Source organism: Chenopodium album, chromosome 8 (genome assembly GCF_948465745.1).
Source record: "Chenopodium album chromosome 8, dcCheAlbu1.1, whole genome shotgun sequence".
NCBI classification, from domain to species: Eukaryota; Viridiplantae; Streptophyta; class Magnoliopsida; order Caryophyllales; family Amaranthaceae; genus Chenopodium; species Chenopodium album.
Window position 1 is genome coordinate 57,918,796 of NC_137841.1, and position 63,425 is coordinate 57,982,220.

The 63,425-nt window shown below is 34.6% G+C and overlaps 2 protein-coding genes and 1 long non-coding RNA gene across 3 annotated transcripts; 2 read left to right on the top strand and 1 right to left on the bottom strand.

Moving 5' to 3' along the window:
• The first annotated feature begins 24,605 nt into the window (after nt 1-24,605).
• On the top strand, nt 24,606-25,286 carry LOC145643083 (uncharacterized). The gene has a single exon (XM_081694248.1). It carries the CDS (start codon nt 24,606-24,608, stop codon nt 25,284-25,286), a length of 681 nt encoding a protein of 226 aa, XP_081550374.1.
• Nucleotides 25,287-41,541: 16,255 nt separating this feature from the next.
• On the bottom strand, nt 41,542-60,682 carry LOC145556166 (uncharacterized). Its single transcript, XR_014091785.1, has 5 exons — nt 60,390-60,682; nt 55,771-55,897; nt 42,942-43,012; nt 42,473-42,513; nt 41,542-41,780 (listed from the first exon to the last, which is right to left on the bottom strand). It is a non-coding gene; the product is annotated as an uncharacterized LOC145556166 (long non-coding RNA).
• Nucleotides 43,533-45,248, top strand: LOC145641894 (3-ketoacyl-CoA synthase 19-like). Its single transcript, XM_081692919.1, has one exon. The coding sequence runs from the start codon at nt 43,615-43,617 to the stop codon at nt 44,980-44,982; it is 1,368 nt and encodes a 455-aa protein (XP_081549045.1). The 5' UTR covers nt 43,533-43,614; the 3' UTR covers nt 44,983-45,248.
• Nucleotides 60,683-63,425: the final 2,743 nt, after the last annotated feature.

Here is a 63,425-nt window from a genome sequence, read left to right on the forward strand (position 1 = left end):
ACAAATATCAATGATCGAGATTTTGGCAAGCCTTAATAATAATATCATCAATCATGAAGATTCTCATGCTAATTATAATAATCTTATGGCAAGTCTTAAGCGGGTAGCTGTTGAGGAATGCGATGGGTCTTGTTCGATTTGTCTCCATGAAGTTAAGGAGAATATTATGTGTGTTTTGAGTTGTAACCACGGTTTTCATGAGAGTTGCATAGGAAGGTGGTTCAAGAACAAAAGAACATGCCCACTTTGTCGTTTCGAGTATCCACGTCAGCTACCGATCAATGATAATGTAGTTCAAGATTGAGTATGTAAATTTTAGCTAGTTGTGATTGACTATTTCAATTTAATTGTTGAAATTACTAATTAGGTTTTTCGAATATATGTGTAACAAGAATTTTAGATTTAGAGTATACTACCTATTTCTTTTAGTTAGTTACTCTATTGTAGCGTTTAATTAATTGCTTATATGGTGTTACGCAGATTAAGTTCATGTTAATTACGGGCAATGTCTTCTATTCTTTTGGTTTTAATTGCAATATCTTAAATCTTAAACATTCAAGACAATGTATTTGTGGGTTAAGTTTGTGTACTAGGATCTACTATTCTTTGAACGGGTTTTGGAAAGTAATTATTAATTGTTTTTCATTAAAGATTCTAAAGGGATAATTTACTTACTAGGGTTTTGTACCTTATATAATTCCAAGAATTGATGGATTATCGTCAATTTGGACCGAAAAGAAGGTTTTGGTTTTGGAAGGTTTAAATTTGGGAAGGTTAACAGATAGAATCATACTTTAATTATGAAAGATATGCGTGCAAGGTTAACAAATAGAATCATACATTCATACTGTAAATATGAAAGATACGTGATTGTGATTGTGATAGTACGAGTAAAAATAAAAACTAGAGTACACAATATTGCAATAAATGAATAAAAGAATCCGACCATATGACTAATTTGTTTTCTTCCTCTTTAAACTAAAATATATATATTACCTTCGTTATGTCATAAGCGCAACATTATGTATTATGGGAATTTTATGATATATAAAGGTCCTGTTTGATAGTAGTGTTTGAGGTAGCGGTTAACGTTTTGACCAGATAAAACACTATCAGAAAAAAATTGAGAATGTTTGGTAAGGTAGCGATTCTAGTAGCGGTTAGCGATTCTAGTAGCGGTTAGTGATAGAGGTAGTGTTTAGGTAGCTTTTCTCAAACATTAGAAATAGTAGCGTTTAGAAGTAATGGGTAGCGTTTGTCAATTTTTTTTTATTACTTTTAAAACAATAATTATATCAATTTCGATATATTTTGGTATTGCAACCGCTACTTTTGTCAAATACTCATACTATCAATTGTTACCTTGACAGCTAACCTCTGTCCGCTGCTAATTGACCGCTACTCGATAACTTAACATCTACCCGATGCTCAACCGCAAAAAGCTACTTACTACCGCTACTTTTGCTAAACAATCCATCCCACAAGGCCACAATACATGGCACGTTGAACTTTTTTTCACTATTTATGCATTAGGTTTGACCATAAGTTTTTACTAACATAATAAAAATATATTTTATCACAAAATATGTTGTTAGATAGGTTTTAATATAAAGTTTTATAATATAATTTTAAACATAAATTTTATAAATATTTAATTATATAAAAATAAAGTCAAACTACTACATTGGCAAGTGTACAATGTTTGACTGTGTCATGTATTATGGGATAGAGGGAGTTGGTATTAGAAATATATTTTTTTGAACTCGTAGTGAAGATATATTTAAGGGTATGTTCTCATTGACTGAACTTGTAACACCCTAGAAATTCCTTTATTTTAAAATACCTATTTTGCCCTGTATAAAACTTTAAATAGGAATATCTAAGACATTACCGCCACCGTGAGAACGGTTAAGGCAAATACCAAAGATACACAGCGGAAGACTTAAAACCAAAACTATTTAAATAACACAATTTAAAAACCAAACCAACGAAAATAAAGTTGAAAATCAACAAAACCAAAGTCAATTAAAACCCACCACAACTTGGAACCATTTAAGGCCCTTATTCAAAACCGAAACAACCAAACTTTTTGTGTTAGTCCACAAAGTAATATAATAAAATATTCAATGCATAAAACCAATCATATCCTAATGGAAGCTAGCATGATTCCCTCTTCACTCATGCCCCGTCAAGAACATGCTTCAATACCTGAAAGTGTATCTCTACTTGCCCCCACTACTCTCCAATAAAATGGATCATCGTAGGGCCAAGATAAAGACATGGCCAGACACAAACAACACACACAATCAGCAAAGCTGAGTACATAAGCGTAACTAACACACTAACATGCATTCTCCTATCATCACACACACTTACCTCATTGTACCTGCTTACAAGCACACCCAACAATCAGCAAGACACAATGACTAGACAATAATTAATTCATTTTGCATTGATTACGCATCGAACGGGTTTCCACCTATTAACCTCCCCCAAATAAAATTTGAGGTTAACTGGCACGGGAGCTAACCGTGCCAGCGACAAACCACACAAAGGTGTCGGAATTCCTGCGCATAATAAATAATAAAAAGGAATATACAGCGTCCTGTACTCCATTGGAAGTTATGGTTAAATATAAAACCCCATAACCCCCCCCCCCCATTGTTCATACTCAAGGTATATACATTCCAAGAGTTTTGGTGCGTAATCTCTTCCACTTTACGTTATTTACATATTATTAGACTTGGTGATGACTCTCAAAGCATAATAAATCAATCAACCATAATCATTCAATCAAGCAAACATACCAATTTAATTCTTGAATAATTAGTGACCACATATTATTTAATGTTGAACCCTTTTTAATTCTACCTCAGTGTCAAAGACACCTTAAACGCATAATGCGCCACAAATCATATCCCTCGGTGTTAAACACACCTTAAGTGCACAAAGGCACCGACATACAATTTATTCCTTGTGTACATAGACACTTATATAGCTCCTTCCTCATGCTTAAAGCATCAATAAAAATTATATGAACCATAATAAAATTTCTTTTCAATATTCCAAACATAATTATACAATTAGTTTAATTAAACATGCTCTCTATCATGCCTTAAATAAATATGTAGTCCATATAATCATGCCAAAATATAACTTTCCAATCCATAAACCATCACAAATAATTCATGCTTCACAATTCAATCACCAACACCAATAATTCACGATTCAATACATAAACCTTAGCATGATACTACTTGTAATTGATTGAAAGTAAACCTAGCATGATTCTACATCATCAAAATATGCTAAGTACGCGAACGTACCTTGAATACGATTTTAAAATCGTCACGACTAGTAAAAATTGCTCACTTCGAAGTCTCCTACACATTAAAATTATAATAGAGCATTAAAACCCACTCTAAACAAATTTCCAGCAATATATACTATCCTAAAACCCCTCTTAAAATAATTAGAATAAGCTGAAATTATATTTAAAACACTCTAATTAAGTCCCACTTAATGGGTAATTTAAATTTCCTTCAAAAACATAATATTAAGTGCTCTACATAAAATTCCAGCACTTTATTTTTAATTAAAACTTGCTGTAATTTAGCCTTAAAACACTTAAATTGAAGATTTAAACATTAATACCCCATATGCTTTCATAATTTTCATAAATCAAGGACCTAGGGTTTCAAAAATTGGGGCTTTTTAATTAAAAACCAAATCTGAAAATTAATTCATACAATTACAATTATCAAACATCAAAATTAAACCCCCAAACTCATAATTTATATTTAGATCCAAGAATAGATTCAATTAAAACAAGAAAGCTTCAATTTTTTTTTTATATAAGGTTCGAAAAAGAGAAGGGGAAAAAAAAGGGGAAGGAGGGCGGCAGCCACCACCGGCTGCCGGCTGCTGGCGGCGGCGGCTGCCTGTTGGCAGCGGTGGTGAGGGAGGGCAGCAAAAATTTAAGGGGAAGGGGGAAAAGAAAAAGGAAAAAAAATAAGGAAGAGAGAGAGAGAGAGAAGTTTACCTTGGGTTTTCTCCACTCTGGGCAAAGTTTGATTTGCCTCATAAGTGGGATATTTATACCCCTTCTCTACTAACCCTCTCCCAGGTTTTCCTAATCCCTTTCCTACTAAACTTGTTGAAAAATCAAACTTTCCTAAAATAAAACCTCAACCTTTAAATAAAATAATTAAATAAACTTTTCTTTAATAATATTAATAAAAATACTTTAATTAAAATAATTACTACTATTTAAATACTTTATAAAATACATACTTTAAATAAAATACGTATAAAAATACGGGGTATTACAGTCTACCCCCCTTAAAAAAAGTTTCGTCCCGAAACTTGGGGAACGGAATTCAAACCTTTTTCCTTAATATGTATAGTATTGCTGTACTTTTTGTCACTTCGTTACTGTTTAATGTCTCTTTGGGAGCATAAATACTCGAAATACTTGTTTAAATTCGTGCAGAAGCACAAAAGTAACTGAAATATAGCACAAAAGTAACTGAAATATAGGGAAAACGCGCGAAATTCTACCGCATTCTACCCCCCCTTAAAGAAAACGAGTTACTTCCCCGTAACTCTACATACCTGAAACAACTCTGGGTATTTCTTTTTCATTTCATCCTCTGCTTCCCAAATGGCTTCCTCATAATCTTGGTTAGACCAAAGTACCTTTACGATCTTAACGTTCTTGTTGCGTGTACTACGCACTTTACTGTCAAGAATCTTGACAGGTCTCTCTTCATAGGTTAAACTTTGATCTAACTCGATGGTTTCTGGTTGTAGCACATGGGATTTATCGGGGATGTACCTTCTCAATTGGGACACATGAAATACGTCATGTACTTTACTAAGCTCCATAGGTAAGGCTAACTTATAAGCTACTTTGCCTATTCTTTGTAGTATTTCATATGGACCGATGTACTTTGGACTGAGCTTTCCTTTCTTCCCAAATCTCATCACTCCTTTCATCGGTGAAACTTTTAGTAACACGTTATCGCCAATTTCAAATTCTTCTTCTCGTCGCTTTAAGTCTGCATAACTCTTTTGGCGATCTTGAGCTGCTTGGATTTTAGAATGGATTTCCCTTACTTGCTTGACTGTGTCCTCAATCAATTGAGGCCCAAGAATCATAGTTTCACTAATGTCGTTCCAACAAATTGGACTTCTACATTTTATCCCATATAAAGCCTCGAATGGTGCCATTCCTATGCTTGCGTGGTAACTATTATTATAAGAAAACTCAATTAAATCCAAACTGTCTTCCCAACTTCCCTGGAAGTCTATTACACAAGCTCTCAACATGTCCTCCAAGGTTTGGATGGTTCTTTCGGTTTGCCCATCTGTGGCAGGGTGAAATGCTGTACTCATCTTAAGTATGGTACCAAAATTTTCCTGAACACTTTTCCAGAATTTTGAGAGAAACCTGGAATCCCTGTCGGAAACAATATCTTTTGGAACTCCATGTAACCTTACTACATGCTTGATGTAAGCCTTTGCAAGTTGCTCCATCTTCCAAGTTTCTTTCATTGGTATAAACACTGCCGATTTCGTAAGTCTGTCCACCACTACCCAAATGGTGTCATTTCCACTCCTTGACTTAGGTAAGCCAGTCACGAAATCCATTGAAATGCAATCCCACTTCCATCCTGGGATTTCTAATGACTGTATAGTCCCTTGAGGCCTCTTGTGCTCTATTTTCACCTTCTGACATGTTAAACACTTTGCCACAAATTCAGCAACCTCCTTTTTCATTCTAGGCCACCAAAACATCTTCTTCAAATCCTTATATAACTTGTCTCCTCCCGGGTGTACTGAGTAAGGTGTGTTGTGTCCTTCTTCCATCAACTTTTTCTTCACTTCCTCACATTTCTGTGGTACACACCATCGACCTTTATACCTCAAGCTCCCATCTTCGTGAATTTTGAAGTCTATAGCTTTTCCTTGCTTAATTTTCTCATGAATCCTATCCAACTTTACATCCCCTTCTTGGTTATGTCGAATCACGTCGAATATTGTTGGTTGGATACTCAGATTCGCAAAAATACCTGCTGGTACTCCCCATTCCACGACTTCTAAATTCAATTTCGCCATTTCTCTACATAACTCATTAGCTACTACTAACGAGTTTAATCCATGACTAGTTTTACGACTTAGAGCATCCCCAACCACATTTGCCTTCCCTTCGTGGTATTGTATGTCTAGATTGTAATCCGTCGTATAATCTAGCCATCTCCTTTGACGAGAGTTCAAATCCTTTTGGGTGAAAATGTACTTTAAGCTCTTGTGGTCTGTGTAAATTCTACATTTCACTCCATACAAATAATGGCGCCAAATTTTCAGTGCAAAAATAATGGCGGCTAATTCCAAATCATGAGTTGGATAGTTTACCTCGTGTGTTTTTAGCTGCCTTGATGCGTATGCAATCACCTTTCTATTTTGCATGAGCACACACCCCAAGCCATTCTTTGATGCATCACTATATACATCATACAATCCACTATCATCTGGAAGTGTAAGCACTGGTGCTGTGACTAATTTGTGTTTTAAGAGTTGGAACGCCTCTTCACACTTTTCATCCCTTTCAAACTTCTTGTCCTTCTTCATTAGAGTAGTCATAGGTTTAGCAATCTTGGAAAAATCCTTAACAAAACGCCTATAATACCCTGCTAAACCTAAGAAACTTCTCACATCAGATACTGTTTTGGGTGTCGGCCAGCTCTTAACAGCTTCTATTTTGGCTGGGTCTACCTCTACCCCGTCCTTGGACACAAAGTGTCCTAAGAATGCTACCTTCTCCAACCAAAACTCACACTTAGAGAACTTTGCATAAAGATGGTTTTCTCTCAATGTTTGCAGAATTGTCCTTAGATGTTCTGCATGCTCTTCTTTGTTCTTTGAGTATACCAAAATGTCACCTATGAACACCACTACAAACTTATCCATAAATTGATGAAACACTCTATTCATTAAATCCATAAAGATTGCTGGAGCATTCGTCAATCCGAAAGGCATAACTGTAAATTCGTAGTGTCCATATCTTGTCCTAAATGCCGTCTTAGAAATGTCCTCATCGGCAATTCTCAATTGGTGATATCCAGACCTCAAGTCAACTTTCGAAAACACTGTGGCACCCTTTAGTTGGTCAAACAAATCATCTATCCTTGGTAAGGGATACTTATTCTTTATGGTCACTTTATTTAATTCCCTGTAATCAATGCACAGTCTCATGCTTCCATCCTTTTTCTTCACAAATAGAACTGGTGCTCCCCAAGGGGAAGAACTTGGTCTAATGTACCCTTTGTCCAACAAATCTTGTAACTGATCCTTTAGTTCACTCATTTCTGCAGGTGCCATTCTATATGGTGCCTTGGATATTGGGGTTGTTCCGGGTACCAAGTCTATGGTAAAATCGATCGCCCTTTTAGGTGGAATCCCAGGGATCTCTTCCAGAAACACATCCAGAAATTCGTTGACCACTTCTATGTTTTCTGGATTTGCCACCTGTTCATGGTTCATATCTCTAACGCTGCAGAAATATACTGGATGTCCCTTCTTCATGTACTTTGCTAATTTTAACACTGATATTACCCTTGGACACTTTGTTTTACCATCCATCCAGTAAGTCACTGATTCATTTCCACTTGTGATCATATTCACTTTTTGTGATCTGCAACTAATCTCAGCATTATACTTACTTAGCCAGTCCATCCCCAAGATAAGGTCAAAGTCGCTCAGCCCAAACTCAATAAGATCAGACGGAAATATCTATCCCTCTATTTCTAAAGGCACGTTTCTAAAAGTTTTGGTACAATTCACTACCCCACCTGTCGGGATGGTTATAGGTAAATCTACTGCCTCTACTATTTTTAAGCAGTCCCTAAGTTTTGAAACAATACCCTTAGAAACAAAAGAAAAAGTTGCACCAGAATCAAACAATACTTTAACAGGAATAGAGTTAATAGAAAAAGTACCAGTGATAACATCTTTCGTGGCCTCTGCCTCGTGCCTACTCAAAATATTCAGTTTCCCTGCAGTTCCTCCCTTTTGTTGGCTGTTACCATTGTTGGTGTTACTGTTTCTCACCCCATTCTGTTGCACTCCCTTATTCCCAGAAAAATTGTTGTTGTTCCCCTGGAAATTCTTCTGGTTTCCTCCTGAGTTATAGTTGTTCTGTTTATTCCCATTAGCATTCTTGGAGTAACACTCGTACTCCCTATGCCCCAGTTTGTTGCAAGCGCGACAAGCAACCAAATTGCCTTCATAATCCTTCCCAGGGTGATTGTTCCTACACCTCTTGCAGTAGTAAGACCTTCCATTCTTATTATTCCCCTGGTTATTTTTTCTAGTACCTCCATTGTTGCTACGCCCCCCTTGGCGATTATTATTCTGGAAATTATTATTGGGGAAATTATTGTTATGGTGGTACTTCTGTTTCTTAAAACCATTCTGGTTTCCCTGTTGGTTTCCAGAAACTTGTCCTACTTCCTTCCTTTTCTCTCTTCCTTCTATTTCAGCTAACTCTTTCTTCTTTTTTTCCTCCAGAGCATAAAGGTGTGCGGCTCTTCCATAGACTTCATCTAGGGTCTCAAATACCTGCCCGCACAACTTCAACTGCAGATCAGTAGTTAACCCACTCTCAAACTTCCTAGCTTTTGCTTTCTCCGTGGAGACGGATCCTTCAGCAAAACGGGACAAATCAATGAACTTGGTGTAATATTCCGTAACTGTCATCTTATCCATCCTAAGGTTTGAAAATTCCTCAGCCTTCTGCTTCTGCAAAAAGCTAGGATAGAACTTGTCTCTCACTTTTTCTTGGAATTTGGTCCAGTTGAACCCAGGTAACGCTCTAATGGTAGCCTCGTTTTGTTGCCACCAAAGGTCAGCTTCACCCCTCAGATAGTAGGTAGCACAACCTACTTTGGAGTTTTCAGGGCACCCCACAGCTCCAAACAGTTTCTCAAATTCCCTTAACCAGTTTTCCAACACCACAGGATCAGGCTCGCCCTGATAGGTTGGTGGCTTGCTTTGCGCCACCTTTTTAAAGAGCTCCCCTTGAGCATCCCCGTTACCAGTTGAGTTCCTTGCCAATTGTTGGGCAACCGCTGCCAATTGTCTCACTACATCATTCAAATCATTTCCACCACTACCTGAACTTCGTTCCCCTGCCATTTGGTTTTCTCCTGAATATAGGACAAGGATAACTATTAGAAATGGCTAGGTTTAGCTCTCAAGACGAACACCCTTATATATTTTAACAACTCTTTTAAACATTTACAGTAAAATGTGAAGCTAACAATTCGGGATAGCGATTGCTAATATTTCCCTTAATGTAGCTTTATCAATTAATATTGATTTCTAACCAACCATCAATTAATAAGGCATCACAATAAATATAAAAATAATTCCCATGGACGTTTGCGGTTTATAAATGTTTGTTGGAGATAAGTTGCTTGGAATGGCGATTAGCATTTCAATAATTGCCTGGAATCAAAAACCGCTCAAAAATCGTATTTAGAGGCTGAATTTGGCCACGAGAGGGTAGTTATCTCTACCAAAGGTAGTGAGTCTTTCTTAAAACGTTGTTTCCACTCGAAAAACACTACTTTTTCATCAAAATCGGAGGATTTTAGAACCTGATCGGGATTAAAACGAGATTAATATTAACGAACGGAAACCTAATTATTTGCGTGTTCAAATAGTGGTGTGAAATGGAATATTTGTAAAACAAAAGAATTTATAAATAAAAATTTATCAAGAAATAAATAAGGTTTATTAATTAAAATAGACTGAAGATATTAAAATAAAAAGTGTGTTCCAAGAACGGATGTGGTCATGCCACTTATTTGCTAAAACTGAAATAACAAATAAAATTTTTTAAAATAAAGATTATGAACTCTTTGCGAGGAAAGTCATAAGATTTAATCCTTTCGAACGTTGTCCCTTTTGTCGGTGGATTGCTTGTAGCTTGAAGGATCGAAGTTAGAATCATTTGACTCCTCCATTGGTTCAGGTGATTCAGGTTCAGCTTCTACTGGAATAAACTCCCCTTCTTCTTCCTCATCCGATGAGATATCTATAATTATTGGAGTTGGAGGTGGGTTTGGATCAGAAATGTCCATAAGTGAACTATTACCCTCTTGTTGTTCTCCATTCTCTGCTGGATTTCCCCCCGACGAAGAAGAAGAAGCGGAATTTTCTGGTTGTTGATTTGGAGGAGGATTGTTATCTGCTGGATTATCAAAGTAGTAGTTAGGGTAGGGAAGGTTTAAGCGCTGACAATAAACTTTCTCCACCCTTACGAGATATTTGGTTAAGAAAATATAGTCTGGATACCACTGGCCATAATAGTCTCTGTATTTATGGTAATTTGGGATGTCTCTTGGAAGATAAAAATCAGAGAATCTTTGTTTGACAACAAGGTAAGGGGGCTCCTATGGAAGACAATGTACAATCATTGCCGAAATACGATCAGGGGTGTCATAAACTTTCTCCCGTAGGACATTGCTCATGTAGGAACAAAAGTATCTGATCTTTTCTACAAAGTCATAGGGGTGTTCATTATTTTTCTTTACGAGAGATCCCATTTGGGTAAACTTGCTAGGAAAAATTGGCATCCTGTAGAGAAAAGGTTTAGAAAAGATTTCACTCCCCTAAAGGAATAATTAAAATTAAATAAATAATACAAGTTCGGTGTTCAATCATACAATCTGAAGAATCACATAAAATAATACATATATTGCATGCTTTCACCACAACATTCAGTCATACAACATGCTTGAACATTCTAAAATGAAATTTATGCACACAGGGAAGAAATTAAATTCTAGCCTACATGCCCTTTTCTTTCCTACCCAAGCTCACCAATATATTAATAAAAGCTTTTAACACATAATTCTTACCTCAATCCTTGCTCCCTGCAAAATTAACAAACTAAAAATATTTTACCCTGCTAAAAAAAATTTTTTTTTTTTTGAAATTATATGGAACGGGCCAAATTTTCGGCCTTCACAAAAAAAAAAATAAAAATAATAATTTTCGGACATTAAAAAAAATTTCGAGAGTCCCCCTAAAAAAAATTTCGGACCAAACTAAAATAAAATGACATTAAAAAAAAAAATTCGGCCTTCTAAATAAAATAAATTAAAATAAATAGAATCGGAATGAAATTGACATTGCAAAATTAAATTAGCACTTGGCCAAGTTTAAATCATAATAAAAACGTTTTCGTGTTAGTGGTAATTTAAAATCTCAACCTAAGCTCCCAGATACCACTTTGTAACACCCTAGAAATTCCTTTATTTTAAAATACCTGTTTTGCCCTGTATAAAACTTTAAATAGGAATATCTAAGACATTACCGCCACCGTGAGAACGGTTAAGGCAAATACCAAAGATACACAGCGGAAGACTTAAAACCAAAACTATTTAAATAACACAATTTAAAAACCAAACCAACGAAAATAAAGTTGAAAATCAACAAAACCAAAGTCAATTAAAACCCACCACAACTTGGAACCATTTAAGGCCCTTATTCAAAACTGAAACAACCAAACTTTTTGTGTTAGTCCACAAAGTAATATAATAAAATATTCAATGCATAAAACCAATCATATCCTAATGGAAGCTAGCATGATTCCCTCTTCACTCATGCCCCGTCAAGAACATGCTTCAATACCTGAAAGTGTATCTGTACTTGCCCCCACTACTCTCCAATAAAATGGATCATCGTAGGGCCAAGATAAAGACATGGCCAGACACAAACAACACACACAATCAGCAAAGCTGAGTACATAAGCGTAACCAACACACTAACATGCATTCTCCTATCATCACACACACTTACCTCATTGTACCTGCTTACAAGCACACCCAACAATCAGCAAGACACAATGACTAGACAATAACTAATTCATTTTGCATTGATTACGCATCGAACGGGTTTCCACCTATTAACCTCCCCCAAATAAAATTTGAGGTTAACTGGCACGGGAGCTAACCGTGCCAGCGACAAACCACACAAAGGTGGCGGAATTCCTGCGCATAATAAATAATAAAAAGGAATATACAGCGTCCTGTACTCCATTGGAAGTTATGGTTAAATATAAAACCCCATAACCCCCCCCCCATTGTTCATACTCAAGGTATATACGTTCCAAGAGTTTTGGTGCGTAATCTCTTCCACTTTACGTTATTTACATATTATTAGACTTGGTGATGACTCTCAAAGCATAATAAATCAATCAACCATAATCATTCAATCAAGCAAACATACCAATTTAATTCTTGAATAATTAGTGACCACATATTATTTAATGTTGAACCCTTTTTAATTCTACCTCAGTGTCAAAGACACCTTAAACGCATAATGCGCCACAAATCCTATCCCTCGGTGTTAAACATACCTTAAGTGCACAAAGGCACCGACATACAATTTATTCCTTGTGTACATAGACACTTATATAGCTCCTTCCTCATGCTTAAAGCATCAATAAAAATTATATGAACCATAATAAAATTTCTTTTCAATATTCCAAACATAATTAAACAATTAGTTTAATTAAACATGCTCTCTATCATGCCTTAAATAAATATGTAGTCCATATAATCATGCCAAAATATAACTTTCCAATCCATAAACCATCACAAATAATTCATGCTTCACAATTCAATCACCAACACCAATAATTCACGATTCAATACATAAACCTTAGCATGATACTACTTGTAATTGATTGAAAGTAAACCTAGCATGATTCTACATCATCAAAATATGCTAAGTACGCGAACGTACCTTGAATACGATCTTAAAATCGTCACGACTAGTAACAATTGCTCACTTCGAAGTCTCCTACACATTAAAATTATAATAGAGCATTAAAACCCACTCTAAACAAATTTCCAGCAATATATACTATCCTAAAACCCCTCTTAAAATAATTAGAATAAGCTGAAATTATATTTAAAACACTCTAATTAAGTCCCACTTAATGGGTAATTTAAATTTCCTTCAAAAACATAATATTAAGTGCTCTACATAAAATTCCAGCACTTTATTTCTAATTAAAACTTGCTGTAATTTAGCCTTAAAACACTTAAATTGAAGATCTAAACATTAATACCTCATATGCTTTCATAATTTTCATAAATCAAGGACCTAGGGTTTCAAAAATTGGGGCTTTTTAATTAAAAACCAAATCTGAAAATTAATTCATACAATTACAATTATCAAACATCAAAATTAAACCCCCAAACTCATAATTTATATTTAGATCCAAGAATAGATTCAATTAAAACAAGAAAGCTTCAATTTTTTTTTTTTATATAAGGTTCGAAAAAGAGAAGGGGAAAAAAAAGGGGAAGGAGGGCGGCAGCCACCACCGGCTGTCGGCTGCTGCCGGCGGCGGCTGCCTGCTGCCGGCGGCTTGCGCCTGATGGCAGCGGTGGTGAGGGAGGGCAGCCGAAAATTTAAGGGGAAGGGGGAAAAGAAAAAGGAAAAAAAATAAGGAAGAGAGAGAGAGAGAAGTTTACCTTGGGTTTTCTCCACTCTGGGCAAAGTTTGATTTGCCTCATAAGTGGGATATTTATACCCCTTCTCTACTAACCCTCTCCCAGGTTTTCCTAATCCCTTTCCTACTAAACTTGTTGAAAAATCAAACTTTCCTAAAATAAAACCTCAACCTTTAAATAAAATAATTAAATAAACTTTCCTTTAATAATATTAATAAAAATACTTTAATTAAAATAATTACAACTATTTAAATACTTTATAAAATACATACTTTAAATAAAATATGTATAAAAATACGGGGTATTACAGAACTCAGCTGAACTAAGTTGAACTGAACTGAACTGAAATGAATTTTTTATAAGAGAAGGAAATTAGGAGCTGAACTGAACTTAACTGAACTAAAGTGAACTGAACTGAGCTGAGCTGAACTGAACTGAACTGAACCTGAACTGAACCTGAACTGAATTTCAACGTAAGAGAACAGGCCCTAATTGTATAGAAGAGAGAAATAATAAAATGCTCTATAGTAGTGCAAGTAGGGTTAGTAAGAGAGAAATATATTATATATAAAAAATTGATTTTAATAATCACACCTTTAATCGGTTTGCTATTAATAATTCCACATTTGGATTATTATTTAATAATCCCACTTTTATAGGGAATCTTCATATATTGGTCCCTTACGACCGATAACCTAAACAGTAGGTAATTTTCTTTTTTTAATTTAAGGAGCATGTGCCATTAAGTTTGGTAAAAAAACTACTGGTAAATAAAATAAACTTAATTTTTTTCTTTTAAAAAAACCAGCCCACTCCAACAGTTCAAGACTCTCAACCCCACGGACACCCCAACAACCGCCCTCTGGCCACCCCAAATCCTACCCATCACCCATGAAACAATCCCCTCCCCTTTTCCGGCGTCGAACAGCCCCGTATGAATAAGAATTCACTTAATATGGATGCGGTGTAGAATACACGCTACTTGGTTGACTCATATACATCACAATCGTCAAAACCACCATTAACGGACCTTGTTAGGAATATAGGAAAATATATTATTGTGATATATTTTCCATATAGATCTTATGATATTATATTTAGGATAATAATATATCTTAGTGATATTCTAAGATAGATTTATGGAAGTTTATATGATAGAGTTTATATTGTGTAGGTTATCTTTTGTAGGCTATAAATAATAGTCAAGATCATCAATACAATTCAAGCTATTCTCTCATAAATATTTTAGCATGGTATCAAGAGCAGGTTAAAATCTTGGGACCATTCACACAAATTCTCCCCCTACCGGTGGGTTAGTTTATTAAACCCACCGATGGGATTCATAAATTTGCTTCCGCTATGCAATAGTATTACTCTTTGAAATTTCTATTTTTGGTTTAATTTTTTTTTTTTATGGAATAACCATGTGATACGTGGGTTATTATTGGTGTATGTGATCAATATGAATGATCATATGTGATTTGGTTAGGTTGTAGTGTTTGAGTGTGCTTCCTCCATTATTGCATCTCCATGGAGATGAAGAAAAGCCACGTTTGGCGTATTTTTTATTATATATATAAAAAAAAAGTTTTGCAGAAGACCACGAACACCAGCAAAGGGCCTGGCATAAGAAGATTACGGACACCAGCGAAGGGCCTGGCAGAAGAAGATTACGGACACCAGCGAAGGGCCGTGGCAGAAGAAGATTACGGACACCAATAAAGGGCCGTGGCAAAAAAAAGACCATGGACACCAGCAAAGGGCCGTGAAAAAAAGACCATGGACACCAGCAAAGGGTCGTGGTAGCAATTCAAAAGTTCGTTTTTTTTTAATAATAATAAAAAAAAAAATTGAAGGCAACATCAAAAGAGAGGTGCAACTCGATCGACTTCAACAAAGTGCGAATTTCCAATCGTAACGTTCGTGTTACTGCCGTTACGATTGCGGGAGGGTGTTAGGAATATAGGAAAATATATTATTGTGATATATTTTCCATATAGATCTTATGATATTATATTTAGGATAATAATATATCTTAGTGATATTCTAAGATAGATTTATGGAAGTTTATATGATAGAGTTTATATTGTGTAGGTTATCTTTTGTAGGCTATAAATAATAGTCAAGATCATCAATACAATTCAAGCTATTCTCTCATAAATATTTTAGCAGACCTCAAAACTAAAATGGAAATTTACAGTTTTCGAATCAAATTTTAGTATAAATTCAATTTTTTTAGGGAAAGGTGGGAAGATTTTCGCTGGGTGGGGATGGAGATAGCGGTTCCAGTGGTTTGGGTGGGTAGAACAGGTTGCAGAAAGGATGGAGCAGGTGGGGATGGAGAACTGTCGTGAGGGTTGGGAGTGGTGCTTGGGGGATGACGTAGGTTGTTTTTTTTTTTTTTTAATATTTTATTTATTTATTATTTTTATAAGAAAATTATATCAATCACAAAGTGACACGTAGCATCTTAACCTATAAAACCGGTTACCAACAGATTAGGGACCAATAGAAGAAGATGTCATAAAGGTAGGATTATTAGATAATAATCCAAAGGTGAGATTATTACCAGGGAACCGACTAAAGCTGAGATTATTAGAATCAATTTTTCCTATAATATAATAGTAGCGGATCCTTACCAAAAAAACAGAAGTGATTACAATTATTATGAAATAGACGTAAAGTGAATGTATTGCGCTTATTATGAAATGGCGAGCTTTATACGCATGAACACTAGTAGAAAAAATGTGATGGGAAGCGGTTAAAGGCAAGCGGTTTACAAAATCCGCTTCCCATTTGCTTAATAAAAAAAAAAAAAAGAGGGAAGTGAAATGGCCAGCGGTTTTGGCGCTAACCACTTCCTTTTTAACTAATGGCCAGCGGTTTGGCCTTGAACCGCTTACCATTAGTTAAATTGGCAAGCGGTTCAAGGCTAAATCGCTTACCATTTAAAAAAAAAAAAAAAAAAAGCGGGCTTCACTCCTCCTCTTCTCCTCCCTGTTTTATTCATTCAATTCCAACTTCCCAAAATTTTCAATTCCCCCGCCTTCACTCCTCCTCTCTGTCTCCCTCATCCTCACCTGTCTTCTCACTTAGCTTTTTTAGATTCCGGCCACCACCACCACCACTCCATTTTTTTTTTTTATTTTGCCTTTTAAATGAATTAAGTGAAGCTGCGGCGTTTGGGGGTCGTGCGTGGGTTGTGGGTTGAGGCTGCTGCTGGTGGTGGGTCGAGGCGGCTGCTGCTTGGTCGGAGGTTGATGGTGGTTGCTCGAGGCCGCCGGTATTAGCTGGTGGTGTTCGTGGGTGTACTAAGTGGTGGTGCATGTTCGAGGGTATTGTTGAACCGAGCCCAAGCACGCACTCTAGCTTCAATCTTCAATCTTTGTCTTTCTCACTCTCAAATTAGGGTGAGTTCTTGCTAAATTTTAGTTTCATATGTATTAATTAGTATTAATTGTTTGTTATTCCAAAATTTCAAGTTAGGGTTTTAAGTAGTTAATCCAAGTTTCATATGTATATATATATTGTTTGAATTTGAGTAGCTTAAAATGAAATTGATGAATAGAATATATATTAGTTAACATTTTAGTTTGTTAAATGTGGTTAATAAATTGCAATGTATATATGAATATAATGGATTGATATATATATATATATATATATATATATATATATATATATATATATATAAGTAAACTTAGTTTGATTTTGTATGTATGTTAATTTAATTATTAGCCCTATTTAAATGATTGAACTTGTTTATTGTTGAATGTCAAATAAATGCAAATAATAATTGAATGCTTGCATCATCATTTACCTAGATACCCGTTCGAGTCTTTTTCAATAGGAGAAAGTCTTGAATAGTCCCCAGTTGGGACTGTTCTTGGTCGTTTAATCTCACTTAGGTAGTGAATGTATGTCTCTTTTTCGATTTTAAGGAATATCTGGGCTTCTCATTTTCTCACCATGTTCTCTGGGTACATATGTAGGTAAGTTATTACCTACATCGTGTACTTGGAGAACTGGGGGGAAATGCTGCCGGATTTTCCTTAAAATTGAAAAGTTGACATACATTCACTAGTGAGATTAGACGTTCAAGGATTTGAGGAGTAAGTGTAAATATATCACTCTTAGTTTGTTTGTTAAGTATAGATGTTGACGCATAACAATTGATTGATATGATATTTGCTTTAATATACATGTAGTCTACATTGGAGCCTTATGGTGATTTGTGTTTCCAATAACACAATCTACTACTTTGACTCGGCTCGTATATGGCCACCAAGGAAGTTGCTAGTGAATAACCTATTGAATAGGTACATACCGCTTCCTATATATTGTTTTGTATCATCACTTAAGTGATTGAGTGACTATGTTCCTAAATCGTTTGTTTTTTATTTTTTTGAAGTGTTATGAAGAAGTTGAATTGTCGTTCGGTTGCGGGTCCCACGTGGAAATATGCGAAGGTAAAGCCTCGATATATTGATTTTTTAAAAAAATTGCCTTGAGTTTTGGCTATGCATGACTATTTTAACATTGTGTCATTTTAGTGTGCGCAACAAGACAACGGCGTTGACTGTGCCCTCTACGTGATGAGGTTTATGAATGACATAGTCAATAGGTGCACTGAAGCCCAACACATTGAGGAGGTACTTGTTTTTACTTTTTTCCGGTTCGATTTCGGGTAAAAGCCGTCCTAAAACTAAGTATAATGCTAATTTGCTATGATTTCAAACATTAGACACCTAAGACTAGTTATAATTTACATGTTATGATAAAGAAATTGCTCATTAGATAAGAAATGTAGAAATCGGGCAACGTAGTAGTGAAATAGGCGATTTCGGGTAAAAGCCGTCCTAAAACTTAGTAGAATGCTAATTTGCAATGATTTCAAACATTAGACACCTAATACTAGTTATAATTGACATGTTATGATAAAGAAATTGCTCATTAGATAAGAAATGTAGAAATCGGGCAACGTAGTAGTGAAATAGGCGATTTCGGGTAAAAGCCGTCCTAAAATTTAGTAGAATGCTAATTTGCAATGATTTCAAACATTAGACACCTAAGAATAGTTATAATTGACATGTTATGATAAAGAAATTGCTCATTAGATAAGAAATTTAGAAATCGGGCAACGTAGTAGTGAAATAGGCGATTTCGGGTAAAAGCCGTCCTAAAACTTAGTAGAATGCTAATTTGCAATGATTTCAAACATTAGACACCTAATACTAGTTATAATTGACATGTTATGATAAAGAAATTTCTCATTACATAAGTAATGTAGAAATCGGGCAACGTAGTAGTGAAATAGGCGATTTCGGGTAAAAGCCGTCCTAAAACTTAGTAGAATGCTAATTTGCAATGATTTCAAACATTAGACACCTAAGACTAGTTATAATTGACATGTTATGATAAAGAAATTGCTCATTACATAAGTAATGTAGAAATCGGGCAACGTAGTAGTGAAATAGGCGATTTCGGGTAAAAGTCGTCCTAAAACTTAGTAGAATGCTAATTTGCATTGATTTCAAACATTAGACACCTAAGACTAGTTATAATTGACATGTTATAATAAAGAAACTGCTCATTAGGTAAGAAATGAAGAAATTGGGAAAGTGAGCACCCGAGGCAACTACAGCACCCGAGGCAACAACCTCGGGTTATGCTAGGCAGCTGCAAGCAGCCAGCCACCAAACTTCAACAGCTACCAGGCAGCTGCCCAGGCACCAGCAGCAGCAGCCTAGGCAGCTGCACAGGCAGCCGCAGCAGCCACCTGGCAGCTGCAGCAGCAGCCTAGGAGCTGCACAGGCAGCTACAGCAGCCACCAGGCAGCTGCAGCAGCAGCCTAGGCAGCTGCACAGGTAGCTGTACAGGCAGCTGCAGCAGCCAACAGTGAGCTGCACAGGCAGCTGCTGCAGCAGCCCAGGCAGCATCCGTTCATGAAACCGAGCCGTTCATGCAACTTTGTGTAATTTTTGCGTACTTGCATTGTTAGTGTATTATGGACAATGTTTGTGAAAAAAAATTCCAAACGGAAAAAAATATAAAAAAAGGGCAAGTAGAAGTGGAAAAGGCGATTTTGGGTAAATGCCGTCCTAAAACTGAGTAAAATGATCTTTTGCTTTGATTTCAAACATTAGACACCAAAGACTAGTTGTAATTGACATGTTATGATAGATAAATAGCTCATTAGATAAGAAATGTAGAAAACGGGCAAAGTAGTAGTGAAATAGGCGATTTCGGGTAAAAGCCGTCCTAAAACTTAGAATAATGCTAATTTGCTATGATTTCAAACATTAGACACCAAAGACTAGTTGTAATTGACATGTTATGATAGATAAATAGCTCATTAGATAAGAAATGTAGAAAACGGGCAAAGTAGTAGTGAAATAGACGATTTTTGGTAAAAAGTCGTCCTAAAACTTAGAAGATTGCTAATTTGCTATGATTTCAAACATTAGACACCTAAGACTAGTTGTAATTGACATGTTATGATAGATAAATAGCTCATTAGATAAGAAATGTAGAAACCGGGCAAAGTAGTAGTGAAATAGGCGATTTTGGGTAAAAGCCGTCCTAAAACTTAGTTGAATGCTAAATCGGGCAAGTTAGAATGATGTTTGAAATATTTAACATATATACATTATTATTTTTAATTATTAGTTTGAATTTTATGTAATATATATGAATGATGTTTAATGTTTGGTATTTTTTTGTTTTCAAAGGTTTGTAAAAGGGAAGGCCCTTTGACAAAGGAAGAGGTTGATGAAATTCGCGACATGTGGGCTTTTTTTGTGACATTTGATGGCATCTAGGTAGAATATATAATATATATGTGTTAGTTAGATAATGAATTGGATTGAGTTTTTTTTTTTTTTTTTTTTTTTTTTTTTTTTTTTTTTTATGAACAATAAATATTAATATTTAGTTGTTACCGTATCTTGTTTATTTTTATATATATTACGTAAATCCATATGTACATTATATTACTTATTTGTAATTTGTACTATACATTATTTATGAGTTTTATATATGTTATTATTATTATGCATTTTATTGTTATTGAATTATTATTATTCCAAAATTTGTAATATTTTTAATTAATTATTATTTATTAATATTAATTAATATAATATTATTAATTAATAATAATAATATTAATAATAATAATAATTTTTAAAAAACTGGAATAATGTGCTTCTCAAAACAGGTCACTAATAATATTATTATTATTATTAATTATTATATATATTAAAATAAAAAAAAATTACAAATGGCAAGCGGTTTTGGCGCCAAACCGCTTGCCATTCTCCCCAAACCGCTTGCCATTTGCTTTGCAATTGGCAAGCCCCCTAAACTCATGCGGTTCATAACCGCTTCCCATTTGGGGGTTTGAACCGCTTCCCATAATGTTTTTTCTACTAGTGGAAACTGGTGTTATATGGAACATAGTGACCCTAATATTAACATAGTAACCTTATTTTTAAATAGTAACCTTTTATTAAAACTTGTGTGACATTTAATATTATATTGTAAACCTGAAGTACGAGGTTATGTTAAACATAGTGACTTTATTTTTAAGGACTTTTTGTGAAAAACTACCTTATGCATTCCAATTTTTGTGAAAAACTATCTTATTAAAAAAAATATTGTAAAAAACTATCTTATAAACACTAAATATTGTAAGAAAACTACCTTATAAACACTAAATGTTGTAAGAAGCTACCTTTTGCCGGATTAATTCATTAAACAAGGGACGTTTAATGACCCATCTTCAATAATTTTTTCTCCTTCTCCGATCCCACCCAATTTCTCCATAGCCCCCATATAACCCCTAGTTTCCCTTCTCTTTCATTGTTAAATCAAGCACATATTAGCAACTTACAACATCTAGTTTTTATAAGATAGTTTCCTACAACAATTTTTTTATAAGGTAGTTTATTTTCACAAAAGCCCTATTTTTAATATAGTATCCTTTATTATTTATATTGACCAATATATAAAAATTTCATTAATAAAAATAAAATAACCTCTTATAGCCTTTATAATATCACAATGACTTTTATTTCATCATAATAACCTTTATTTTAATATAGTGACATTTTAATTTTATTAAAAGGATCTTGCTGACAAACGTCTCCGGGGCGTTGGATAAACATTTAAAATATTGCCTAAAATGGTATTAATTTGGGAAAGCACGACAAAATCACGCGTCGATCGATGTAATTAATATTCATTTTAATTTAATCTTTCTACTTTTAGCTAGCTTATCCAACGCCTCTGGGGCATTCCTTAGCTTTTGCCATATTTAAAAAAAACAGACATAGTGTCTTTAATATTAGTGGTCGACAATTTATTAAGGTGGACCAGGTCCATTTAAGAGTTTGTACTGAAACGGAAGGAGTATTCTATGATAGAAATTGGGTAGTGTATATTGCATAATCATGTGTATTTATATAAAAGTACGCCTAAAATGCACAAAAAAAAATAATAAATAAATAAATAAATAATTCTCATTATTATTGATGAAGTAAAAATGAGTTGATCAATAAAAATAACTAAATAAGTTCAAAGTCGTGTTATTTTCATCTTAAATAAATGGGCCAACATTTGATAATTATAATTTTAATTCATCAATAAAATAATTTTAGTATAGCTAAAATAAGTTAAAGTCAACTAAGCAAAAAAATTTAGTTTAGTATGTAGGAGTACGTTTAGGTTTTGGGTGAATATTTTTAAATGAAGAAATGTCTATATTAGATCGTTTCGTCCAATACGTTAATTATTACCTACTTATAAACTATTGCTACTGGTCATCAATGGTAATCGTACAAGATAATGAATTATTGGATCTAGTTCCCCAACCAGTTTTGTTATTGGATTGGTTACCCTAGTCATCAGATTAAATATTAGATTTGACTAGGTTTTCTGATTTCAAATTTTCGGATAATTTTGCTCAGCACTAGTTGCTGCAAATAATTGGTGCCGGCCTATATTGGGGGTTTTATTAGAGTCGGTTTGGTTGTATTTATGTTAATATTGTATTTATGTTAAGTTTATCTTTTTAGGAGTTTTAGGCTAATTAAGTTTCCTAATGTATTGTGTATATATATGTGATAATTATCAATGCAAAAGGCTAGGTCGTTTTCTCTAGATTTCCTTGAGTTTAACAGGTCTAGGGTTTCATATTTTTGCTTACCAACTTGTGGGGTTTTATACTTCTCGGTTTTATAACTCAATTGTCATGCAAATATGCAATAACGTATCTATCTATCTTTTATGAACAATTAACCTAGGTTTGAAAATTTTGTGGTCATTCGTTCCCCTCTCATTGCTTGTGGTAGCGCTTTCATAAACTAGTCTACTTTGGTGATGATTGGCTTCAATTCATTATTTTTGTTCTAGGATATAATAAATAAGGAGTAATGGTACTTTGCAATTCTACCTCTTCCCATAAATTCAGTTTGTCAACAACGTAGTTTATTCTTGGCCTTAAAACTCCACCAAATATAATAACTTTGGACTCTAGTTATTGCGTCGATTTTCAAGTCCTACAATTTACCCTTTTATAAAGAATATGACATAAAAGTTTTAACATATTTGTGGTATGAAAAACAGTTTCCAACATGAGCCATGTGGCCCATGTATTACTAGTGATTATTTACTGGTTCGGATTCAATTGACTTTACTAAATTTATTTCATCATTCCCTTTAATAAAAAGAAAAACAAATTGAAAATTTTGACTATAGTTTATATGAAATCGATGGATCACTTGCCTTCACTAAATTTTCATTCCCACATTAATTTTGATTTCCCTTGATCGTCGACCATTTTTCATTCAATATTTTGCGTACATTATTTGCTATTGTCAAAAAAAAAAAAAAAAAAAAAAAAAAAAAAAAATAATAATATTTGCGTACATGTGCAAGCTAAGAAGAACTTGTTTGCTTTATAAACTTATTAAATGATCGTACCAATCATCTATCTGCTTATCGATAACAACTTTGCATGTTTATGTTAACGTTGTTTGAATGTGACATGAGCTATTTAGTTTTCACAAGCTTATACAAAATATAATTGTTGATGTGCTTTTGTTTTGCGTGGTTGCATAAGTTCTAAAGATGGTCCAAATAATTAAAAAGATTGCTATCAATTAATCAATGCTATTACTATACACATAACTTATGAACCCTTCATTAATAAAGGTAGTAAGGATGCCATTTTTCAAATCTTTCAAACATTTTTTCTTGAGGGTTGAAGATGATTAATGTGAGTGTTTCATTCGTTTCATTAATGTGATTCTAGTGTAGCTTTCCTTCTTTTCTATCAAATTTGACCTCTTCAAATTAAATTGGATAAGTAACAACACAAGTTCATCTTTCAAGGCCTAGCGTTATCAATGACCATATTTTATAACTGACTTTTCCATTAGCTATTAATTAAGAATAATGTTCAAGTAGTCATAGGTGCTTGGTTATCCGCTTTATTCTTGTTGACTAGTAGAAAGCTAGCTTTTTTCCAGAAAAGACACAAGCTGATAAGACTTTATTGGTTGTTACTCTGTACTTTTCGTTATGATTATTACTAAAGATGTTCACATTATTTTAAAAAAATTAAACATATTTATATAATGTTAATTGACAAGGGTTGATAAGGTTTATGGAAGTTAATTTTACAATTAATATATACTCTCTCTATCCCTAATTGTTTGCTCCACTTTTCTTTTTAATGTGTCACCAAAAGATCGTCTCATATTTCTTTTGGCATGTTTTCCCACTTGTACTCTCTCTATTTCTCTCCTTATTGATATTGTTAGATAATATGTTAATATTATCTTGTGAATATTCTGTGATATATATCTTGTGTAATTTAGTTATCTCATGACTAGGTTGTAAATCCTATAAATATTGATTAATGAGAAAGCCTCCAATCGAGGAGAATTACACTATTCTACATGGTATCAGATTCTAATTAGGGTTTCTCTTCCCTCTCACACCCTAAACACGATCCTAGGCCTCTAGCCGTCCTCATCCACACTCGGCCAACCTCCTCCTTCGCCCTCCATGGCCGGTGATGACACTCCCCCACCACCTCCCCCTCCTCCCCCCTCTAACAATTTCCACCCTGCGTATGCCGCAACCAACATCAAAAACCTCATGACTGTCACTCTTGATCAACAAGAAGTGCACTATACCACCTGGGCCGAACTGTTTCAAATCCAGGCGTGTGCATTCAACCTCCTTGATCATATTGATGATACGGTTTCCCGTCCGTCGGACATTGATGATGCAACTTGGAAAAGGTTAGATGCTATCGTGAAAAATTGGATATATGCCTCCATATCCAAAGATCTTGTTCATACTATCATGAAGTCGGGTGCTACGGCTCTTGAATTGTGGACCCATCTAAAGGAAATTTTTCATGATAATAAGCATACTAGGGCGGTTTATTTAGAGGAGCATTTTAGCACCACTAAACTTGAGCAATTTGCAAATATGTCAGATTATTGTATGCATCTCAAACTTCTTGCCGATCAATTGAGCAACGTCGACAATCCGGTCTCCGATCGAAAGATGGTTCTTCAATTGATTGCGGGTCTTCCCGAAGGGAAGTATGACACCGTCGCGGCCTTGATCTCTCAAACAGAGCCTACCCCCAACTTTAACAAGGCTCGCTCTATGTTCATCTTGGAAGAGACAAGGAAACACAAGAGGCAAACAATTTATGGTAAATTTATGGTTTGAGGCAAACAATTGGGGACATAGGGAGTATTCTACTTTATCCGTCCCACAATTAATATACACAATAAACATATACGTACGCATGAAATAAAGAACTTGGAATATCCTTAAACCCCGTGATTGGGAAGTACAAAGGGAAATATTGTTGTCTTTGAATAAAACAAAACATAATGAAATTAAATGTTGCACATATGTCAGCAATCTTTTAAGAAGAAAAAAATATCAATTACGTTTGTTTATGAAAAAAAAGGGCCAATCAAATTTATTTAATGTGCTGTACATGGATAATCGAATTATCGAAGAACATGGAGGAAAGAGAGAAAAATATTTCTGTGAACCATTAAATGGCAAAAGCAAAAATAAACTGATTTAGGGACAATTGGGGGACATTTTAGAGAATAAATTTGGAGAATAAGGATAATTCGCAAATTCTATGCTACTCTTGGAGTACCATGTGGTACTCCAAGTTTATAAAATTATTATGTTATTTTAATACTCCCTCCGTCCCCGAAAGAACGACACATTTGGCCTAATTTTAGTCCCAAAAAGAATGACCCATTAGCATTAAAATACCCACCAATTTGCAACAATATTTGTGCAAAATTTGCTTCCCTATATAAAATTTTGTTTTTCAATATACTTTTATTACTATCTCTCTCCACTTTTTGTAAACCCCATGTAAATTTATCTTTCCACTATACTTTTACCTCTTTTTATTTAACTTTATTAATACCCGCGAAATCAACCCAAAAGGGTCGTTCTTTCGGGGACGGAGGGAGTATGAAATTCTTGTTATTTCAATTTATATATAATTATATATATGTTATTTTAAAATAAGTATATGTTTTTTTATAGTTGCATGTTGTTTTTTTTTTTTCAACATTTATCCTTTCGCTGTACTTCAGGTTTATAAAATTCATGTTATTTTCATGTTAACCTCTTATTATTTCAATTTATATATATGCTATTTTATAAATAAGTATATGTTATTGTAATAAATGCATTTTTTTATGCATGGTGTTGAAGTAAATAAGTAAATAACTGTAGGGAATAATTTCAAGCCTTTAAAATCCCACTAGCTTGAACCCCACTGTGATCATACACTAAAGTACGGTGGCGTCCAAAAGGGAAGAAGATAGAGCAAAAGAGTCGCCAACAAGTTTTTAAGGAACTTGTAAACCGTTCACGAGTTCAAGGTTACACCCCTTAACGATCCAAGAGATCGTCAACTCCATAAGGTCACGAACCAAATAAGGGTTCGGGGATGATGGTACAAATCCAACCTAAAAGAGATTGAACCTGCCCTAATAATAGGCCTCTACTTTATTCTGCTCGTATTCATGTGCGCTTTCTAACTAACATACAATCAATAGGATTAACCCTAAACCTGTTTATCTATGTTGGTTGAATTTAATGCACAAACAAACTATTATTGGCGATCACTTGAATTATAATCAAAGTTAACCTAACAAGATTATTAATTATCTTATTAAGCGTGATTACAAGTACCAAATTCCCTTTAAACATGCAATAAAAGGTGATCAAGCAATAAAGAATAAATAATCAAGCAACATAATAATAATCAATAATAATCATAAATAAAATAATCATCATTAAAATAATAATAATAATATTCATAATCATTCCAACAATTATAATCATGATCATGTTAATATTAAAGCATAATAATAGCAAGATCCTAGGCATGATACTAACAAGATTAATAACAAACCCTAGCATGTCATTAAGCAATAAAAATCAAATCTTTAGCCCTAACATGATACTAACATGAATTAATATTAGAAAGAACATAGGAAGCATCATAACAATCATATTTAATATTAAAAATACCCTAGACATGATACTAGGAACATCATAACAATATAAGCATGATTTCTACATCATAATATCAATAAATCAATTAAAGTACTTACTTTGATGCCTCGTACCTCTTTCTAATAACAAAATACACACGTTAGTAACTTCAAGGAAAAAATAATAAACAAAGCAATTAAATTAAATAATTGAAATAGAGATTTGGGACCAAACCCTCAGAAATTAAAACCTTTCACGTCTAGGGCGAAGGCAACTTCGAATATGGCTAGGTGTTTCTAGATCTTGCGAATGCGGAATTTTGTATGAAAAAGTAAGAAAGAATTGAATGAATGAAAGAATGCTAAAGAATTAATGATTGTTGATGAAAGCTTGAGAATGAAGAGAATTGGTTGTAGGTGAATATAGATGATGAATTGGTTGTAGATCATGAATTGTAGATGAATCAAAACGGAGTTTTTGATACGATATTTATAGAGAAAATCAGCCAAAAAAGATAATTTAACAAAACAGAGTCTGACGCACGCAAAACAAGGTTGGCGCCAACCCTGGCTAGCTGGCGCCAAGAACCAATGGCTAGCGCCTAGCGCCAAGCCTGGTTCCAGGCGCCAATGCCTGGGGTTGGACGCCAAACTGGATTTCAACGCGTTTTCGAAAATCTGATAAATTTCCTGTACTGGAGGATAAAATAATATAATTTCTTCGAAAATGCTATTTGATTTTGATTAAAACTCTGAAAAGTCAACAAAGTCAACTTATCAATGCTAATTGAATTAGGAATGAAAAGAACCTTCTAGAAGATTCTAGAAGACCAAAACCATTCCTAATTGCATTAGGAATGATAAATCATATTAGGCCCTCCCCTAGATCATTGGGCCGTACATAAAGCTCAAACCGGGCTCAGTTTAGTAAATTGACCATAATTTCCTCAATATTCATCGGAATTGGGCTTATAATATATCGTTGGAAAGGTCTTTGCAAACCCCATCCAACTACACTACTATTGGACCCATATCATGGACCAACCAAACTGGATTGGCTGTTTTCTTAAAATAAAGTTTTCAAAAACAAAGAGAAGAGAAAAGAAATAAAAACTTTCCGCAACACTAGACCTTTCCACACTTTCGTTTCATTCGATTATGATTCGACGTGAAAGGTACTCATCACTGGGTTTGGTTTTGGGGAGACACAAATGGGTGTCTACAGTAACATATTATTTTAGCAAACAGAGGTTTATTGGTGCAGCAGGCTACACGGTGTGGCCTGCTGCCAAGTCAGTAAAAATAACGGATTTAGACGCACGCATAACGGGGTTATTGGTTTTGTCAGGGTTACTTGTATTTTTCAGGGGTTACTTGTATTTTTATTTCAAGGGTTACTTGTATTTTTTTTTCAGGGGCTACTTATATGGATTACTTATTCAGGGGTTACTTGTATTTTCAGGGGTTACTTATATTTTTTTTTCAGGGGTTACTTGTATGGGTTAATTCAAGGGTTACTTGAATGAGTTACTTATTCAAGAGTTACTTGTATGAGTTACTTATTTAGGGGTTACTTATATGAGTTACTTCAAAGGTTACTTGTATGAATTACTTATTTAGTTGTTACTTGTTATTTATTTAAGGGTTTCTTGTAGGCCTCGTACCAAACCAGTAACACCCTACAAGTAATCCTTGACCAAAACCAGTAACATCCTACAAGGCTACAAGTAACCCCTGACCAAACCAGTAACACCCTACAAGTAACCATTGACCAAAACCTGTAACACCCTACAAGGCTACAAGTAACGCTGACCAAACCAGTATCCCTTGACCAAATTAAAACTAGTAACACCTTACATGTAACATCTGACCAAACCAGTAACGCCCTACATGTAACCCTTGACCAAACCAGTAACACCCTACATGTAACCCTTGACCAAACCAGTAACACCCTGCAAGTAACCCCTAACCTAACTAGTAACAACCTATAATTTTTGACGTAGAATGTTTGATCTAAGATTCCACAAAGAAAACGAGCTCAAATTTCTTTGGTTCTCATCGATTTTACTACTTCAAATGTTGTTGATGATCTTAAGGATAATTAACCACAATTTTTCACAGCAATTTGACACCAAATTTCTACAATTTCGGGCTTTAATTGCAGCAATTTGGCAAAGAGGAGAGAGAGAATGGGTGGAGTATAGATATGATTGTTGTTGATGTGTGGTTTGACTTGAAGAAAAAGCTAAGAAAAGAGGAGAGAGAAAATGGATGGAGTAGAGATATGGTTGTTGGTGATGTATGGTTTGACTTAAAGAAGAAGCTAAGAAAAGAGGAGAGAGAAGAGTTGTGGTATTTAAAAAAAATAATAATAAAAATAGTGGCTGGCCACATACAAAAAAATTGCTTTTAGCAAAATAACGCAAGGTTTTAAGAAAAAAATTAAGACTTAGGCAAAATAACTCAAATATATTGGGTATGGAGTACTGTGATCTAGAAATATATAATACTAACTCGGATAATTTGGAAAAAAAATCAATTACTAAAAAAGGAAATAGACATCTTATCTTAAAACCCTTTAAAAATGAAACTAAGCATCTAATTAAAGGATGGAGAGAGTATAACTAGTGCTGTCAAATTTCAAACCGAAACCGTTTAACTGCCCGAAACCAACCGACCCAAATGAGAACCGAACCGATTAAAAACCGATTTTTTTAAAACCGAAAACCGACCCGAACCGTATTTTAGTAAACCCAAAACCGAATCGACCCGAATAATGTTAAACCGTATAAGAACAAAACCCGTTAACAAACCGAACCAAATATAAACCGAACTGAAAGAAAACCGAACCGAAAAAGAACCAAACCGTATCTAACCCGAAACCGGTTCCAACCCGAAACCGTTTAAACTGGCAAAAAACCCGCTTACACCGAACCGTTATCAAACTGCTACCCGTTTGCACCGAACCATTTAAAAACCGAACTGATTGTAAACCGAACTGGTTATAAACCGAACAGTTTATGAACCAAACCTCTTCTAAATCGAACCGTTTACAAATTTTTTTATATAATTAAATGAAAATTTTTTTTTTTTGACGGGAATATAATTAAATGGATTAAATATTAGAAATCTTAGAATTTTTTTTTTTAAATAGTAAGGCAAATCATTCATTAAGGATAATTAGTGTTCACAAACAAGAGCAAAACAAGCAGGCTCAGGCCCTGCCTCAAACTATTAGCAACACTACTGCCTCTAGTCATGTATACATTTGAGGTGATGAAACCAAATGAACAAAAAGCTTGTAATATTAAGTACCAAGGCTTGGCTGAAGGCGTAATAAATAAAATTAATTCACAGAGACTATTAAGCATATGATTACATTGATTCAGCGAGTAATAATGAAATAAAGTCTTCAAAAAAAAAAGTAATAATGAAATAAAGATGGGAGTGTGCTAGTGACATGAATATACTATTAGGCTATGTTTTAATTCAGATTCAACTATAATTTGACTATTGAAAATATTCCACGATAAATACAATTGAGCATAGCCCTGATAATTTGTAAATTGCAGTATAATGGAACCAACAGAACTCGCTTATTATCAACATTAATTTAGAAAGTTCAGTCTCCATGTCTTGCGAAAGAATTCTGATTATGAATGCCACCATTATTTCCAAAGAAAAGCAGAAACATCCAAATTCAAACAATATATCATGGGATTGCTGAATATTGTAAATGTTTAGAGCTTATCACACAAATTCATTCAAAATTATATCAAGCTCAAGTTACCTGAATTTGGAGATTTAGGGAAGCAAACACCGATGAGAGAGAGGCAAAATCAGGACAGCTTCAAGGTCCGCCGTGAATGAATGTATGAGGGAGACGAAGAGGCGCTGAGCCCGTGAGAATGAGAGGCGTCGTGAGCCCGTGAGTGGTAAAGTGAGAGTGAGAGTGAAAGGGTTTCAAAAGGGTTTCATGTAAATCTAACCATTGATTTTTTAATCTATGGTTCAGAATGGTGATCTGTGTGTGTTATGGGAGAAAGAATCTAACCATTGATTTTTTTAATCTATGGTTGAGAGTGGTGATCCGTGTGTGTTGTGGGAGAAAGAATCTAACCATTGATTTTTTAATCTATGGTTGAGAGTGGTGATCCGTGTGTGTTTGTGTGTTGTACATTCATCTACAAATATATTATTCCCTCAATTCTTTAGTATTTTTTTGCCCCATTTGATCGGGATCAATGCCCAAGACACGTATGAAAACATCTACTAGTATATCTTTATTTTCATACACGTAAAAATTATAAAAACGTTATATTAATAAAATGTATAAATAGATAAATTTAAAAAAATCACTAATGAGTCTATAACTTTGTACTAATACATACGAATAACGATGATACGAATATTTAACTATGAGATGGTTAGATGCCATGTGTTAATAATGTGTACATATGATCGATTGAACTAATCAATATTACCTTGTTAATTAGTCATTAGTGTTTTCTTTCATTATACAAATCAAAGCACTTTGTAATATCTTCATAATTTCATGAAAATATATAATGATAAACAAGTCATAATTATCAGTCTTGTTGACTAATCAAGTATCGAATTACCAAATTGCAAATTTCCATTTCACAAGAACTCATCAAATCATGATTATGATACTATGCGTAGTATATAAATGATTGAATAAGAAGCATATAATAACCTAATTGTAAAACAATAATACATAAATACACTAACTCTTATAATCTACTTCGTAATAAACTAGTAAGATCAGTGACTAAACTTGAAACAGAACATAATATGTATTTATAAAATCAATGAGAATTTGTTTATAATATGATGCCTAAATAAGTAAATATGAAATGATTCGCGACTTTATATAAAACTTGTGAACTGATGTGTCTATTTTGTATAGTATTTTACCCCCGTCCCTTGGTCATAATTAGTAGTGTTTTTGGCTCTTTAGAGCCACTTTTATTACTAATTGGTGTTTTCTAGTGTTTTCGTAGATTTGGTTGACTTTTGCAAGGATTTATACTTTTGGAGTATTTTCCCGAGATATTTTGAAGCAATCACGAACATTGGAGAAGCACGACCAGATTTTATAGCCCAGGGTCGGTTAGAGCCATCGAACCGGTGATTAAGGGCTTGGTATGTGTGATACCGGGGCATTTGGACCGAGTATTCAAGACCCGAAGAGGAACCCCAGATTGGCCCGAAGAATTGGAGCCCAATCGTAGTTCAAATTGTGGCCCAAGAGAGCAGCCTGGCCAAAAAGGCTGGCGCCCGGAGGCGCGCCCGGCCGGGCGGGAGAAGCAAAGGTCGGCGCCCGGCCAAAGAGGCTGGCGCCCGGAGGCGCGCCCGGCCAGGCGAGGGAAGCAAAGGCTGGCGCCCGAAGGCGCGCCCGATTGGGCGGTTCCTCGCCCGATCGGGCGCGTGTTATTGTTAGGAGACGATTAGCGTCGTTTAAGTTTGTTTTAGTTTAGGATTCTTACGGAGTATAAATACTTCTCCGTAAAACGAATTCAGTACTTCTTTACCTTCTTTTTACTCTTTCTTAATTTTTCTGAGACTTTCTCTCTCTAACTCTTTTCTCTCTCCTCTTAAACTCTTAGTATTATTTTCTCTCTATATAACTCTTGGCTTAATTTCAGTAATTTATTCTCTTTCTTTTATCATGTCTCCTCTAATTGTCTTGATTAGTTTAGTTTAATTATGTGTGAGTATTTTTATTTCTAGGGTTTATGGGGATTCATAAATAATATGAAGGGGTAATTTATTGTTGTTAATTATCAATGCTAGATTAATTTCCTATTGATTGGTTTAATGCTCTGTGACTAGATTTGCGCAGATCTTTTATGCATGAGTTTAACAATATTGATTCGAGATTCGACAGATGAGAATTGATGTTTAGGTCTAGTTTCAATAGGCAGGTTAATTTATAAATGGTTAGGTCGAGATTCGAAAGATGAGATTTAATACCGGTAAATTAATTGTGTGATTATAATACGTAGTGAAAGCCCTTTATAATCTGATTAATATATGCATTGATGAATGATTATTATATTCTACTCTGGAATATTATTTATTGGTGAACCTATGCCCTAGATCCTTTTTTATATTGTTTTCTCCCTATTCTCAATCTTCGTAGTTTAGTTTCATATTCAACTTATATATTGGTTACTTCATAATCTAGATTATATTAGTTAATTAGGAATAGAAAGACTTGTTTCCCTGTGGAGTTCGACCCTACTTCCCTATCTACTTTAGTTAGAGGACTTAGGTAATTACTTTTGATTAGGGGATACGACTTTACCCTGTCATGAACGCAAAAGGTTAGCAAGTACTATCAAATTTCAAACCAAAACCATTTAACTGCCCGAATCCAAACAACTCGATAAACAATTTATTTTTTGAAACCGAAAACCGACCCGAACCGTAATTTAGTAAACTTGAAATGGAACCGATATGAATAACGTTAAAGTGGTTAAACCATCAAAGAACCGAACCAGTTATAAACTGAAACGAAAAAGAACCGAACCAGTTAAAAACTGGACCGAAAAAGAACCGAACCAGTTATAAACTGAACCAAAAAAGAACCGAACTGTTTCTAACCCCAAACCGTTCCCAACCTGAAACTATTTGAACCGGGATAAAAACCGTTTACACCGCACCGTTAACAAACCGCAACTCGTCTGCACCGAACCGTTTACTACCCGGACTGTTTACAACCCGAACCGAATTAAAACCGCTTAAGAATAAACCGAAACCGAATCGAACCGATAACTATTTAAACCGAACCAAAACCGACCCGTGAGACAATTAAACCGATTCCAAACCGACCCGATTAAATACCGAACCGATTTCAAACCGAACCGAAACCGAACTGTCAAACCGTTTTGACAGTGCTAAGTATAACAAATGAATATTAATAAATTATTCATTGTTCTTTCAAAAAAAAAAAAAAAATTATTCATTGAGACGATTCCAACATGTATTTTATCTATAGTACTACGTATTATATTTATTCTTGTATATAAATCACAAACAATTAACAGAGGGAGTATAATCAACAGGTAATATAAAAATTGGACAAAAGCAGCTCGTGAAACTAGCTTTATACTCACCAATATATTTATGTCTATTATTATATGCTTATTTTGTTATTCATGGGATCTAAACCTTCTACCTTAACAAATTTAAAAAATACGGGTATGAACTAATAAATTCAGATGATCTAAACAAAACGATTTCCATAAAAATTGTTGAATTGTAAATTAATTCCCTATTTGCATCGGTTTAAAAACTTATTCCTATAATATTGTCCACGTAGAATTGGAAAAAGGTTTGATTTTTTTTTTTTTTTTTTTTTTTTACAAAGAACCGCTAACGGTGATAGCGGTTCTATACTTGTTATAAACCGCTAACGTTGTTAGCGGTTCTTATATTAAGTTTTAACTTGTGAAGTTTTCTTATACAAGAACCGCTAAGGCGCTAACGACATTAGCAGTTTTATAAGTATAGAACCGCTATCACCGTTAGCGGTTCTTTGCACACAAAAAAAAAAAAAAAAAAAAAAAAAAAAAAAAAAAAAAAAACTACCAAACCTACGTGGACAATATTGTAGGAATAAATTTTTAAACTAACGCAAATAGGGAATTAATTTACAATTCAACAATTTTTAGGGAAATCTTCCGATCTAAACAAGTGCTATATATTTAGACTTATCCTTTCCTAAGCCAAGATTATACATTCTAATTCGTGTGTCATGTGGTGTCTCACGGTTTCACCAATTTTTTTTCTTTAATCAATTCAACTTTATTTAAAAAAAAAAATGATCATGACAGCATAAATTATGACTCAATAGTCAATGATTTATTATTATTAGTCACAGATGTTATCTCCTAGTAAAATCTTGTCAATTATTTTGCCATATTTTCTCATACTAGGGAATCCTGCGCGCGCGATGTGCGCGATACAGCTAGCCATCGTAGTGGAGTTATAAATTCCAACCTCAAAGTTTACGTACTTTGGGTTGCTATTGAATAATACTTTTCTCAGGTCAATCAATAAAAGATTATATCTTAATTTATTTAATTGTGAAAACATGTTTTGTGTTATGATTATTTATTTTGAAAATGATTATATATATTATAACTCACCAATGTACGTATTACTATATAAAAAGGCAATTAAAGCTATTGCATCATTCTATAACTACAATAGGAGTGTTATGGAGAGGACAAAACCCTCATTGAACATCATGGCACAAAGGCTATGTGAATTAGTATATTTCCCTGCAATTAGATAGTATTTGAACCATATAATGGAGGAGATAACATTTATGAGCTACGAGTATTTAACTGATGATGTATGAGTACATCTTAACTCTTTCCTATAATCATAAACTATAAGTTTTTCCTAGGATCATAATCGAGACAATGACACAGTAACTAAAGCAAAATACATCTTCAAACAACCTCTTAATCAAAAGCATAAGACTATACTACTATAGTACCTCATATGTAAGACATAACTGCTACATTCCATAGAAGACTCATCAAATGAGTTGCTTTGTTTGACTCCCCTATAAACACAACTAAAAGAGACTACATTAAAAGTATTACTTTTATGTGTGTGTGTGTGTTTTTTTTTTTGGGTTTATCATTTTATTTGTATCCAAACAATAATTACACTTTACACTCCACCACTACGTAGGTACCATTATTGCATTCATCCGTCAACTCCACCAATCTTGAGTTGCCCCAACTCTAACCAGATACGGGCATCCGAATAGTATGTTTATTCACCTCTTCGTATAACATAAATAAATAGATTGCACAAACTTTACATTTCCTTTAGTATAAAAAAAAAATAACCAGTAGGGTCATCGTCCTTATAGAATTATCGCAGCGGTGGGTGGTGACCGGGGGAATGGAAACTGACATGTTAGTAGTATTTTCCAGCAACAAGAAAAGGAGTTCGTGAGAAAAGAGGAAATTGAGAAATTAGGATTTTTGGCCTTTTCGATGGAATGATAAGAAGGAAGATAAACAAAAGATATTGAGGACAAAAATACGAAAGGTTAAATACTTAAATGCATCAAAATTAATTTTAGTTGGTGGTAAATATGTCAATTAACTTTTTTAAGGGTATAATAGTCTTGACGCTATTAATAAGAGTATTTTTCCCACTTTTTATAAGGTAGGGAGTAGGGATATTCATTACAAATAATAGTATCAACTTCAATTGGACTTTTGGATCCAAAAATTTTCCTTGTATATTCGCTTAAAAGTTAAAAACATTCTTTATAATCGATCTTTTACATCTTTCCCATCATTTTCCTTAAGAAAATAACACCACAAAAATCACATAACTCCACAAATTTTAAAACTTTTATTATAACACCATCAGAAACCCCAAAAAATTTGATTTCACCACCACTTAACTTTGTCATCCAAAAAGTCATTAAAGGGCCCCATATTTTACACGTGTCAATTATTTAGTGGATAAAAAAATATGAAAAAATAAGAACAAAAAAGAATTTTTTTTAAAAAAGAAAAAACCATAAATCTTAACCCAGACACCACCAACGCCAATTCCCATCGCCGTCACACCTAGCCCCCACCGTCGTCACCCAACCCCAGCCGACCACCTTCGACCGACGAAACCAACCTAATCGACCACCCTTGACCATCGAAACCAACCCAACTATACCCCAACCTCAGCCCCAATTTGGTGTTTGGGTATGAGTTTGAGTTCAGGTAAGGATGATGGTGATGGTGAGAGTAAGGGTGAGGGTGAGAGGAGTAGGGCGGTTTGTGGGTGTGGTCGTTTGGGTATGGGTGTGCGTTGGGGGTTTTGGTGGTTCGGTGACAGTTTTGGGTAGGGGAGAGGAGTTCGACAATGGTGGTGGGGGTGATATGATGTTGTCGGCTGGGATGGTTTTGACTGGGGTTTCGGTGGTTTGGCGACAGTTTTGGCGGATCGGAGACGATTTCGAGTAGGAGAGACGACGACGGGTGCTGGGTTAGAATGACGACGGGTGCTGGGTTAGGGTGACGAAAGTGAGTGGGAACCGGCGCCGATGGTTGGGGTGGGTACTAGGTTAGGATTCTAGGGGTTTTTTTTAATGCAACATACGATTGACACGGGTACAGTGTGGGGCCCACTTAATGGTTTTTTTTTTGGGAAATTCTCAATGGTAGCCTCATGTTTTTGCTTTTTCCCAATGGTAGCCAACTTTTTTTTAGATTCTCAATGGTAGCCTCCAACTATTTAAAAGTTGCAACCGTAACCTTAATAATGGTTTTTCGTTAAATTTCTGTTAAAACTAACTTTATTATAAATATATTTTTTTTATATTTATTTTTATTATAAATGTAAACCAAGGTTAACTTAATTTTTATTATATATAAAAAACCAAGGTTAACTTTTTTAAAAAATATATAATAAAAAAAACCACCCCGGCCACCTCACACCACCGTCTCCCCCTCCCTTACCGTATGCCGGTGCCTGGCCAAACCTAGCCCGCTAGCGGCCGTCCAACCCTCACCGGAAATTCTGTCCCAACACCACAACAACCACCACCCCGAGACCCCACCCATCCCTTCCACGTTTCCACCCCTTTCCCCAAAACCTGAACTGTCTCTCCCATTCCCCCAAACTTGATCAAAAACTAGGGAGAGAGCCTCAGATTCGAGAAATTGAACGTCTTAATTTGAATTTACAATCCGTTTTCAATTTCGAAATTAGTATTAAGATTTTCAAATTAATAAGTGCGCGACTTGTGGTGGGTGAAGGGGGAAGGGGGTTGAGCCGTCGAGGCTCATAGTTTGGGGAAATGAAGGGTGGCAAGCTGGCAGCCATGAAGGGAAGGAGAGAGCGAGAAACGGGTTTGTTGATCTTGAAGTTGCCGGAGATTTTGTGGCGAGGTAGCGGCGGTGTGTAGCTAACATTAGAAATGGGATTGCAGATCTCGAAGTTGAAGGGATGGAAATGGTCTGTTGGTGAGTTTCCAATGGTAGAAAGGGGTTTGGAGGAAGAGAATTGTGTGGGTGTGGCATGTGGCTGCCATGACCATCTCCTCAAAGGAGATACAGTGAGAAGGAGGGGGAGAGGGTGGCTGGGATGGTGGGTATTTGGGGGAAAGATCGTGACAACCATGAAGTGAAGGAGAGAGAAAAAAATTGAACATAGTTAAATGATTTTTTTTTTTTTTTAATTTTAAGAAAACATGGTTAAATGCTCTAACTCTAGTTACATTTAACAACTACTTAACCTTTTTAAGTTAATAAGGTTACGGTTGCAACTTTTAAAAAGTTGAGGGTTACCATTGAGAACAAAAAAAAAAGTAGGCTACCATTGAGAAAAAGCAAAAACATGAGGCTACCATTGAGAATTTCCCTTTTTTTTTGGATAGTAAAGCGAAGTGGTGGCGTGGTGGTGAAATCTAGTTTTTGGGTTTTTTTGTGTGGTGTTATAATATAAGTTTTTTTTTTTTTTTGGTGTTATAATCCAAATAATGACAATTTTGTAGTGTTAATTTCTAAAAAACGCATTTTTTTCATATTATAAATCACGTATAGCCCCTTCTTTTTAGAAGGAAATATGTTTTCCGACTCAAGACTCATCTTTCATTCTTTACATTATTTGGGAACTCACCGTTCATATTTCATCAATATATTTTTTTTTACAAGAAGAAAAAGGGTCTCATTAATAAAATATAGCCATACAGCACTTACATATAATTTCTAAGAAATTAAGAATTCCACCACAAGTACACACCTTAAAACTAAATACATCGCATATTCGATTAACAACGCCTTAATAAAAATCTTCATCTAAAGCAATACAATATGTGAGTTCGCACTTATTCGGCTTGAAATCCACTGGTGCGTAGTCATTTGAATGAAAATACTCATGTGGTTTTCCAGATTCTTGTAGAGATTATGAAAGCCTAGATCTTCAAATTGCACCAAACAAACATGAAATGAAAATAAACTCAAGAGGTAAATCATATCTCAAGGATGAGATCTATTTATTGAAAGCAATTAAAAGGATTTTTGGGGCTTACCACCGGTAGAACACCAGTGGAAGCCCATACAAAAATTCACAATTGAAAGCAAGAGGGAAAAAAATGGTAGAGATGGAGAAAAAAGGGAGAAGAGAGAAGGAGAACCTTCAACAAAATTGAAAAAAAACCTAGCAATTGAGGCTAGAAAAAACCCTCCTAAGAGAGAAAACCTAGAGGGAGCCAATCATATTTCATCAATATAGGCGGCGATTGTGTAAGGGTGTTAAACGAATTTTATGAAGTAATTGTTTGATTTTTAATTCAATTTAATTGATTTACTTTAAATTTTTGTACAATTGGCATCATTGATAGTGTAGGTTAGCTAAAAAGTAACTACGATATATTTCAATCTTATTACACAATTACACTTATTTGATCTCTGCTTAACTTTAAATTTTTTATTACTTTTAAAATATGTATATATGAAATTTAAAAGGTGTCTTCCTAATTTTGATGATAAAAGATTTTTTTTTTTTTTTTTTTTTTTGAGGGATGATGATAAAAGATTTGTTTGTGTTATTCATATGTTTTGCTTCCTGTTTCCTATTGTAATTGAATATGTATTACTCCCTCCGTTTTTAAATACTTGTTACATTTCTTCATGCGTAATGTTTTAGGAGAAATTGGAAAAAATAAAATAGGGAGGTAGTGGGGTAGGTGGAAGAAATTTGAAAAAAAAAAAAAAAAAAAAAAAAAAGCAAAAGTAGTGAAAAAAATTAGAGGAGAGAGAATATGAAATTAATAAAATATGATTTATGTTGGGTCTACAAGTTGAGAAAAATGAATTAAATATTGTAAAAACTTTCCGAATAAGGAAATGGAGCAACTATTTAAAAACGGTTGGAAATGGAAAGCGGAACAAGTATTTAAAAACAAAGGGAGTACAATATACATCTTATTTAGGGAGTAGTTTTGTAATTAAGGCTCCGTTCACTTCACCTTATTTTGACTAAATTGAAATTATTTTTATTGAATTTAAATTATTTTTGTTGAACTTCAATTATTGTTACTGAACTGAAATAAATTTTACTAAATTGAAATTATTTTTGCTGAACTTAAATTATTTTACTGATTTTCTATTATATTTCTTCTTTAAGTTTACTGAGTTTTACTGAACTAAAATTATTTTTGCTGAACTAAACTAATTATTAATGAACTGAAATTAATTTTAATGAACTGAATTTATTTTTACTGAATATTATTATTTTATGGTGAAGTGAACAGAGCCTAAATGGGCATATTTTTTTAATTACGATGACTATTAGCAATACCTTAATGATGAAAAATGAAAGGTAAGTCCCAAAATGAGAAAAGTATGAAAGGTGAATTCCCAAAAATGCATTTGGCTCTTATGTTTTATCTAATTTTGGAATCTTATAAGATCCTATTGAATTTGTCTCGATTATTAGTTTCCAAATGTGTAAATTTTATATTTAGTTTTTTTTTTTTTTTTTTTTTGGCAATACGTGATTTAAAGTCTTAATTACAATACTCCATTGAAAACAGTGTCAAAAAAGCTAATGAGACAAACATAATAATTTAAAATAATAAAAAAAAGACATTTAAAGGGAGCGGTATCAATAAGTTTCTATGTAAAATTGGAAATAATAAATATTCATGACAAAATTCATATAAAGCAAAAGATGTATTGAGTATAAACCAAAAATAAGCCGAAATTAAAAAATTTATATGTAAAGATAGAAATCATAGTTATTTCCATGCAATTGTGCATGCACGGGATCTATGCTAGTCATGCTATAAAAACGCAAAAATAGGACAGGAATTTCTACTGCCCATTTCTAAACAAGGACGAGTATGTCACTAAACATTATCCTTTGAAAATTCCAAAATCCCCATTGTTCTTAAGTAGAGTACGTCAAATTCATAAATTATATAGGTTAGTCATTTCTCTACACTACAAAACTTTGAGTCATTTCTTCACTCCCACCTAAACTTATAAATAGATGAACCTAAAAACTGTCCACCAAATGAATAAATAGTGTTGTCAAGGATTTTATATAATAAAAGACAAGAATTGACAACTCTTATCAAGAACCCCCATTTAACTTTCAATCCGTTGCTTACTAACACATGTTGAACAAATGAACGTTTATTAGTACATTTCTATGTTTTCTTAAAAAAAAATAAAGAGCTTTAAATGTTTCACAAAATGTAGTTTTTGGTTGGGGGATTATTTATGAAATTATAGTTGTTGATTGGAGTTAGATATGAGAAGGGATATTGTACACTCATTTTCACAATTCAATTAGCCATCTTTCTCATTTATTGCCCTAATTTATTGCAGTAGGTAGCAGATTAATTTATTTTATTTTGTAAAATAAATAAATAAATAAATAAAACACCTTAAGTTCTTGGCATATGTCATATGGTTAACAACATTACAACAGCAAACATAACATTTGGTAGACATTAAATATGACTAGATCATGGTACAATTAAAGGGTTGGCAACTAATATAGAGGTACAAACTGCAATGATTTTACAGTGTATAATCACTCTTTCACAGCCCAAGAATCTGGCCAAGAAAGCTTGACAATTCATCACAAGTTTATGCTCTGAAAGGTCTGTTGCCTGAAAATTATTAGCAGATAAAAACATGAATTAGATTCAGTATAAGAGATCCGGAATCGAAACTTCTAGCAAATTCGCCTGCAGATGCATGTCCTTGTTATGCAGCCTGAAGTGAAAAGCACATTAACAGTTTTTAGTAGCCAAATCTCTGGTGAATCAGATAAAGGGATTTACAGATAAACATGCACATTCAGCATGTAGCTCTTGCCAGATCTTCTAGAAAACGCACACAAAGACGCAAACCTTCACGTGTCATTTTATATTATATACTACTTGTATATGATTACGATAATCCTTGAATAAAACGACATACAACCACCTACTAACCTAGTGAACATCATCAATTCAAGTAAACAGCTTCTATAACAGGAAGTTTTATCTTTATGTTGAATTAAGGATGGACCGTTGGGGAGCGGGGTGTTCATCAGTCACCAGAATGAGTCTCTAAGTCAATATGCATACAACAGGACTAGGTACTTCCGAAACAAATCTATTAAAATTTGTGAGTGTCCCACTTGCTTAAAATTCGTACGTAATTGATTACGATTATAGAAGCCTACAAAATGTAGTGCACATATTTGGAATACCCAACGTGACATAAGAAGGAATAACATGAGCAACCTTTCAAAAATTCCATTTAGCGCAGTGGCTAAAGGAGTAACAACAATTGATATACCAGGAAATAAACTTACCAAATATAAGTTGATTGATGCTTCCTTGGTTGGCTGCTAACCTGCAATAAGCGGTACAAGGTTACGATCTTAAATTAGTAAAAATCTGAAATCTTATTACAAACTGTTGTCACAAACGCTACTTCAGTATTAACAGCAGAAGAAACATAACTCAAATCTTAGAACAACCAATTAGAGTCGTTCAGTTTTGAGAGGGCATTTCTTACTAAAGTTACTGCCATGATCTATGTGATGACAATTCTGACAGTAAATAAATTCCTTTGCCTGTAATAAAATCACTGCAGGGGACCAAGTCAATTTCACAAGTGGCACATTCATTTGAGAGCAAAATAATCAGGAAAATTAAGTTTATATGACTGAGTGACTGACAAAAAAAATGAAGTAAATAAATAAATTTGCAGACATCCAGCATTTTGAATTTCTATATGCCAATCCCATAGCAAGAAATAATTCTAACATTCATGATTACCTCGGTTCTCGGGTTCTCGTAGCAATCAATATTTTTTTTCCAATTACTTCTGCAATGCCCTATAGAGAAGCCTGAATTACAAATATAAACTTTAAAAGATCAGAAATTTGTCTAAACAATGTTTTGATCCAATGACATACACATTAACAGACAGTTAGATACAATATATGTCAGATACCCAGAATCTAAAAATACAAGAAAAAGGGAAAGGAAAAGTTAAAGGGGTATGGAGATTAAGTTTATCAATTTAGGGTTAGAGTTAATACAAAGTGGCCCACTGACTTTACCCTGTATAAATCTTATGAAGAACAAAGAATTGTTGAAAAACTTTTACTTGTATTTTTTACTGCTTAAAAAGAGAGCATAAAAAAATAAACAGCCTGGACCAGTAAAAATAAAAATAAGGGTGATTGTAGGTTGTAGTTGTTATTAATGCTTCCATAATCTTTTATGAGTCAAGCCCATGTCCTGAGTGATTGAGAGAGATACAGACAGATTGAAAGGGATAGGAAAGACACTAAAAGTTAACCTAAACAAGATAATATGTTTTTTATGCTCACAAATTCTTATAAAGAGGCACTTAAAGGAACAACTTTCCTTACAAAATAATATATCAAAAAAACACCAGTAAATTTTTTTTTTCCACTTAATTTCTCTCTATTTGTTTCCTCTCATGGAGCTTCTCACAGCACTCTATCTATTTCCCTTCTTGTACATCGCTTACCTTCTATGTAAGCGGGTAATTAATAAGAGGGATCAATGCTGCTACATGCTTCACTATGAGTGCTTCAAGCCTCCAGAAGATAGGAAGCTAAGCACTGAAAAGTGTGCCAGCATTGTATTCCGAAACAAGAGACTTCGTATAGAGGAATTTAGGTACCTCTTGAAAACTATAGTGAGTTCTGGCATTGGAGAGTCAACTTACTGTCCTAAAAATGTCATTGAAGGCAGAGAAGCAAGTCCTACTCTTAATGATGCCCTGGAAGAGATGGATGAAATCATCTTCGCAACACTTGATAAGCTATTCGATAGGTCAGGGATATCCCCAACAGATGTTGATATCCTTATCGTCAATGTCTCCTTGCTAGCTACAGTTCCTTCTCTCACATCCCGGGTTGTTAACCGTTATAAAATGCGGCACGACATTAAGACATTTAACGTCACTGGGATGGGTTGTAGTGCAAGCCTCATTGCCATTGATATTGTCCAGCAACTTTTTAAAGTATACAAGAATGTGAACGCTATTGTCGTTAGCAGTGAATCTATGGGAACACACTGGTACACGGGCAGAGACCGGTCCTTCATGCTCTCCAACTGTCTGTTCCGCACAGGGGGTTGCTCAATGCTCATCTCAAACAACAGACATTTGAAACATCGGGCTATTATCAAGCTCAACTACTTGTTGAGAACCCACCTTGGAGCTGATGATGAGGCCTACAATTGTTGCTTCCAAAAAGAAGATGATGAGGGGTACCCTGGATTTTGTCTCACCAGGCATCTCCCAAAGGCAGCTGCTCAAGCCTTTACTGAGAATCTTAAGGTGCTGGTGCCTAGGATTTTACCGTTACGGGAGCTGATCCGATATCTACTTATATCTAGTAGTTGGACAAAGGGTGACCTTGAAAAAGTTGGACAAGGATTAAATTTCAAGGCTGGTATTCAACACTTCTGCATACATCCAGGTGGCAGGGCTGTTATTGATGGTACAGGAAAAGGCTTGCAGCTCAGTGATTACGATTTGGAACCCGCTAGGATGGCACTTCACAGATGGGGGAATACCTCAGCTGCTGGCTTCTGGTATGTTTTGGGTTACATGGAGGCTAAAAAGAGACTCAAGAAAGGGGATAAGATTCTCATGATTAGCTTTGGGGCAGGGTTCAAGTGCAATAATTGTTTGTGGGAGGTGATGCAAGATTTAAAAGATAGGAATGCTTGGGATGACTGCATAGATGAATACCCAGTGAAAACCATAGTAAATCCTTTTATGGAAAGGTACAACTGGATCAATGACGAAACATTGAGCTTTGTTAGACTGGACTAGAGAGTCAAGAACACCACCAATACTGTTAGCATATTGTTTTTCATGTATGTTGTTCTTAATCTTGAACTTTATTTGTGTTTTCTTTTTATTATAAAAGTTTAGGTTTCCAGCATAATTGCTGATTATAGGGCCATATTATTCTGGTTATAGGTCCATGTAATTCTTACACCAATCTGATTGATCTAAAATCTCCCCACAAAAAAGAAACGAGAGAATAATGTTATTTACTTATTTTCTTGGTTTTATAATTAGAGTGAGTACCTCAATTTTTTTGCAAGTATTTTCTGGAAAATGCCCTTATCACCATGTTATACTCGAAATTGAGCACCACCCAATAACCAAACACAACCCTCTGGAGCCTTATCCGCTAACAGTAGACTCAATTACTCCATAACAAACTCTACTACCAGACCATGGCTTAGGATGACGATTATAAGGGAGAAACATGTCTAGTGGAAAATTAAATGTCACATAAAAGGTTGGGTAGCATGATAAAACACTTCCAAATATAGGTGATAGGTACTAAAACTACCCCCCGGCCCCTCTGTTCTTTCCCCTCCTGAAACCACCATCTCTGGTTCTCTACCAACCCTTCTTGTATGCATGGCTTCGGATCTAATAACCCTTACCCTCATATGCGACTACACCAACGGGGTCACGTCTTGTTTTCCCAGTGAAGATTATGAAATTTAATTTACTTCCTTATATTAGAAACAACATACAGACATACAGTTGCTTGCTAATTCATTACATTACCATAACAAACATTCTTCTATGATTCAAGCTAGCACACAATCTTATGAAAATCAATGGAACATTAGCTATTCTTAAATTGGTTTAATAAAATCAAAAAAATCAGTTTCCAACTAAACAGGACATAATTATTAAAATTAAACTGTTCACATCACATATGAAGCAAGTCTTTGTCTATAACCACGAGAAGCGATAGTCTGGATAATAAGAAATTAGGTGTAAATAAACAACTCATTAATCAACCTATTCCTAGAATATGCATAACTTGCTTAAACATAACTTGGAAAGACAGCTATCATCAAAACAGTCTTTAATGCTTGACCAGTCAGTAAGTGAATTGAATAAATGGCTCCAACTCTAACGCTACTTTCAGAGGTTGACATTTCTTAACCAAATCAATATTATCCCTCCATTTCATAGAGGAGAAAGAAGGCACATTACTGTGGTAGGTCAAAATGCTACTAGTACCACAAGAGCTTCTGAAAGCAGAACTTAATTCAGTCATCAGAAGTCCACAGCCCTCAGAGAGTAGTTAAAAGGTTTGCTATAGAAAAAGAGAGACTCTAAAACTTCCTAGCATGGCAAATGCAACTTATCCTGAGTGCAACTAAATTTAATATTGACTGAAGTATTAGGAGACGATATAGTCATCACACCTTCCTCACTAGGATATTGCAACTACTTTTGTATCCGTTGACTCAAAAAATTATTTGTATTGAAGTTCCTTCCAGTAATACGTCAAATATACCGTTGGCGACATATTTTGGTTCTAACAAGTCTTTTCATTTAATTACCCATTCTTATGATATCTGTTAGCATTATTATTGAGCAGGAATCCACAACACAAATATACCTCCTACATGCACAAGCTTTCTTCTATTTCTTGTTCGAGATATACTCTCTTTAACAAATTCTCCTCAACAAAAAGTGATTAACCCAAATGATCTTCATCTCTGGCCTACAACCAAATATACATCTATTCAATTCCCATACCTTCTCTCTTAGGGTCCCAACCCAGGACCAACTATACATCTTTAAAACAAGCACAGATGTCTAAAATGCTGTTATCAATAGCAACCCATAATCATTACCCAAATAGCTACGTAAATTCTAGATTATTGGCAACTGAACAAAAAAACACTAGGATGCAATTCATTAACCTAACTGCATCGCCAGATCTTAATCTAAGAATCATGAGCACACTATAAAATTTAACTGAATATTTCACAGAACAATATCATAATTGTCCCATAAGTTGTCACTTTCCCAAAGCAAAACTATAGACGAGGGACTAACTTTGATTAATCCATAAAAGGGGTATGACCACTCAAAGCATGGGTTATAAACATAACTGGGGTAGTGAGAGACTGATAACCACTTTCATGGGCAATGCAGGTGTGGTTTGCAGCTGTTGCGGCCTTGTGTTTTAATCTCAGTAAGCTCCAAAATCCTTAACAATGTGGTTGTGATGCAGTAATGTTGCTGAAATTTACCACCATGACCATGATATAAGATTTTGACCGAATCTCCATATCGCAAATGGGTTTTGAGGTTAACACAACCAAAATATTTAGCCGCAACAGTCACGTACTGCCCAAGTTGCCGACAAAAGTGTTTGCGACCAATACGGCTATCACGTCCATATAAGAGACTTAAAACCATGCCATGGCCTAAAGTGTGCGATTGTGGTCACAAAGCATGAGCGACAGAATTTTCACCCGACAAAAAATAAGGAGAATGATTTTTTTTTTTTTTTTTTTTTTTTTTTTTGAGGGCAAGGAGAATGAATTATTTAGGAACAAAACAAAATGACCATAATCCCCTGTTGCCAACAGAGAGCCTTTACTCCCTTCAATTATCCAAGAATTCACTGATGCTAGAGTGCTGCTGTGACATTCAAGTAATGGAGGAGGGTCCAGAAGGCAATTTATGATTATACGTTCTGCATGTGCATAATAGAAAGTTTTAATTTCACAGGACCAGAAAGGACAGATGATGGATGCTCAGTATTAAGTAACCTCTTACAACCTTTCCTTCTACAACCACTTCTCCTAAGTCCTTTACTCCTTACTAATGAAACATGAAAAGTAAAAACAATACTAAATCTGCAACAAACTAAATCCTCAGATCTTTCACGTACCACAATTTACAAAAGCATATTGTGGGTCTTCATTAACATCCGCCCTATGAATTTTAAAAACATATAAGTGGGTCTTCATAAACATCCACATCCTCTATGATCATTAGATGAGCAATTTGATCATTTCTAATCTTCTTAGTTCTACATCTACTCTCTTAGAGTTCATCACCATCACATTGTTCCATCTCATCAAGGCATTCAGATGCCTCCTCTTAGCTGGTACTTTTATTTAACATACAATCTTCCTAAGGTGTTCCTCCATTCTAACAAAATAATTTCCAATTATTTGTCCATTGGCTAGGAATCTAGGATCTGTGTTACCTAATCCGTGATGCGTTTTGATACACAAGTATGCAGAACATGATTTGCTACCTAATTCTGTTCTAAAAGCCCAAAAGTGTTCCATCGTACCAGTACGAAATTTGTAGCGGGGAACCGGAATTTAGGTAACACTGGCTAGGATAATTGATACTACTTCCATATAGCTTTTACCCAAATAATTGAGTTATATAATAGGTCCTCCTTACTCCATAGGACACTCTTTGGTCTTGATGCATCCCCAGAAGATCTTAGAACGCCATTGAGATATGCTCTAGTGTCAGAAACAGTCTTAATAGAGAATAACATAAATCACTGGTCATACCTTCAATTCTCTTGGAAAGCATATAACTAAGTGAAGACTCCCACCAAAAGACAAAATTTAAACAAACTCCTAACATATCAAATGAAAAACACAACTGTAACATAAATTTTAACTCCTTCCTATATACATGTGAAATTTCAGATGTAATATACCCTGTCAGTATGCAAAACCAATTCAAGGCACAAGCACATTCAGAAGAATAAAAAAAAGAAATATTGCTACAAAGCTAGTTCCCCTACAGTATGATGGAGGTACAGTATCAGATGTAGAAGCTAGAGGCCGGTTACATGCATTGTGGCATTATCTTCTATGGTGACCTATACTCTCTGCACAATACACATTAGATGCAATCAAGTATATTCCTATATGATATCCACCCATGTATCCACAATGAGCTAATGCCATGAATGTAGATCACTCTTTTCACCCAATCTCATACTCTCTCTTGTTTTTTAAGTGTAACACTTCCCATAATCAGCCGTCTTTTTTACATGCAACAATTCTAAAAATGGAAATCTTGTACACTTTTGTATCATCTCTCTCCAGTCCCCACCCATAGTCTCCACTCTACTTGTTTATTATTTCCTTTCTCTCACATCACTTACTTTAAAAAAATCATTCACCCACTTTCTCTTTTCTATAACTTTTAAATTTTCCAACAACCTTACTTCCATATTAGTTTAATAAATTCAACTAAAGCTCCAAAAACTACATAAAGTCAACTTGTTGAATTGAAAAAAAAAAAAAAAAAAAAAAGGAATTACTCATTTTAGTCATCCAAATGTGCTACACTACTAACTTCACCTACTTTTTTATAAAAGGGTCATGGGTCTTCTCTTCATAATTGTGAGAGATTACTGTTAAGATATATTTGTCATAATATATCTTTGACTTTGTAAATATTTTGTTTCCTAGTTTATAGCTTAGAATATTTTGTATATAGTTTTTACCTAGTTTATATTAATTAATGACTGAAGATAAGCCTTGTACATTGTATATATTGACTGTGAAATGCAATGAGAAACCCATGGAATACATTTCCTTCATATGACATCCACCCACGGTAATCTCTCGTCTTATTTTAATTTGAGCAACCATCATAATGGTATTGTTGTTGGTAGTGGTCATACTATTCCGATTCGTGGTTGTGGTAATGCTACTTTACCGTCCCCAAATCCTTCTTTGTCCCTCTCTAATGTCCTACATGCCCCCAAACTCATTAAAAATTTGATTTCTGATCGTAAATTTACCACTGAACTATGTGTCTGTTGAGTTTGACCCTCATGGTTTTTCTGTGAAGGATTATCGGACGGGGTGCCAATAATGAGATGTGATAGCCAAGGGGACCTTTTATCCACTCACTACCACTTTCTCACCTTCTTCTCTATTAACCTTTACAGCTTTAGCATCTTCTTTTTGGCATGATTGATTGGGACATCCGGGATCTTCTATTTTAAAGACTCTTAGTAATAATAAAAGCATTGAATGTACTCACTCCTCTAGCTCTAGTGTTTGTCATTCTTGTGTACTTGGAAAACATATTGAATTGCCGTTTATTTCTTCTACTTCTACTACTACTAGTCTACTATGTCTTTTGATATTGTTCATAGTGATCTTTGGTCATCCCCCGTTTTGAGTTCATCGGGCCATCGATATTATATGCTTATTTTGGATGATTATTCTAAGTTTTTGTGGACATTCCCATTAGCTAAGAAATCGGATGTTTTTGATAAAGTCTTTGCATTTCAAGCATTAATTCGAACCCAATTTGAACAACCTATTAAAACATTTCAATGTGATAATGGGAGAGAATATAATAACAGACCTTTTTAGGCTTTGTGTGAGTCTAATGGTATGTCTTTTCGTCTTTCATGTCCATATACTTCATCACAAAATGGGAAGGCCGAGCAAAAAATTATATCATTGAATAATATTATTCGCACTCTTCTTGCACATGCATCGTTGCCTCTATCATTTTGGCATCATGCATTACAAATGGCAACTTGTCTTCATAATATACTTCCAAGTAAGTTACTAGAGTCTAAGTCTCCTCTCGAAATTCTCTATCAAAGAAAACCGACTCATTCTCATTTACGTGTCTTTGGTTGTTTGTGTTACCCCTTATTTCCGTCCACTACTATAAATAAACTTCAAGCTTGATCTACACCATGTGTTTTCTTAGGGTTTCCGTCAAATCATAGGGGTTACAAATGTTATGATCTATCTTCTCATAGGATTTTCATAAGCCGACATGTTGTGTTTGATGAATTGGTTTTTCCTTTTGCTAAGTTGCATACACCCACCTCTCACACTTATGAATTTTGGATGAGGGTCTCCATCCATCTATCATTCACCATATGCAATACACGTCTGGGCACCCACTGACACGGCCCAACCGTCACCAGGCTTCTCACACAAGCCCACCCCCACCCCTCAGCGCTGAACGTGTCTCCCATCTCCTCCAACCCAAACCGCAGCCCATCGTCATCTCCAACCCAACCTCCTAGCATGGCAGCTTCTGTTGGACAGAATAGATCCCAAGCTGGGCCGGTTCAATCAGCCACAGCCCACTTGCAGTCTACCCACACAGCAAGCCCAAGTACTTCACCCTCCTCCCCTAGCCCACAAATTCACGCTCCAAATCCAATACCTACTTCTTCTATTGTCACACGAAGCAAAAACGGTATTATTAAACCAAACCTGAAATATAAAAATTTCAATACTATGGTTTCTAATGTTACGAAGTCCCGTCTCCCTCGTAACCCCATTTCTGCTCTTCATGACCCGACTTGGAAAATGGCTATGGATGATGAATTTAATGCTCTTATTAATAATAAGACGTGGGGGTTGGTGCCCCGTCCACCTCATGTTAATGTTATTCGTTCTATGTGGATTTTTATTCATAAGGTGAAATCTGACGGTTCTTTTGAGAGGCATAAAGCCTGTCTTGTAGATGATGGAAAAACACAATAGATTGGCATTGATTGTGGGGGAAACTTTTAGGCCAGTGGTGAAACCGGCTACTATCCGTACTGTTCTTAGCTTGGCTTTGTCTAAAGCTTGGCAAATTCATCAACGATGTGAAAAAATGCTTTTTTGCACGGTGAGCTTAAGGAGACAGTCTATATGCATCAACCCCTTAGTTTCCGTGATCGGACCCATCCTGACTATGTGTGTTTACTACGGAAATCATTATATGGTCATAAATAGGCACCCAGAGCTTGGTACAAGCGATTTGCTGATTTTGTTGCTTCAATTGGTTTTACTAACAGCAGGAGTGACAACTCTCTCTTTATGTATCGTGTTGGCTCGGATGTGGCTTATTTGTTACTGTATGTTGATGACATTATTCTTACAGCTTCTACTAATGCTCTAAGGCGTTTTATTATGTCCCTTCTTAGCTCAGAGTTTGCTATGAAGGACTTGGGTCCTCTTAATTACTTTCTTGGCATTGCTGTGACAAGGCATAAGGGTGGATTATTTTTGTCACAACGGAAATATGCTGAGGAGATCATTGACAGGGATGAGCTCATGTAAGTCTTCGGCTACTCCAGTTGAAGTTAAGCCGAAGGTCATTGCTTCGGGTTCCCCGTTTGCAGATTCGACCTTGAACCGCATCCTTGCTGGGGCGCTGCAATATCTCACTTTTACGAGGCCGGATATATCTTATGTTGTGCAACAAGTATGCTTACACATGCATGATCCGAAAGAGACTCATATAAGCGCATCATTCGGTACATACAAGGTACTCTTGAGCATGGTTTACATCTTTATCCATCATCTACTTCTACACTTATATTGTATACTGATGCTGATTGGGGTGGGTGTCCCGATACGAGACGTTCCACTTCCGCGTCTAGATATTGTGTATTTTTAGGTGATAATTTGATATCTTGGCCATTTAAACGCCAATCTACTCTTTCTAACTCTAGTACCGGGGTGTTGCCAATGTAGTTTCCGAGTCATGTTGGATTCAAAATTTGTTATTGGAGCTACATTGTTCGATTGAAAAGGCTACATTGGTGTATTGTGACAATGTGAGTGCTATTTACCATTCGGGTAATCCGGCACATCAACAGCGGACCAAGCATATCAAGATGGACATACTTTTTGTTCGTGAAAAGGTGGCTAGGGGTGAAGTTCAAGTCCTCCATGTTCCTTCTAGGCACCAAATTGCGGGACATCTTTACAAAAGAACCACCACGTGTGCTCTTTGAAGATTTCAGAGATAGTCTCTAAGCGTCTGTCCTCCTCCCGCTTTGACTACGGGGGTATGTTAAGATATATTAGTCATAATATATCTTTGACTTTGTAAATATTCTGTTTCCTAGTCTATAGCTTAGAATATATTGTATATAGCTTTTACGTAGTTTATAGCTTAATTAGTGGCTGAAGATAAGCCTTGTACATTGACAGTGAAATGCAATGAGAAACCCACATGATACATTTCCTTCAATTACAAAGACTCTTTGGTTTATGTTCTTGAGAGGTGGGTTGTACACTTGTACTTTAAGGGGTGTTTTTGAGAGTTACTATAAATTTTAATTGATATGTGAGGGGTGTTTTCCTCGTAAACTCTTGTTTGCCATTACCTTCTATTCACATCTTATATATGTTCATCTCTCACACACACACACTAACACACTATGAATATTAATTCGGTGGTCAAAAGTATTGTGATGGCAACATAGACAAAACCTTAATTTCTCTTGAAATCCCTAAATCACTAGTACAACAAGAGTAGTAAACAAAACCGCCAAGGCAAGTCAATTCCATTCTATGTAGTTTGTATCTCTCTGTTTATACATATGGTTTCTTTTTTATCTTTACTATGATTCTTATCTCCCGTCATTAATCTATACTTATACATTAAAAAGCATTCCTAAAATTGTTTATATGTCACGTAGTTCTACATTCGTTGTGTGCCACATCATCATTTTGTGCCGCATCACCACTAGCATGGCAGTAATTATTTTATGTCATCATTTTCTTGAAAAAAACATCCCACAAGTTTCGAACATTAAACCTCATGGATGTAAGATAACATTTCTTACAATCTTAGCCAATTGTAATTAATGTCAACTATTTACACATAAATAAATTTATCTTTACTTAAACAAAAAAAAAGATAAAGAATATGCGGAATAGTCTCAACAATAATTCAAAGACAATGGAGGATTATTCTCTTTAATCTACTTTTTTTATTAACACCATGTTTCAAAGTAACAATCCGGTGCAACGCTCGGGCCATATACTAGTTATTGTTTTAAAAAGAGAGTGGACAAACATGATACTAAGGGTTTTAACATTAAGATGTGGGGAGTTAAAATATTTTCTTATATATAGTAAGGAATGAGGTCAAGGAGAGGTTTGAGGGGGACTTTATGATCCCTATTATCAGTTCCATCAAAAAGATCCAATCAAACATCCCTAGCATATTTTTGCAATGGTGAATTGGTGCTATTACTTATATCAAGGCCTTCATGGCCTTCAAGCTTTGAGTTTTAGATATTGTTTTTGTCTCTTTCTTATCTTAATCAACATGTGACAGCCATAGAGAAAAATCACAACTGTAAGTCAGCAACCATGGTCTCAGACTTTTCGATAGTGTGAAAAAGCAAGCACCTTGCTAATTATACACTCTCTTAAATAGACCTAGTTCACATTAGTTTATAATAAACCACTAATAGTAGGATCTCTATGTTTAAATGTTGCAATTTAAACATAAAGGTTGTGATATTAATACAAAGGTCACTACGTTAATAGGAAAAATTATGAAGAATAATATGACCTTTCACCCGTCTTCCATAAATAAAACGACATTTTGATTATTTCGAAGTAAAATGACCTTTGACATGGATCTGCTCAAAATAGAACGCAACCAGTTGGTGACCTATTTAATAGGTTAATGGTAACACGTGTAGTGCGGTGATTGGTCAATTTTTTACAAAACTATTTTCTCATAAATAATTTATATTATTATTAAAAAAAAAAACAAATCCATCACTGCTAGTCACCAGTAGCTCCAGCCCATCATTGCCCAACCACCACCAGTTCTTACAATCATACCCGCCCTCCTGCACCAGTCCTCACCCCTCACCGTAACCTCCATCCCCAGCCCCAAAAACCCACCATCCTGACTGAAATCTGATCCCAACCCCCACCCTAAACCATACCCAACATCAAACACCGTCCTTTACCCATACTCTCCACTACATCGACAAACCCGATCTTGCCCCCACCAGCCTTGCCAAAACTCCCACCCCATCTTTCCACCATGAACCCAAACCACACTTCCAAACCTCTACGAGCCCAAAACTTCGCAACGAAACCCCTTCTACCACCACTATTTTCAAACACAACCGTAAAATTGATTAGCCCTGCAGGGATACGAGAGGATTTTGAGAGCTGCAAGAAGTGGGAGATGAAGGGAGTTAGGGGGCCTTGCGGGAAAGAGGGAGGTGACTGGTGTCACCTTGGGTTATAGGCGGTGGCTGACATTGGGAAGGAGAGGAGGAGGCAGAGAGGTGGAAAGGGGAAGGTTTAACTTTTTTAAAACAAAAATCATTTCATTTAAAAGAAAATTGTAAAAATTCAAATAAAAATCCTAACCAATCACTATGTGACACGTGTCTGGTTTAACCTATAAAACAGGTTACCGGTTATTCATTCTATTTAAAGAAGATGTGTGTCAAAGGTTATTTTATTCCAGAATAATCAAAAAGTTGTTTTATTTTTTGGAAAACCGGTAAAAGGTCGTATTATTCCTAACAATTAAAATAAAAGTCATTGTATCATTGCGAGGTCCACTTTTCTTAAATACCGTGATAAAGTGCGTGTTGCAACTATAAGGAAATGGAGGAAGTAGCATATTAGATGTCAGTATAAAGAATATCAAGGCTGAATAGACCAATTCAATAACAGAATGGACTTAAATTAGTTCCATGAACACACCCACTTGGCGTAATTTAAGAAAACTTGCACAGGCAGTAGCCAATACTTATTGGAAAACCAAAAAGTCCATGACAATTGGTAAAAGAAGGTCATGAACAGCAATTCATATACAGATAAAAATTCCAAGGGAAATTACCAATTTACCACAGAGGTCAGAGGTACCCATAGAAACTGACATCTCTTGGGAAGTGAGTTCTCACGCAAAACACATAAAGGCCTTTAAGTAATTAATTCAGGTAAACTGAGAAATATTTAGGACCTCTCAAAAACAGGGTTAATCAGAGAGCTTTTAGCTTACCTCAGCAAAATATTCAGCTTTTCTTTTTTAAAAGCTGCTGCTATATACTAGTCACCAAAGTAGCCAGAAACTTCATTTAATATAGTTGCAGCATTGCAGTTATGTGAAATGTCAGATCTCATCTCAGCTGCATAGAAAAGGCAATACAAATGAGGCACAAAAAACCAACCAGCCCAAGGAAAATAAAATCAAACTCCCTAGTGGCACAACCTAGCTAAGAAAGAACATAGATTGCTCCTCAAAGGAATCATTCACGGTACAAATTTGCATACCCCCTTGATTTGGATATATAAACCCCTTGCAACCATAATGTGGACCTCATTAGTCTTCTAAGTCATTTTATAGTCGTTATCTCATCATCATGGTTTTACTTGCACCTCAAATAAATATGGTTAAATCAAAACAGGTGGAGAAATGCTCAGCTGTTCATTACTTCATAAATAAGTTTGATGAGTTCACATAGGTTTAGGTAAGGTCAAACAAGTTTCACTACTGAGTTTGGTGAAAAAGACAACACAATGATCACAATGTTACTCATAATTTAAACTAGATTGCTTAAGATACACGCCATGACTTGTCTAGTCATCCAGATAATACATTGTCTCCACTTAGGCACAATCAAAGATTGGCTTTAAACATAAATTTAAGACTCAAACTGTAATCATCTATAAAATAATTTGGCCTGATAAAATCCTGTTCTGTGGCCTTGCAGTAAATCTACAGCAATTCCTCAATCATTCACCTTCACACAAACTAGTCAGAGTAAGGAAAATTACTAGTTATGGAAGACGTGTCATCTATAATGTTTAAACTTAGCTCATTGAATATAATTAATGCTTGTCACATGTTATGAATTATGATCCTCAACATAAGTTTTGTAATCATCACTTTCCCTATGATAGCACAAATTCATTGAGTAGTCCAGCTCAAAAAACAATGAAATTGAATAAATTAGACCCTGCAGAGTCCAAAAAAGTAATATTACTCAAAACTAAATCTTTTACACCTTAAACAAATTCTAAAAAAGAAAATCAACTTCATCTATTTATAAGTCTCAGAGCCCCATTTAAAAAAAAAAAAAAAAAAATTATACTAGTTACCCCTTTTCTGGATTGTTGTTCACATAATCACGTGGGAAACAATTTGTAAAATTCTTCTGCTAACCCGCTGAATCCTAATCGAACTTACATTGTTTTCCAGCGAAATATTAACTCGGAGAAAAATGAGGAACACCAATCTAAAAGACAACATATTGAATCTAAAAGGCAGAATATGACATGTGTCTGTGTTAAGTATACAGGCAATGGTTCATTGTTGTCACAAACAAAATAGCACACGAAAGTCACAGGCTGCCATTCGGAAATAGGGTCAAGAGCCTCAACTTCAAAGACAAATATATGAGGTGAGATACAAATAAAAGTCTACATGACGGATTATCTTAAAGGTTTTTTATTAGCTCTGATATAATTTCATAGAGGTTTTTGCTTTGCAAAATTATGTAGTTAACTATGTTCTATAGATTTAATTTCTTAGTAATTAGTCAATATGTTTATATTTCTTTCCCTGTTATTGCATTAAATTAGCAGATAACTATTCTAAGGTTTAGGATAATCTCAAACCCATACCAAAAAAAATTTCTTATCATCAAGCCATCCCTCACTTTTGTAAATAACAAGCTGGATCTCTCAGCACATAACTTCATCCTCTCCCTTATAAAGCACCAACTACCAAATGTTTGGAAGATACTCAACGCGCTTTTCCAATATTTATAAAGTAGTAACTTAAAATGACATTGCTGAACAACTGTCTTAAGCCCACACTCTGCATAACTGGTGCCTTTTTCATCCCAACTCGTCTACCTGTTTAGATTTGTGAGTTGTGATTCAAACACTTCCCCAACAAGTCAACTAACTTCAACTTGTCCAAGAGGTCTTCCCCAAAATAATCTACATCTCCTCATCACAAATACTCCCTCCATCCTAAAATGGATTTCATACTTACCTTCAAAAAAAAAAAAAAAAAAAAAAAAAAAAAAAAAAAAAAAAATACTTGCCATTCAAGTAAATTTTCTGTTACTCTCTCTCAATTCCTGTACTTTCTCTAACATTTTACCCTATCTACTATTCTAAATCTTCAAGTGACACCCAAGTACGATATCTATTTAAGGATAGAGGGAGTAATAAGACCTCAGTACTTGGCTTAGGATTCTCCAGGCAGCCTCTTATAAACTACCTAAGAAATCAACAATCACTTGTCACCGTGAGATCTTCACATTCTCTGCAGTCTTCTCACCTTATTATTGCCTAAAATCCTCAAACACAAACCTGTCCTTAACAGTTGGGATAAACTTGAATTCATATCATCTTATAAAAATCAAGTGCCACACCATGAGTAGTCATTTGCCTGTTTTTAGCCTTAGAACTTTGAACAAGTCCTTCCAAAAGTGAAAATTATGCATAATTGTTTGATTATTTTAATTGGGTATTGGGTAGTGGTATGTACACCACATATGGTGGATATATTACATTCCTTTCCATCCCCAGTCCACTATTGAGAATTCTGCACCTATGCCATGGGCAGGTGCAGGGATATTAAGCATTTCAGCTGGGTTGTCATCCCTATTTCTTAGTACAAGAAATCGGAATGGCCTCTAAAGGCTCTAATTGGGTTTTTCTCCCTTGATGGAACCCTCAGTTGGTTAACACTTCATTAAATGAGATGCCATTTTCTTAAGAACCTACATTAATAACATGGTAAGGAAATAACTTCTTACTTTCTTAGTATGAGTAACTAGACCTGCCTCTCTGCTTTAACCAATTAATATATTTGGTAGATAGCTACTATCCTGAAAAGTAACATACGAGGATACACTGAGGCTCTGAAAGGCAACTGAAATGCCTGGTTGTGTGAGCCAACTAGCCAAGTGGGTGTAGCATAAGTGGTAAGAGGAGCATGGGATTCTGGCAGAAGGTGTGAATACTGATGATTATAATATCTCTGTTGGCCAATATAACCCCGTGCCCTCCAAATTGATATGGCTTCGATAAATATTTTCCCTTGGTTTTAGCTGAGTGATTACATAACTGGTTGAGCTACCTAAGAGGATAGAGTTGTCGTAAATCCTTTGACTTTTCCATTAGGTTCAAGAAAGGGAGCCTATCTGAACTCTCAGATTTACTAATTTTCAATTAGACAAAGATAGATATTCCCTAGAATGGTTGATCAAAACAGTCTTACACCAGATTCTGAAGTTGATCATAAACTAAACTGGCTTTACTGAAAAGTTTGATCCCCAAAGGAACACTTATTTTTGGGTGTAAATGTGCCACAAAGTGTAAATGATGCTACTGGGATTCTATCACTGTGTAATACAACGACTACTCCCCTCTCCCCAACTTCCAAGACTTTACCGAGTTTGCTGGCAATCACTTCAGGAAAACTATATGCCATATTTGGCTCATCCTATCCTTGGTCACATTAATTAGTTCTGAAGATATACGATATTGAGAAACATATCCAAGTCCCCATTTTGGCTACAGCCCAGAAGGAAATTGTTATCATGGGGCTCCAGTTTCTCAAAAGCGCCAGTACCAACTACTTAGGTCTTAAGAAACAAGAGAAATTGTAGACAAACCCCTAAATTGTACTCCGTAATAAAGATTTTTGTAACAAATAAACCTCAATTTGCTAAGCCTAATCCATCATAAAAGAGCATGTACGAGAACGTCCGTGTAGCAACAAAAACACAATAGTTTTTCATCTAATCTCACAGTATCAACTTATAACAGTAAAATTCCGCTTCCTGGTCTTAAAAAAAATACTGATTTTATCTCTTATTTGATCAATTTCTACTGATTATTCTTCACTCCCCTCATTCAAACTCAAAATAACAGTTTTGCTGTACACTTTTTTTAGTCCCAAAACCGAACATTTTACCTTTTGAATTCAACAGATAAAATCTAAATTTACAATTTCAAAGAAAAAACCAAATCCTTCTTGAGAAAATTTACACTTTGTTTGGATAGGAAGAAATGGAAGGAAAAGAAGAGAAGAGAAATGGAGGGGGACAAAATCTCTTGTTTGGGTAAAAGATTGGGGGAAGGAAGGGGAAGGAGAGGGAGGGATCCATTTTCTCTTTCTCTATAATAACCATAATCTCTCTAAAATTGGAGAGATTTGGAGGGAAAATGGAGCTCACCTCCTCCTCCCTTTCTTTTCCCTTCCCTTCCTCCATTTTCCTTCCCCTTCTTTTCCTTCCTTCTTTGCTATCCAAAGCGTTAGTACGCATATCTCTGCAATCAGTTTGTATAATAATATCAACTTTTCAGAAATAACTCCATAATTCTATAAATAATTGTCAATAACATAAACATGGAAATGTCACAAACACTTCAACTTGAACACCAAATTACTCAAAGAATATTAAAATCCACAACACCAACAAATAAAATCAAGCAATTTCACAAGAATTTGCAGCATTTCCATTTCAGAATATACTAACATAAAACCCCATTAATCCCCTCTTTATGAACAAAACCCCACTTCATGCAATCAACTTATACACCAAAAAAAATTAAAAATTAAAAATAAAAAGCCAATTGGAAGAAAATTGTACATACCCAGTTGCAATTGAGCAAGATAAAATTCTTGGAAATAATGTGGGTATTAAAATTGAGGGTTTTTCGATCTGTTCTGTTAATATTGAGTACTGCGTAGTAGCTAGTAATGGCGAAGCAGATTGAGAAAGAGAAGTGTGTAGAATAGTAAATGCGCAAAGTCTCGTGGCTCATGCATATGAATCCCTGAATTTGAACACATTCTAATGATTGCCAAATGCCAATCAAATTCTTTTCTTGTGAATAACTATTCAATTTAGTGGGGTCGTGCTCCGATGATGACCGACTTTGGCCGGTCCTCCACCACCTTCCTATGTTCTATTAAATTATTTTATTTAATATAAGATTTTGTACATTTATGAAGATCATTTATGAAATATTTGTATAAAATTCCTAATATCATAAGATATTTTTTTTGTTAATTTAACACTAAAGATATATGGTGCTTGAATTTAAAATCCCAAATATGTAATTAAATATACGTTAAATAATAAATTTATTGTACATGTCATTAATATTGCTTTAGGTGACAATTTAAATTTTTCATTCAAAAATAAGGGTTTGTTCATATTTACTTAACTGAATTTAATAGAGCTGATATGAATCATTTATGAGAGATGGAAATTAAGAGCTGAACTAAATTGAACTGATTGAAGATGAACTAAACTGAACTGAAATTAAGCTGAAGTGATCAAGCCCTAAATGACAAATCTTTTTTATTGATTAAAATAAGTCCTTTGCTTATGTGTTTTTTTATATATTCGTTTTGTTTCAAAATGTTAGTCTCGTTTAGAATCTTTTAATTATTAAAAATTAGGGAGAATTTTCTAAATTTCTCTCTATATAAGGACAAACATAGTCCTATGAGATTTAGTTTTATTCGTCTCAATGAGTACATTGGAGCGATTAAATATATTTGCGATCAAAGATTTGCATTGATATATGTAAAAAAGATAATTATTAGTTTTTTTAATAGTTTAAATTTTAATTATTTACTATTCGTTGTTTTTACATATGTAGCAAAATTCTAAAATCTTATTCGTCACTTTTTCTTAGGTGGCGAGTGAATTTTTTAATTCTAAAATAAATTATTAATCTAATTTTTCATTGGTCAAAATAATACCCTTTCTTATGTGGCGCGCCGAATTCTCTCCAAAAATGCCTACTTTATTTATTTATATATATATATATATATATATGATTTGATTAGGTTTGTCATTACACAAATTCAAATGTTAATATCTTTAATCATTGATAAGCAAATATTTTTAAAAGTTGATATTTTGAAAATATATACCGTGACAAATCTAACAATACACCACGTGACAATATTTTTCATTACGTATAAATTACAAAATACGGTCAAAGAGGAGTGTGTGAATATCAATTGGCTATTGGTGTAGTGGTGATTGGGACTACACTTGGTAGGGAGGACCCGTGTTCGATCCCCTGCAACAACAATTGGAAGGGGAGTGGAACCAAACCACCCAGAACTGATCCCCGAATCCGGATTAGCCTAAAGAGTGAACCGGGTATAACACCAAAAAAAATAGAGGAGTGTGTGAATAATGCTAGTCAAAACGTGTTAACTAAAAAAACGGAGGTAGTATGTGTATACAATGCCATATAGGATGTATAAAAATGTAAATTTGGCAAGCTTTAGAATTAAAAATAAAAATAAGTCGACTCTACATAACCATAAAAATATAAGTTGTCCTTCTTTCAAAAAAAAAAAAAAAAAAAAAAAAAAAAAAAAAAAAAAAAAACCTCGATCTGTTCTGTTAATATTGCAACAAGGAGGAAATTACGCATCCCAAAACACATTTTATATGCTAAATATCTATAATTGTGTAAGAGTAAAAATTATAAAAAGTTTATATTGTGAAAGTATTAAATGTGACGAATCCAACAAGATCCCATTTGACTATATTTTGCTTAATGTATAACTCATATTATATGGTCAAACAAGAGTGATGAATAGTGCAAAAAGTCCATTGTTGCAATACTAATAGAATGGAGGAAGTATAAGTTATCCTAATAGTGCTTTTTGTGTAGTACTATGCATGTAATGGTATTCTTTGTCATCCTATAGGCTGAATATATATTTTCCTCCAAAATGTCTATCATTTGTCACCTATTATATATGTAGGATCTGTTCACATTTACTGAACTGAACTGAACTGGACTGATTGAAACTGAACTAAACTGAACTGAATATTTTATGAGAGAGGGAAATTAGGAGATGAACTGAACTGATTGGAGTTGAACTGAACTAAACTAAACTAAACTGATTGGAACTGAACTGAAATGAAATTAAGTAAATGTGAACAGACTCGTAGTGGTACATTTTCCATTTTGTTTAGCAATGCGCTAAGAGTTAATCAACTCTCCCTAACTTTTTTAATGCAACATTTTGATTGTTTTTTTTTTAACGAAATACAAAATTTATAACCATTTAACTTTAACATAAATCACATACAAACTTACGGAGTTTGTTTTGACTAGTAGTATTGCGTATCTAATATCATATCATATCACTATTGGGTCTCACAGCTACGTTGGGTCTCGCAGCCAGGTCATGAGATAGATACATTTGATGTCATGTCATATAAATGACAGCTATGCATAAAAACGTCACGTTGGATATTAAAGGAGCGTTATCGGATAGATTTTTTAGGATATAAATCTTTTTTTTTACTTTTTTGGAGTTTTATCTTCAATAATCTTATAATCTTTCACATGCAAAGAATAATTTATAGTTTTCAATACTATCTTATATTCCATGTGTCTCAAAATAATTAACACGGTCAAACTTTACTCACATGACAATTCAATGTACTAATTTGTCCTTATATTTATATAATTAAATATGAATTTCTATCAAAAAAAAATATAATTAAATATTAACGAAAATTATACTGCCTCCTTTTTCTATAATTTGACACAAAGGAGTATTATTTGTGACTTTGTGAGATATAAACATTCCTTTGTCGCAAATAATAAGAAATAAAGGTAATAACAAAATTATATTATTACCTA

Coding starts and splice junctions, on each gene's coding strand:
- LOC145641894 (XM_081692919.1), top strand. CDS start 43,615: ATGGAGCTTCTCACAGCACTCTATCTATTTCCCTTCTTGTACATCGCT.
- LOC145643083 (XM_081694248.1), top strand. CDS start 24,606: ATGGCCGGTGATGACACTCCCCCACCACCTCCCCCTCCTCCCCCCTCT.